Source organism: Apus apus, chromosome 1 (assembly GCF_020740795.1).
Source record: "Apus apus isolate bApuApu2 chromosome 1, bApuApu2.pri.cur, whole genome shotgun sequence".
Lineage (NCBI taxonomy): Eukaryota > Metazoa > Chordata > Aves > Apodiformes > Apodidae > Apus > Apus apus.
The window spans coordinates 12,268,829-12,340,917 of record NC_067282.1 but is presented as its reverse complement, the minus strand read 5'-3'; the positions used below and the strand labels follow the sequence as shown (position 1 = coordinate 12,340,917).

Here is a 72,089-nt window from a genome sequence, read left to right as displayed (position 1 = left end):
TACATATGGCAACTTTTGTATGCTTCTCATGGCCCAAGAAAGTCTAATGGACTTTTGCTTGTGAATGAATGAGCTGTTTTTATTGCAATTGCATTTTTTTTAATTACATTCTGTCTGTGGACTATCTTAGGCCATATAAGCAGAGTTTAAGATTACTGGAACGTTGAGAGCTGATATCTCCCATATTCATGCAGACTCTGATGGTGGGCAGTGTCAGTCATGTCCTGGAGTTGATTTCTGTCCTTAAAACTAATTTAACACAAGTAATAGGAGTTCTCTGTTCTTCCATTTCAGCACAGACTCTTTCGTTTCCTTCCATCTATCCTCAATCTGGCAGCAGAAATGCATCCTGATCAAGAGTCTGAAAAAGCTCCCAGACACCCGGGGATACTTACAAAGCTGAGAGAAGACTCAATGCATGCAAGGAACTTTGCTTTTGAGATCTTGTCATGTTCATTATTATTGTAAACTGTTCAGTGTATCCTGGCTGTCAAATTAATATGGTTTATCTGATGTTTCCTCCATGGTGAGTAGTAATGTAAAGAATGTTACTGCCTTAGGCTATCTACCTATATTTCTTTATGTATGTTGCTTTGCTTTAAAGGTAAAAGTAGCACAGTAAGCTAATAATAGTTCTATTTATCCCATAAGGGATTCATAACTGGTTATGCTGAAGTGCCAGACCTTCCCAATATTCTGACCAAATAAAAACTCTAATGTTGCATGAAAAAGTAGTTCTAAGAAACCTGAAAGCATCTGTCACTGCACAGATCACTGATGGCATTTTGTTCAAAGCATGAAAATATTTTTTTTTAGAATAAATAATTGTTTAGCAGCCTTTATAAGAATACAAACACCAATTACCTTACAAGTTATCTAATCTTTGCCTGACAGTTTTAAAATGTAGCTCTATATTTATGTTTTATTGTTATTAGACTTTTATGAATTACATTACAAATTACCTGTCAAGCAATCCTATTGTGCACAGATTTATGTAACTAATTTTTCTGATATATATTAAACATTTACTTGTATATTGTATGATGTTGTCTTGTTTTAAATTTAATAAAGACACAGATCTTGAATTACTTTTAGAGAATTTCTATCACACAGAAATATAGAAGTTAAGCTTTGTGTTGACCAGACTGTCTACTCTACACATATTTCTTTGTTGGATTTTAAAAACAATTATTATTTTCAAGGGGTTTGGGTTTTTTTTTACTAAAATCAGGCACAATATTGCCATCTCCAGTCACTCAGCCACCATGCTATCCAAGGCTTTTGCTCCTTTAAAGAGCAGACATCCCATACAAAACTACTTAAGGACATGTACCCAGATGATCTGACCCTTTAACTTTAGGAACAGTATTTTTTCTGAAATCAGTTACATTTAAAGTACTGCAGGAAGACATCTGTGGTGAGAGCATACAATGTGCCTGGCAATCAGGATCATATTGAGGACAGCAGAGACTTTTGTAACACCACAGTGAAGGGCCATGTTATGTTACCTGGCCACCGAGCAAATCAACAGCAACGGAAGGACTGAGAGCCACAACTGCAGTCCTCATGTTCCCTGCCCCATTTAATTTTCCTTTGCATTGGAAATGCTGATATTCTTCTTAGGAATCATGTCAGATGATAAAGTTTTAATCGTGGTTTGCTCTTACCCAGGAGCCAAGAGGGAAATCCAAATTTTTCGTCTCTCCCACAGCACAAGTCAGTCAGGGTCTAGCCCTAAAGGGATGTCTTCTCCAGCAGAGCACTGTGAAAAGAGCACAGATTAGCTTTAAATGAGCTATCTCAGGCACCAGCAGCAGGCACTTTTGACACAGAGTGCCTCACAGCATGATTTAACCTATACTTTGGAGTGATGCCAGCTCCTACATCTCTAATTTAAAGCAAGTCTGAATGTTTCTCTCCTGCATAGTAATTTCTTCCATAGCTGTGAGATGAAAATCCTTTAAGCAACAGATATACCAAGGATCAAGAACTTTCACAGCCTAAATGACAGTGTGTGCAAGTCATCTCTCACTGAAGAGACGTTACATGTCATCTGTACAGCAGAGGCCATCATTCTTATCTGTGTCAGTGTGCAGATGAAAACTAGTGAAGATTCAGAAAACAATATTTTTACTGATTTATTTCTATACTTTCAAAACCCACTGTTTCATATTGCTGTGGAATCGCAAAAACTCTGCATAAATACTCATCATTATCATAGCTTTATTGAGAACAGCCATGACTGCAACATCTACTCAACACAGGCAAAACAACTCTTCTCCGTATTGAAATTTCATTTTTCTCCCACTCCTGTGCCAAATGCGAGATCTCTGCACCATCATTTTTCAGCCCCTGGTACAGTTCCACAGGCAGTAATCCTGGGGGCAGAAAAGGTGGCATCTAGAACTGAAAGGATCATCAGGTCTGGCTTTTTGCAAACACAGGCAGCCATGACATGCAAATGCCTCATATGACAGGCTCCTTCTGACAGCCAAAGAAGACACCTTGGTTGCCGGAAGGCCAAAGACTTCAGATGACTTGACAGCCATGCTGCAGCTCTGTGTGTATTTGAGATGTATGAGGTGACAACAGGGAATGTAGAAGATTGTAGGTAGTAAATTCATATGCTTGTTTGAGTTAGATACAGCAGATGACAATGTTTGGCATAAAGCCAATGCAGTGGCTGGATTTACAGTTCAAATTTGATTTAAAGAATGTCAGACCATCTCTTCCTGTACAGAGAACTATAGAAAAACATGTAAGTTGAAACAATGTGAAGAATGTAAATATTCATTATGTGTGTTGTAGAGCTCCATATTCTGAGAGTGGTGTTATTCAGAAATGGTTTGGATCTCAGAGTTTCACCCAGGTTTGGGACATTAGGCCCCTCAGCAAAACTTATACCACTCATCATGACAAGGTTCCACAGCAGCACTGTTCTCCTTGCAGCTCCACATACTTCTGCTGCACAGCTGGAAAAAAAAAAATAAACAAAAATAAGAGCTTAATACCAAGAAAGCTGGAATGAAGTCCTGTCTTTATATTCCATAGTTCTATTATTCTTACATCAAATAACTCCTAATGAACTCCAGCTCCTTCCTACACAATTCTACTAAAAATGTATAGATGTAATTTACACCTTTTGGTCTTACATAGTCCTGAGAGTATTTTGATGCCTCCAAGGTTTGACCTCACATTTGTGCTTCCCTCACCAAGACATAAAGCTCTGGCTGAATTTTATAGTATCTGTCGACCTTATCTACACTTGTGATAGGTGAGTTCTAATGCTCCAGGAAAAATCTAGGGCCATCCTGTCTGCCTGATGTCAATGTTAAGTCATGGAGCAGGTACAGGATGTAGAGGATCACTGGTCATCTCCACAATACCTGTAATCTCCCATTTTTTCTCCAGGATAATGGGCTGATCTGCTTTTGACCAGCTTCATAGGCACTCTGGTAGATAAGCTGCATTAAAATGGATGGCCTGGATGCTGTTGCTATCCAGACGTCACTGAGAAGTTCCTGCTCAAGACAGGTTGATGGAACACCACAAGCTCAGGGAAACACACAACACACATCACCACACTCCTCCAGCAAACACTGTCCATTGGAGTGAATTTCCTAACTATTTCATACTTCAGTGACTCTGAGCAGCCATCTGCTGCAGGGAGTTCCTGAAGCATCTAGAAGCTCTAAAGATGGACAAAAGCAACCCATTGGATGCTTGCCCAAATTCCCACAATGCTTTGGAAGATCTCTGTTTAGCTGATACATACTTGCCAGATTTGGCTGAGTGTCTTCCATTAATCACTTTTACAATTTGGAGAATCTTTGCTATATCAGCACAAAATGTTACCTTAGTTGTTAAAAACACACCCTGGTTCCTCGGGCAAATGCCTTTGAGACCAGATCTGCCTGGTCCCTATTGCACCCTCATGGGCACTTATGTCTTTTCTTAGGTGTGATGTTCAGTGTTGTTTATAGTGCTCTAGGTGCAGTCTAACTGCTTTCTATACAATAATACTATCTCCTCTGATTTATATTGTATTCCTGGCAATTCTGTTTGCCTTCAGTAACGCAGAAGCACAGTGGGCTGAAGGCCATGGGGAATATTTCCATAATAACTCTCTGAATTTATTTCAAACTCCTTGTAACACACAGCAGTGACATTCTATTTGTTACCTCACTGGATTCTTCACTATTCTACATTGTCTCTTAGAAAAAAGCATTTAAATGATTTAAGCCCTCTGTGTTGAGCTTCATTGTTCTTCATTATTTGCTGAATTTCCTGCATTAGTATCATATCCACACCTGAAAATTCAACTCTCAATAGCATTAGGTAAACCGTTAAAAATAACAGAAAGCTGAGGAGAGTACATTGATCCTAGTGATCCTTTATGCTTTCTATTTGCAGTAAATCAGTTCCACCCTTTCCTACAGAGGACTTTTATTTTGTTGAAAGAATGTTCTTACCTCTTCCAAGGCTTAGGTATTACAAGGATTCCTTCTGTTCTTGCCCATGGCTATATTTTTTCTCCATGGCAGATGGTTTTTTTTCTCTGCAGCAAGACAGAGGCAATGGCTTAAGCAATATTCATCAAAATGTGCATTTGGAACATGCAATAGCCACTTGGTGATACTGGAACAGTGGTGGTTTTAATTCATCTATCTAAACAAAGATTTAAGAGACTTGTTATAGTGGCAGAATATTTTGCATAGCACTATGAATTATTTTAAATAATTTATCCCCATAAATTGCTGTAGAATATTAAACAGAGATGAAAAATTAGATTTAAAAAATTAAACCTCAAACTTTAAAGCCAAATGCAGTAAAACTTTTGCAAGCAAGTTATGGAAACCAGGTAGGGTGATTCTCATGTAGAATGGTTTTCTCAGCTGATACCACCACTCACGATGTCCAATACACTAGGAAACCTAGGAGAGGTGAGCTAAAAGGAAAACAAAAGCTGCCACAATGTAAGACCAACTTTTAGAAAGATAAAAGTTTTTAAATATATCTTAACAGAAATAAAATCCAAAATATTTTTTATAAAGATTTTCACTTTTAAACTTGTATTGAAACTCTGGATCTGGTAGGCCCTAGGAGACCAGTAAAAATACACTAGCTAACACCTATCTTGCTGTACTCTATTCCCACCTTTATGCATTTGTGGGAGTCAGATTGTACTCCAGTATATTAGGGACCAAATTAAGAGGACTTCTTCGCTAGTGGATGTGGTTGCTCATCCTTCCCGTGGGCAGGCAGTCCACCAGTAAAAAAAACAGGGTCCTCTTCAGGAGAGGCTACTCTTCACTCATTTCTGCTGTCAAAGGCATTGGCCTTTATCTTCAAAACAACTAAAAATCAAGCCAGATTACTTGAAAATTATTTGAAATTCATATCTTAGAGTCACTACAATATTTGCAGTCTCCAGGAAATGATGCAGAGTGCCATCATGAATTATACAAGTCAGCCAGCCAGCCTAGCCACATGACAAGCTTTCAGTGGAAAAGAAACATATCTAGTGTGTCTTGCTTTAGTAATTATTACAGAACATGACCCTTCAGAAAAGGCATTTCCACAAACATAATTTCTAGCAGACAAATGCCAATGCTCTCCTTCTTTTCTACAACCAAAAAATTGACCAAATCTAAACCAGAATTTGATCACAAATAGTTGTGGTTTTTATTGAGAAAAAAGGTAATAGGGGATTTATGGGCACAAAAATAATACAAATAAGGATAAAAAGGACCTTGAGTCATCATTTTCTATCACATTTTATGTTTTTCTATCTATTTTGTCATACTTGGTACAGTTCCTCTGCTACTGACTTTGTATGGAATATAATTAGATGTATTGTAGCAGATAGCAATATGCAGGTAAAAAAACAGTTGCTAAAGAATTGGAGCTTGAAACTTCATATCAGAATAAGCACAGTCTGCAAATGCTTTAACACCATGGTTTTAAAAAACTTTACCCTCAGGAGCTTTATGGTTTCTTCTTTTGCAGCCCATTTATTGGACAGATATCCTTATTGGGGCTCTATCGTTCTTAAAGAACGCCACAAAGACCATGGTGGTGTTCAGGGAGCGCTTACGTCAGTGCGTAAGGCCAAGAAACCATTTCAGTCATACTCAGAGCTGGGAGAAATAGAAGGTTTTTATATGGAGACTTCGCCAAACAATTCCCTTCCTAACCATTTCAGTGTCATATTTGACAGGCTTCACATAACTGAAAGCAACTGTTTAGGCAGATACAGATTTTGAGGACCTGACTAAGTAAATTGGAAAACGGTCATTCAGCATGACCACTGCCTCAGCAAACAGCAGGAGATGTCTTTCATCACCAAGATATATCCTGCTGTCAAGGTGCAGCAATGTGTGGCTGTTCCCAAAGGGAAAGGAGCCAGCAGCTGAGGAGCAACCCAGCACAATCCATGGGATAACATCCCACAGGATCCAAACACAGCACGCAGAGCTTGGGGCCAGTAACAGGGTCCTTCAACAGTCCCAGAATAGAAACCAATAAACCAGGGCCATGTCTATTCAGGGAACCTTTACAGGAGGAAAAGGAAATGGCACTGGGGGCAGAGCTGGAGACAAGGTAGGGTCCTTTCAGTAGATGGGGCCAGAGTCAGAGCTGGAGATCAGGACTCCTGTGGTTTTGCTGGGGCCGGGACTGCTGGCCACCACCTGACCTAAAAATGGGGTTCCTTGGCCCATGGACAGGGAGTGGAGGAAGACCCCAGGTGAGGTCTACTGGGGCCCTCCATATCCTGATGCTTGATTCTCAAGGCTAAGGTTGTTAAACTAGTGATGTTCCTGCAGCCATGCAAATAATCATCCTTCTGTTTCATGACTAATAGCATTGGAAGTTTTGTTAATGAGTACATCTAGATTGTATGACCTACAGTCACACACAGAACAGCAAAGATTTCTCCGTGTTTTCTGTTAAACCCCACGACAAACTTCACAGGCTCACTTACAAACTACCCTCAAAAATATCTGAGGCAAGTAGAGAATAAATTACCAGGATACATTTTTGACATAGCAGGGATTGAATCTTGACTTCTTGAGGCCACTACCAAAGCACTAGCCACAGGTTAAATTTTCTTCTGTTCTTCAAATAATTTCAATGTATTCCCTTTAAATATGTAATGGCACTGTTTCATTGCTCAAGTGAATGCATAAAACTGTTACCTTGTCCACAAGGCTCTTTTATTACAATGTCATTCCAATTGATACAAAATAGAACGATCAAAAAGATTTCCTACTAACTTTTCACAGCCAAGGAAAAATACATTCCTGTTTCACACATTAAATATTTGCAACTGCAGTCTAAAACAGTCTTAATCCTGAATCAAACTATATTGACACTCATGGAGTTAAAGACTTCAAATTTTATTATTTAGACATGAAGTATTTTATCTGAATGTAAAATAAGCTTAATTTCTGAGTCAGTCTCAGACAGGTGGTGACAGTAGCATTTTAATTTATGTTGGAGCATGGACAAAATTAAACATAATTTCAAGTGAGAGTCAAACACTGACAAAAATAAGAGGCTGAAAATTAAAATCTATTGTACCTCAGCCCAAAACAAGCAGCATGTAGAGGAAAGCTGCTAGATTGTGATTGATGATGGGTAATTTGCCTCAAATATGGACAACAGTATTTCTCTTTAAAAAAACCCCAAATTTATATCTATATAGGACTCCAAACAAGTTTTACAATCTACTGTATCCAAAGAGAAAAAGTAGAAAATGTATAAAAAGATAACACTTAGCATTTCTTTTAAGAGATGCCACATCCAATTAACCTCAACACTTCTAACACAAACTGCCCCCCAGTGTGATAGCAGCTGTTTTGGAGTGGTCACCTTGGAGATTGCCAGATTTCTGGAAATGCCTATAGGAGAAGAGGTCCTTGTGACTTTGGACAAAGGCATGAACTGACTTTCGTGCACTTCTATTCCAAACCCATAAGATTGCAATTTATCATGGAAAATAAAATTGGGATTTTTCCTTTCCATGCATTGAAACAGCCAAGCTTTACAGAGTTGTATTGTTCGCTCTGAATTCACAGCTGAACAGAGATAAGGTCAGAGACCAAGATTTCAACTTCAGTAGTTAAATATTTAAAATGTGTAAGGAATTAAAGTCAGGATTTCCTCTAACAAGGTCAAGATACTATTCTCTGGTTTATTTTAACCATTCTAACCCACCACTGTAATACTCAGAGCTTGATTTCATCCAGTCTAAATTCAACTGAAGTTTCAGCTCCTCACTCTCTTCTCAGCAGGCTCCAGGCCTGCCATGCTCCCTGGTCAACAAGGGAGTACAGAGTAAAGCCACTCAGATTGTATTTTGTCCTGGTAAATCCATATCAGTTTATTCTGAGGGCCATGATAGAATGATCACCTCATTGCCTCTGCTACTGTAAGATTTGTTGATTGGGAAATGTTCCTGGAAAAATGTCCGATCTGGTGTAGCACATCTGCAGTTCCTTTTCCCTTTTTTGTCAGACTTGCTGCATTTCACAACCTGCCTGGATCGTGGGAAGCAGTCAGCAGACTGCTTTCAGTTTCCTGAGAGGTAGGTCTCACAATTGCCACCTCTAATGACCAACATAAATGGAAAACAAGGAACTCAAAAGCAGCAGAGGACAAGGGAGGATGAGGAGACATCACACCCTGCATCTCTGAGGAGAAATAGCTGGGCAACTAAATTTCAGTTCTGCAATAACAAAACAAATCAAAGTGGATATTTTTTTTCTTTTCCTTCTCTAATCTCCTCCAGAAGACAAGAATACAAATAATTCATTTCAAAGCATTGAAAAGTGTCTTTCTTAAAAAATGGAGTAGGTGGAATAAAGCAAAGTAGCAATACTAGAAAACCAAGTGTCATTAGTCATATTTAAAGGATATCTAAATCATGTCACCAATTTCACTGTTTCTAACCACTGATTCCCTTTGAGGGTTTGGATGTGAGCAGACCCATGTCACAATAACAACTCAGAAGCCTTGGTTTAAGGTGTCATCCACATAATAAACGTGCTGCCCTGGAACCACTCTTTCAGGCAGCTGATGCAAACTTCCAGAGCACCTGGAAATCTACATTTGCCTTTGACTCCATTTCAGACATCTAAACCTGTGATCCACATGTGGACATCTAAGTGACACAGAGAGGCAAGAAGTCAGTGCTTCTGAAGATCTCCAGAAGAAAATCCAATCAAAGTTAAATATCTATCTCCTTTCAATGACTCTGAAGAAACAGGAACAAATTTTCTAAGTGTTAAATGTCTACTCAGCATCCAAGTGTCCTTCGCCCTTGTAATGATCAATTCTTAGTGGTGCAGGAGCACCTGTTTGCAAAAATGGCAGTGGTAGAAACTCTTTGGTTTTGCAAAAAAACTAATAGTCAGAATATATAAAAAGAGGCAGGACAGTAAGTTTCCAAGCAGACCTGGGAGAGTTTGAACACCTATCTCCAGTGAGTGCTTCAAAGCATGATGAGGGAAACTCTGCCTCACTTCATTAAACTAATCTATTATGTCATCAAGATAGGTGTTGCTGCCAGAAACAATGCAAGACTAAAAAACCCAATAAGCTTCTGAGGCAGACACAAAGGAACAAAACTGATCTGTTTGCCCTGAGATATGCAGCACACATGAGAACTGGATTTTGTGATTTGCTAGTAGCATCCTGGGCTGCATTAGACAGAGCATTGCCAATACACTGAGGGAGGTAATCCCCTGCCTCTGCTCAGAGCTGCTGAGACACAGGCAGGAATAATGAACTTGTGTGTAAACTGAAATACAAGATATTTCCATTTATATATAAGAAAAAATAATAATTCACAGTGAGAGTAGTCAGGCACTCGAATGTGTTCCCCAGAGGGGCTGTGGAGTGTCTTTCCTTAGAGATATTAAAAACCTAACTGGACACAGCCCCGAGCAACCTTCTTGTAGGTGACCCTGCTTTGAGCAGGAGGTTGGACTAGATGATACCCAGATGCCTTCCCATCTCAGCCACTCTGCTATTTTGTGAAAATTAAAAGCAGCCATGTAAGCAGGGACAAAAAAACTGGGCTTTTGTGGGAGATGACTGAAGTTAAACAACTTCCAATTCAAGCAAGGTGGCAGCAGGAGGGTTAACCCAGTCTGGAAACTGAGTGACCTGGATTGTTTTCCAAGAACAAAGGTAGGATCTATCCATTGGCATGATTTGCTGACTAGCAGTTGTACAGCTGAGAAAATGCTTCAGAAACATTTTCCCAACTGGCTGTACTGCTTGTCACAGCCCCACGATGCTACTGAAAACTTAGGCAGGCTGTGAGCACCCTTCCTCCCAACTTGCATAAGATCCAGACAAAATATGGCCTTGTTATGTTTCCATAATGCATATTTAACTGCTGTCACTGTCATTCTGCCTAAATTATGTGAAGATCTCAGCCTCTGGCTCTTTACGCAAATTTTACACTGCAGGGCAAGAATAGCCAGTTATATCTTTCTGCCTGGTACTGCAACTGTGAAAGCAGGTGCAATCTTTGGCATCAAAGCAGCAGGGGTACAGTGAAGAGAAGTAAAAGAGAAATTATTACTATGACACACAGAATTAATGAGACCTTTTCTGGAAACCTTTGCTGAGTCTTATACTTTGTAAAAAAAAGGCAGAAATATTTGAAAGTCTTTAGAAAAGAAAAAACAACAACAACAAAAACCAGAATATGGAACTCAGGTTTCAAAAGCCACATTTAGGTACAAGAAAGTAAAGACACTTCATTTATTAAGCTTTCTAAAATGTAGATTGAACCATCACTTGATCACAGCCTACATGTAGTACACAGGAAAAGATTTCAAAGAGCAGAGGAATCCTGCTAGTAGATGAAGGGATATGGAAATCTATTATCTGAAAGCTGAACCTAGACATATTGAGGGTAAGAAATAAGGTGTCAGTCTTCAAATGACAATAAACACCCAGTGAAACAATTTAATGACTGACTCAATGGATTTTCCATCATCTGAATTTAGTACATCACTACTGGATCACAATAGTGTTACTGAATATATGCAACAAAAGTGATTGCTTGAACAAGAACGTGGGCTGACATCCCTCATTGATGCCTGTTTTAAACACTAGATTGATACATCTAATTCTGAATATGAGAGGCTGTTTTTTCTGAGTGCTGGTAATTATCTTACCTTTAATTGATGCGTCACTAGTAAGCCACTAATTATTGGTTTATACTCAAGGTGTTTAACAGGAGAAGTAGCTGTTCTGAAAAAAAAAAAAAAAAAAAAAAAAAAAAAAAATTGAAAAAATCTGCTTCTAGTTTAATGGGTATAATAATGAAAAGTAATTCATTTTTACAAACCATTTTTGGTGGGTTTTTTCCCTCTTCTCTTGATATTACATTAGTATTAAGAAATAAGGACAAAGTTAATCCTTAAGTCTATAATGTCCCAAAATCTCAATCACTGAGCCCAAATACTAATAAGCCAAATGCAGATGACCTTGTACTGCCTAAATAATACATTCAAGCTAATAAAAATTGAGATAATAATGCATCAATGTCAGCTGGCTATGAACTGCCAAACACAGAGACGTGTGGTACGAAAGCTATGAGAAGAGTTAGCAGGTGCATGCAAGTGGGCTGTATTATTCAGGTCACTGAGCCAAATTTAGAGGCCTCATAGCCAGTGTTATTTCAGTCACTGCTTTTAGAAGACAATACCTGCTTGGTCATCTGCCTAAATTATCATCTTTAAAATGCTGCGGAGATGAGAGACAGTCCCTGAAAAATGGAGGAAGATAAATGTTGCACCTGCTTTCAGAAAAGGCCAAGAGGAAGATCAAGGGAACAGTGTCCCTTCAGTCCCTGCAAAAAAAACATGGAGTCTTCCTGGAGCACATTCCTGCACACATGAGGGAGAAAAGTGTGGTTGGGAATGCTCTGTGTGGATTTACAAAGGTTTAATCAATGCTGGCCAATCAAATTTCCTTCTAAGATAAAATTACTAGATGTCTAGATGAGGGAAGGGCAGCACGTCATTAATCTCACCAAGGTTTTCAACATATTTCCTACGATATTCCAAATTGAGATGTCATGGTTTGGCTGGGTGGATCAAACCAATGCATAAAACTCTGGTTGCATGGTCCTTCTCAGAGGTGTCCTGACTTTGATGGGACAGAATTCTACAATAATTTTTCTGTTTAGACAAACTACAGCTTTGAGCCCCTGCAGAGTCCAATTCTTAGATAACAAAAGAGAGAAGATGCTCTGGTAGGTTTTTGTAGTGACCAAGGTCGAGGGTAGTTTTGAACCATGCAGGTACAGTGGGCTAGAAGGGGTAAAGCCCAGGGCAGCTGACCCAAGTTGGCCAACCAAAGTATTCCATACCATAAAGGTCACCCTCACTGTAAGTCTGGGACTCTGCAGAGAAGTCTGGGGGCTTTTACCATGGCTGCCTTCCTGAAAGGGCCCCATCTGTCCCCTCTGTTTTCCCATCCTTGAGTCCCATTCCTGCACTTGCTGTGAGAGTCTCATTCTCACTGGAGCTGTCATGCTGGCAGTGTTGGCATTCAGCCTTCGCTGCTGGAAGTGCACAGGTCGCGACAGCTACATAGAGCTGAGTAGAACTTTGTATCCTGTATTAGCATTGGGGTTAATATTAGTTCATTGTTATTATACCATTCCATTAAATCTCCTTCCATTTCAGCCCACAGGTCTCCTTTTCTTTCCTCAATTTTGCCTCCAAGTCGGTGTTGAGGGACAGAAAAACTGTCCCAACTGCAAGGGAGGGCAGAGGTGAATGGGGCGTTCTCTACCTCCAGGGTGGTAACAAGTAGAATACCAGATGGATCAGTCCTGCAATCTGCTTAACATCCTTATCAGTGACTTGGAGTGTGTGACAGTGTGTAGTCTTGTCAAATTTGCAAGTGATATCAAATTGGGGTACCAACCAATACGCTGAAGGGCAGGGCTAACAGACTGGACCCAGACAAGCAGGAGGAGTGGGCCAGCAGGAACTTGAAGAAACATGACATTGACAAATATAAGTTCCTCACCTGGGAAGGAAGCACACCTGAAACAGCACAGGCTGGGCACTGCTTGCCTGGGAAACAGCTCTGTGGGAAAGGCTCTGGAGGTCCTTCTGGGGCAAAGATGAGCATGGGACCTCAGGAACACTGGCAGCAGAGAGGCCACCAGCACCCTGGGCTGTAGGAAGAGGGCTAGAACCAGGACATCCAGAAAAGACATTATCATCCTTGACGCAGCACTCATTGCATCATATCTAGACACTCTGCACAGTTTGCGGCCCCTCATTGCATGCAAGACACTGCTAAGCTGGAGGGAGTTCAGGGGCAGCCACTGTGATGGTGGTAGCTGAAGCTCTTCCCCCACAGGGAGAGAAAAGGAGTTGAGCTTGTTCATCCTGGAGCTGCAATGGGTTCAGGGACCTGGCAGTGCCTACAACAAGGTCATTGAGTTGATAGAACTGGGCTCTTCACAGCAGTACAGGAAAGCAAGATGAGACCCAGTGTCCATAAAAAGAAACAGAGGAAGTTGAGACTGGACATAAGGAGAATTTTTTCACCATGAGAACAGCCAGGTGGTGGCAGAGATTGTACAGAGAGGATGTGCAGTCTTCATCCTTGGAGATTTTCAAAATTTAACTGTATAAACCCTGAAGCAAGCCAATCAGACCTCAGATCTCATCCTGAGGGTCCTTACAATCTGAATTATCCTGTATTTCTGTGATTCTAAGATTCTAAGGGGAAACCCACATCAAATCGCTCAGAAATATAATCATTGCCCACAGAATCCCAGGTAAGTTTAGAGTAGGAGGTCAAGAAAGGTAAGCTTGGGCAGTTGGGTAATAAAATTATGCTAGGAATAATAGAGGCTTACGAGAAGGCATTACTTACAATTAATCCTACAGGAATTGCTTATAACAGATGTGAGGGAATTAAAATTATGTTATTAGTTAAACCCTGGGAAATGTTTTCTCCTGTAGCATCCTGTATGGTTGGGATGATGAAAGGCTCATTTTGTCTGACTCAGAGGAAGCAGTGTGAGATCTGTCATGGTATTAAACACATTTGATAGCTGATCCTTTCTCAGTCAACAGAGTCACTGCAAAAACACCAGGGTATCTCTAAACATTTCTGATCCCTCTTTCCATAAGCAACAGTATTTCTGCAGTGCCACCATTTCCCCATGTTGCATTCTCAAGCTCAACAAGAAGCAAATTCATAAGCATTTCTACACAGGTATTATAAAGTAGAGTTAACCTCATAAGATACTAGATGCCTTTAAAGGCCATGTCTGCATTGAAACTACTTGTGCTGGGTGATAAAGGTTAAGTTGAAAAGCAGAGCTCTTCAATTTGGCTTTGCAATAAGCAAATGCAGCCACAAAGCTTCTGGATCCAAATCAGCAGCTCCAGATGCCACACAGCTGTGCCATAGGAGCTGCACTGCCCAGCACACAACAGGTTCTTCTTCCCTACTCCTCTCTACTAAAACAAGTGCCCCACAGAATCACAGAGTGGTCAGGGTTGAAAGGGACATCTGAATATCGTCTAGTTCAAACCCCCTGATAAAGTTCACCTACAGTAGACCACACAGGTTCAACACCTCATGTGAAAGCATTTTCAAGGCAACAATGTGTTTTTTTAAGTACATTTTTACAAAGTTTCCTACCTCTACACCAAAGGCACTAGTGATTGTTTGTCAGAAAATAATTCCAACAGAAGTGGATGTGGCATTTGAGCCCCTGAAACTGACCCAGGAACTGGGGTGTAAACTCCCAATTCATACTCATGCTTCCCAGCCTACTGGTATGCTGGTCCACCCCGAGGGCTCAGACCATATGCAGACCTCTGGGGTCATGCACTCTGTAGCACACCCAGGCCTTCCCTATCAGCTACTCCAAATAGGGTGTGGCAGAAATGTGCTTTGACTCCTTTCCACCCACACAAGCCAGTTTTCTTTGCAAGGAAAAGAGCATTGAGGGGAGACCAGGCTTTTGCTCAAGTGTCATCTTGGCACAGAGGCTGGGTACAGTGGGAGGTAAATACATGCAGCTGCACCTGGGAGCTGGCAAACGTTCCAAGGTCTCACAACACATGCAGGGCAACTCTGTACACTTGTCTCTGCATGGAGTTCACACAAAGTTAAAAGGTAAATGCCAGTTCTTACTCATTCTAGCAAAGAAGTAAGCAAACACAGAACTTTGAAGTTTTTGAAACAAGACTATAAAAATAAAATTATTAAATGCATTAACTCACTATTGGAAGTCTTTAATTTGCTGTCTCTTGAAGTTTCTTTTCAAACTCACCCGCAGTCATACGAATGCAGGAATTATTCCCACTTATTACAGCTCTCCTGTTAACATGTAAACCCTGGGATTGAGCAATGGGATGTAACTCAGCATGTGTCTGTAGTTCCAGTCTGCAAAGCACCATCTTGTCTTCTAGGGGCTGCCTTAAAAGCTGTCCCGATTCTCGCTGTCTCATTGCAGCTTGGTGTAGCAGCAAGGTGTGCTATGGAAACAAATCCTTGCTGCTCTTCTCAGCCTTCCCAGTTAGCTTTACAAAGACCCACTCTAACATCCCAATGTACTTCTAAGAGGGCATACAGAGATCCATGTGGGAATGTTCTTCAAATGTGCTATGGATGAGGTAACTCCCCTCTTCAAGAGACATCTTTGATGTAATTATGCACTAATTCACAGGCTCAGCCTTAAGTATGAAAGACAATATATAGGAAGCATGTATATTGAATATATTCCTTGCATCCATGTCTTCATAATATAATCTTTTTCTTGATGTATACCAACTGTAACTGTGCTACCCAAACAACAGAAACAGATTAACCATAAACCCATGATTCAGGCCTTTCTGCCATTTGCAGTACCATGGCTTGACAAAGAAAAACTTTTATCAAGAAAATGGAGAAAAGCAGGATTTTAGAATCAGGATTGCCTATTACAGTGAAGGTTCTGTTTTTGCAATATTTTTGCACAACAAAACCAAAAGTCTTTGTTTTATGAAGCTGAGACATGTACGACATTAGGATGATTTCTGTAGTAGCTTCTTGCACTTTCCTAGAGCACAGATACACATTGGAATCAAACAAGTCAACAAGCAGAAGTACTACAAATGATGACTACTTTGAGTTTTGATAAAATGTGTTTTAGCAACTGTTTAGAAACCAGAGAGAAGCTTATAATTAAAAAACAAACAGAATGAATGCCACTGAATTTAATCTTGCTGGTATCAAAACAGATGAAAGAGTATTATGTATGGCTATTGTTTAGATCTGTAAAGTGTGGCTTTTGATAAACTAAAAGGAAGGCTGTTGAAAAAATCCTATGCTGAAGTTGGGAAAAAAAAGTATGAAATAATAAGGTGAATCTTATTTTAAAAATTAAGTAAATAGAAATATTGAATGTTGAATTTTCAAATACGATTTTACCTACATAAAGGCTTTTAAAAAATACATTTCTACAGTTATTCAAAATAAACACACTTAGAAATTGTGAAGACCAATTAAGGAAATTATACACTTGTTATAAAGATCTACCTGTGTCTTTCCTTGTGCATGAAAGAGAGGGAGAGGCAATCAGAAAATCGTGGGCAGTGAAAGCAGCAAAAAAGGGATCAGGAGCAGAGATGGCAGGCCAGCTTCCACGGATGAGGCTGCAAAAAAAGGGATGTTAAATGTGGTTCTCATGCAAAGTCCTGAAGCACTTTTGTAGAAAAGTTTATTGACCTTTCACTAATCCCCCAGCTGAAGTGAAATATTGGCCAGCTCTCTCTCTGCCAAAATGAAAAAAACGCAGTCCAGATTTGGACTTTTACAGTCTTCCATCATCGGCCTACAGTGAAAAGGAACTTTATAATCACACAGCTAAATTAAATAAGAACAGAACCACAACTTAACAACAATTTATGGTCAACAATTTTTTCTGTTTGCACTGGGGTGGTGTCCTGGTTTGAGCCAGGATGAAGCCAATTTTCCTTTTTACTGATTTTTTTTCCTTCAGCAAGCTTTTTTTTACCAAGTCCGGGATTTTTCAGGACTGTTCACAGCTCAGGAGATGCTGTGGGAATTGCTGGAGGTGGGGGGAGGTGAGAGGCTTTTGCACATACCTGAACATTTTTTTATATAATTGTATATTTTCTTATATAATTAGTGTTTAATTAAAGCTGTGTTGTTTAGTTTTCAACCCAGCCAAGTCTCTCTCTTTTTCTCTCTCTCCTTCTTTACCTGGGTGGGAGGGGGAGGGGATTGAGGATATTGTTGTTGAACCTGAGTTGAACACTGACAGGTGGCAATCATATTTTGCTTCTCTCAGTTCACTGCTGTAACACTGCAACTTGACGACCCCTGCGGCACTTGGAGAGTCAGCGGAGTTATGCCACAGTAAAACTGGAGAAGTGCAAAGGAGACTCCAGCCCTTTTTTACTGACTGCTGTGGAAACATAAAGCAACTATCATAAAAAAAGAATATCCCTTCTCTCCCTGGTGCAAGTATGAACAGTTGTTAGGATAAAAGCAGAAGAAACTATGGTTTAAAATTGAGTTTCTTCTGTGAAGTCTGCAAGTGATTCAACAAGTCAGACTTTCAAATTTCACTAGTCCAGCAAATTCTTACCCAAGTGTACCCTGTGAACTCCCCATTAATGTGTTAGCACCTTTGCTATTTCCAGTAAAATCAACGGCAAAATGGAAGAGATCAAAGCCACCCATCAGAGAAGTCCTTCACTTTGTTTGCCCTTTCTTTAGAAGACTTTTGAGCTTTGGGGCACTGTGATGGGTCCTGTAATGTCTGTTCCAGAAATATTTTTAAGAAGTGAAACTGTACAATTCTGCAAGCTCCTTCTGCCAACAAACTGCTTCCCAAAACATACGTCTTGAACTCTTTTTCTGGGTGTGGATATGGCAGGCTCAAAACCCACCAGAGACTGAGAGGTGTGTATAGACAAGTAAAAACCGTTCTGAGGTTCTCCAGTCTTGAGCTGATGTGTGTAATGAAGCAGTCTGAGATATCTTCAGAAAGAGATTTGCTGAGGATTAACTGTCAGACAATGGACAGTAATTTAATCATCTAAAAACTGATAGGCAAATGGCATTAAAAATACTGTCAAATCAAACCTCTAGGCTGATCCAAAAAATTATATACAAAATTATTGGCTCAGTAAAATGGTAGTGCTATGGATTCAAACACGGATTGTGAGGATTTCTATAGATGAGGTGTTTTGCCTCATTCAGGATGTTAATTTGGTCACAATCCTGCAGTTCTTAGCTATTTAAGGAAGCTAATAATCTGGGAAATAATTTTTTACACTGCTAGCAGGCTGCTCGTGTATTAGGGTAGCAGTATTTAAATCTGTGCTGTTTGTTGCTAGAGTTATTTTCAGTCTGCAAAAAAGTAATGTAAAATTTTAACAACAAAGCAGAAATAGGTTGTCAGGAAAAAAAAGCAGCTTTTGCCAATAAGATCAATGAGTGATATCTGAAAGACAGGCTTATCACCTGTTTAGAGACCTGCAGCATGAAGACCTTGACATCTATATTAGGCCTATAAAGGTTTAAAACTCATGCTCATAAACAGATGTGCTGACTATGTCATATGCTGTTCTGGGTGCCATACATAAGTGGTCTGGAATCTGTGTATATACATTAATTTCTGTAACTCTTTTAGAGCAAACACAAAGCATCAGCCACTCAGTCATGTTTCTTGGTTTGTTTTGGTAATATCAGTTTCTTTGTAATGAAGATTCAGAAAGATTTTTTTTTTTTTCAATTAAGAAACAAGTACTCACTTATATAAGAATGACATATTCTCTACAATGCTGGATACTGTTCTGAGTTTTTATCAGTAAAGAGAACTATAATAACTTGCTAGTGCTTCTGTAACTTAGAATTACCCATTAGTTTCATCAGCTATAAAAATATTTTCCTTATCAAAACTCTATGAAGGTCAGGATGAGATTTTCTCTCTGATGTGGATGGAAGGATTGGTTTCAGCTTTTTTTGTTGTTTAGGAGGTTTTCGTTCATCTTTTTGGAAGGGAGGAAGGAGTGGGGGATCTTTCCCTATCAGTAGTTAACAGGTTCTCACAATTTTTGTTCTTGCAATGGCAAAATTAAACCTACAAGCCAGCTGATAATGTTAATATAAATAAGCAGCAACCTGCTGAAATTATCAACTCTCTGTCGCTTGGTGTCTCTGAAAAATGATCCTATAGTGCTGCCCTTGCAGACCACGATATAAATTCATGTACAAAAAATGGTGATTGAAAGAGTAAGGATGGAGTTAATTTTCTCCCATTTTAGTGATCTCAAAGTGGAAAGTCACTATCTAGGGTCATCCTAAGGGTTTCCAGGTCTACTACAATCAATAGTAGAGGGTGAGTCTCACCATCTTCAAAAGCTTATTTATGAAAAACCACATCACCCTGCAGAGCTGCTTACCTCTCTATAATAGCCAAAGCAAGGAATAGATTCAGCATGCCAAGGTGCTTCTTAAAATTAATGAATAGGTCGTGTCACATCTCGGATCCAGAAAACTCCAGAAAACTGCACTACAGAAGTTTTTTATTGATCTTTCTGTTTGTTGGCCCAATAAACTCTTTTTTCCTCCTTTTGGAAAACCACTGGGAAGTAAAAGATAGGAAAAAACTTAAAGAAAACAAATACAAAACCTGAAGGGTTTTCTGCGGGGAGGTTGTGGCTGTACCTGCACCAAGACTGCCCGGGCCATTCAGAAGTCCTCCAGATGCTGCTGAGGTCTCAAGTACATAAAGATACATAAAATAAACTTGTAGATGTTAAATACAGTTGGAGTTCTAAAAGAATCACAGTGAAAGTAGTCAGATACCCCAAGGTCCTCCTACACAATTATATACCTTGCCTGTCAGCCCAGAACTGGAGGCAAACATAAGGCACAACTCGAAACAAAGTAACAAACAGAAGTCCTGCCAAATCCATGCTGTTGTTCTGAGGCCATGAATTCAATGAACTTTTTGCATTAATTGTTTTCTGTTGGGTTAGTTCATGACATTTCACACTGCATGTGAGGAGCTGAGACCAGACCCTGTCGCTCTATTGTCTTGGCCTCTTTCAAAGAATCTCATTACGAACCTGAGAGCTTCACTAATGGAGTTTAAAGTGACAGAGTCTTTTATAGTGCAATAAAACCTTTTAAGATGTACTTCAGGGGCTTCTAATTCTCTCAGCAACACAGTAAATATAATGAACGTAAAAATTATCCTTGCAGATGTTGTGGTGTCAGTAACAATAACAAAATCTCAGCACAGCACAGGACCAAAATAGCATCTGAGATTTTGATTCACTCAATTTAATCACACAGAGTTTGAGCATTTATGGTTTTACAGTTTCTGTTTATTGATTTACAGTATTTTAATAAGATTACTGTGAAAGCATATATGCTGAACTGGTACTTATACGGGACATATACCAATGCCCATCACTTCCCTCATTGCTTTCTACAGAGTACTAATTTGCAGCCCTCTGGAGTTCACGGGAAGATTTAAAATTACATAGCCTGCTGCCTAGTATGAGGGGAAGGAGGTGACTAATAGCTATTTCCCAAGCCTATCGAAAGACCATGAAGCCTTCTAAGACATTGCAATAAGGGAAAATAAAAAATACAAAATGAAGACATTTATATTTCTGCTGATTTAAAATCAAGTGGGGAAGTATTAGCAATGCAACTCACTGATGTATCAGTCACTGCTCAGGCAATTTCCAAAGCATTCTGAATATAAAAGTCATTTTTTACTTTGTGGCCTACACAAAAATGCCATTAGTTTAAAATTTGAGTGAGAGACCACAGGGAAGCAGCTCTTCCCATATGCATGCACTTCAGCACGTACACACATGCAGTAGGGATTTATCACATGTAAGTTTTGCCATCTAAAAGTTAGGTATCTCAGGCAGCTCCCCACACTTTGGGAGTGATTCACACATCGATGCTTCCATGTCAAGCGACAGTTCACTCTACCTACTAAAATGCCACCCAAATCCCATATAAGGGTGCCCCTGCCTCTCTCTCTTGTTCAGTCTCTCCCCTTAGAACCTTCACTGGCTCTACCATGAGCCAAGACATTGCCTGAGGCTATTATTCACTTACAGATGGCTAAAGTTGAGTGAAATCAATTCTACCTTTGAGTAGTGAAGAGAAAAAAAAGCTGAACAGATGTGAAGAGTGAACTACTTGACTGACTTTTCTGTGTTCCCTTTGCTTGGTGATCAGAGTACCCTGGAAATGATCATAAGATCTGTCCTCAGGAGCTGCCATGCTGCCACCTCCCCTGACAGCCACATGAAGTAATCCAGGGTTTCCCAAAGATTATATGAAGTAAGTACTGAGGGTGGTCTGTGGCCCTGCACAGTGCAGAACACTGCTGACAGGGCTGAACTCACTAGCAGGACAGCTATTGTTCCCAGTCTCTCAAAAACAACTTCTATGAAGGACTGCATTAAAGATGGAAGGAAAAAAGACGTAAAGAGGATCATCTTTTTTTCTGAACACATGCAAACAACTGTTTGTCAGCTTCATGCATGGGAGTAGTTTTTGACCTGAAGTCTCAGGTATTTCTTGTCATAAAAAAGGATATTGTTAAAGCCATGGTTTTCTAGAAGCTCTTGCTAGTCCTTGCCCCAAATTCCAGAGCACAATAACCCCTGTTCTCTCAGCAGCATCCATCACGAAAGCCATGCAAACCCCCCCTAACACCACTGGTAAATGCTGACTCTCAGGTTCTGCCAGTTGGGGTAACTCCATGGCAAGTACACTGATTGCAGCCAGCTTGACAAGTAAAGTTAACACTGCACCTGGCAAAGGCAGGGAACATGCTGGACCAAAGAAAGACTTTGGCAATTCATTTTTGAGCAAGAGATATTTAAAATGAATAGTCATTCCTTACCTTACTGGAAATTTTTGCTTTCTTCCTTGCAGCGTGCTTGGCCGACAGCAGCTCTGAGTCAGATTTTTACTTTTTTACCACTGTCCTTTATGTCTTTCGGGTGATCCAGAATGTATTACCATGGCCATCTAAAAATTCCCTGCTGCTGCTTGAGCCAGTATTCCTTCAGCTGTGGTGTGGCACGAGGCGCAGCCTATGTCCTCTTTATATAGTTAAAGCTGACTTTGTGGTCTAACACATCTGGCCTCAGAGTCTGGCGTATGTGATTGGTGATACTGGATAAAACCATGTTTCCCCTCTCTGCCACAGATACATATTTGGAGTAGTATTTTTTTCTGGTGCTGGACCAGATTAGTCAACAGCAGTAGTAAAGTGTTTTTCACACCTTTCCTGATTAAATTTGTAAGCTTTCTGAGGAAGGTTCCTGGCAATATCAGCTGGCTCAGTTTGGCATTGCTTGATGAATCAAGAACATCACTTTAGAGGCAGTGATTCACGCTCTCATTTTCTTTCTGTCATATAACAAACAACAGTTCATTTGTATGCTGCTCTATGTAGGTGACATAACTAAACCACTTTGAGAAGACAATGCAGGCATGTCAAGAAAGACAGGAAATTGGGGATTATTTACATTTTTTACCATTTTTTTTCTATTTAAAAATGTCAATTTATTTAAAAAGGGAAACGAGGAAATGTCAGTTATTGCTATGAACAAAGCATAATTTACTTTAACCATGAGTTTCACCATTATTTCTTAGTCAGAACATCTGATGAACAATAAATTTGTGTATCTACTGTCATTAGCAATAAAGGCCACCCTGAGGCATAGCATTTATTTCAGTCAAGCATTATGTATTCTTAGGCTGCCAAACACGAGATCTGTCAGAAAAAGCAGCTGGGACACTAATGGTAACTATATACAGATATAACACATAAGCTTCTCAAGAAAAAAAAATCAAATATACTTCAAAATCGTTGAAATAATTATTACGTTGAGTGTAATAATTCTGCACTAGTTCTATACTGAAAAGCTCTTATAATTCAGGAAAATAAATGGGATAGTGTATGCAAACAGCTGGGTCCTTTTTTTAAAAAAAAAAAAAAACAACAAACAATACTCCTGGGGAGTAGAGATTTATTTTTTTCAGTTTGAGAAACACTGTTGTTTTCTTTTTTTCTTTGGAATTACATAAACAAATATTTAGCTTTCTGCATACCATTTCTAAAGACGTATTTGCTTTGATGTCTTGGTGCTGGGACCTAAATTCTTTGCTGATTCATAGCCTGTCAAATCAATACAGCAATTGCCTGTAAACTATTATATTTCAAAGCCTTGTCTATCCCAGTCTTGCAAACTCAGCTCTATGTTAATGTAAGAAAATTATATTGTACTCTGGATAGTCTCTTACTTATTCTAAACTATCTTGTTCACGATCCCCAAGGCTGGGGCCGTGTTTCCACTCATTGTTGTGCTCCTTGGGGTAGAATCCTGATCTGCAGAGTGCTTCTAAGAGAATTTTGCTGTAGTTTTCTTAAATTTCATGGGGGTTTTTCTCAGCTAATAGGAGAAATTGGTGCAGATAGTTTTGGGGTTTTAATCCAGCCACCTTTTGAAAGTGGAATTAGAGAGTTGAGTGGCATGCAGTAATAGCTCAGGTGAGCCATTCCCAATTTTCAATCTGTTTTGTATCAACACACTGTACCAAACATTTCCATGAAGGAAACTGTAAAACACCAGCCTTCATAGTGATGCAAAAGGACAGAGACTGGGGTCTACTGAACAGCTCTTGCCATATGGCACAAGAGCCAAGAAGGTCAACAGTATCCTGGCTTGTATCAGAAATAGCATGGCCAGCAGGACTAGGGAGGTGATTGTCTCCCTGTACTCAGCAGTGGTTGAGTGTTGTCCTGGTTTGAGCCAGGATGAAGCCAGTTTTTCTTTTGCTGATTTTTTTTTTTATTTCAGTGAGCTTTCTTCAACTAGCAACTGCGTGTTCTGCTAGGTTGATAAGACACTGGAATGTTTTTGTAATTGCTGGGCTCTCAAGGTCGTGCCTTTGCTCTGCTGGCTCAGACACTACGGGGGGATCTGTGGTCCCCCCCGCCATGGGAGGCTGGGTTAGACGAACAGCAAAACTGGCCAGAGATATTCCATTCCATATATCTACGTAGGCTCGGGGGAAGGTCGGAGATGACAGAAGAAAACTTCCTTCCTTCCTGCTTTGCTCTCTCGCCGCTTCGCCTTGCCTGTCTATCTGCCTTCCTTTTTCTCTCTTTTCCTCTTTCTTTTGTTCGTGGCCGGCGTCTGGGACAACACCACCTGCCCATCATCATCGGACCATCGACCCCAAGCCCTCCTGACCCTCGTAACTCTCTGCCTTCTCCAGGAGCAGCTTCGGGATTCCTCGGAATTGTCTCATCTGAGGGAAGTGCTGTGGGAGTTGCTGGGGGTGGGGGGAGGTGAGAGGTTTCTGCCACACTTTTGTATAATCACTATATATATATACACTCTAACATCACATATTAATTTTCTAAATAAAGTTGCACAGTTCAGTTTTCAATCTAGACAAGTCTTTTTTTTTTTTCTCTCTCTCCTTCCCTACCTGGGTAGGAGGGGGAGGGGATCGAGAGCATTGTTGTCCAACTGGGTCAAACGTTGACAAGTGTCAAATACTGTGTTCAGTTTTGGGCCCCTCACTACAAGAAAAACAGCAAGGTGCTGCAGCATGGCCCAGGAAGGGCAACAAAGATGGTGAAGGGTCTGGAGAATAAGTCTTATGAGGAGCGCCTGAGGGATCTGGGGTTGTTTAGTTTGGAGAAAAGAAAGCTGAGGGGAGACCTTATCGCTCTCTACAACTACCTGAAAGGCGGTTGTAGCAAGGTAGTGGTTGATCTTTTCTCCAAAGGAACAAGTGATAGAACAAGAGCAAATGGCTTTAAGTTGTGCCAGGGGAGGTTTAGATTGGATATGAGGAAATATTGGATATCACCAAAAGGATTATCAAGCGCTGGAACAGGCCATCCAAGGTAGTGGTGTAGTCACCATCCTGGACGTATTTAAAAGACGTGTAGATTTGGTGTTTAAGGACATGGTTTAATGGAGAGCTTAGCAGAGATAGGTTACCTCTCAAAGGGCAGAAGGAAGGTTTTATGTAATGTCTACAGTTGATCTATATAGTTGATCAAGTCACATCAGAAGATTCTAAGAAAGTGCTGATTCTTCAAAGGCAACATTTGGCACAGGAATACATCACGCTCTGATTAAATTTCACTGTGGGAGGTTTCTTAGCTCTAGAAGGATACTTTTTCCCTCTGTTAGGCTGTCTGTTTAATTAAATATTCATTGTGTAAGAGACAGAAACACAACAACCAATAAACAGGGAGAAAGGCTGACCCCAAAGCCCAATGGCTAGGGCAGTTGTCTCAGTTATCAGAAGCTTTAATCTCAGAGGCCAGTTCCATCTTTGTCAGGGAGTTTGCTGCAGACATCACACATAAGGGAAAAGTGTGTACTGTATACAGTAAAGTGCACTTTAGAAGATTTTGTTTTCTTTCCTAACATGTCACTCCAATATTCCACCTTAACCTAAATCCAACACAAGGATACCCATCTCTTTAAACAGTGTATGGCACTTTGGGGGCAGTGAGCTTAAAAATCAATTACAATTATTTTTTTTGTAGGACTTTTGTAGAGATAGTGTACAATCTAGATATATTTTTAGCCAAAGGCTGACATCTGGTTCACCTATTTAATCATGATATGGATGGATTTTAGAATAATAAAATATTGATGTGGAAAACAGAGGTGACCATGTGAAATCCATTTCATTTACTATCTTAAAACTACTCACATATTCTTAGGTACTCAGTGTTCTTGACAAATTTATAAATAGCTGTCATTTTAACACACCAGGCTAAAAAACTGTATTGCTATTATTACATACATTCATAATTTTTCTGGGGAGTGTAATTGGCCCATCAGGATAATTATGACTCATTTTTCCTTCTTCCTTGCTGCCTGCAGTAACTGGTGGGTTGTTTAATTTCCTTTTTTGTATTTCGGAAATCTATGGAATAGCCAAATACCATTGCTGGAACCCAACAAAAAGGAGAAATGAACTGTTACCAGTGAGAAGAGGATGAGGGCAGGAGGGAGGACCAGCCTAATTCCAGCAGCAGAAGAAAAGGCAGCATCCCTTCCACTCCTTGTGCAAACTCAGGTCCTACCAGACACAATAGAATGAAACTGGGCAAAAGATGTGAAAGAAGGTGGAAGAGTCACCACTGAGCCTGACAAAGCCTCTGTGCTGAGCTCAGCTGCACTGGTACCATTGTCTAGCCCTGGCAGCCATCAGGGTGCTGCTAAGCTTCCTACAAGTCTTTGCTTAGAGTTGGTTGAGTCTAATTAGTTGTATCTTTATATATATATATATATATAAAAGATGGCTATTGACACATATACATCCATCCCTACTCAATGAAGTATATATGCAAGCATATATATAGCCATGTTTAAATATGCACACAATTAAAATAAATTCATTCCAATATATGCCTTCTTACTGTCAGCTGAAAGAGGGGAGAGAATGAGAGAAAGGAAGAGGGAGAATTAAGGGAAGGCAGGAAGGGAGGAATGACAGAAGGAAAATATGAGATCTAAAACCCAATGATCCTGTATTTTTTCTCTGAACTGCCCAGCACCAGGCATTTCCACAGAAAGGCACATGCTCTCTGAAATATCAGAACATGAGACTGTATGGGCCATTTTTTTGATAGATAACAGTCTCTGATTTTTAAAGAGGTGGTTTATTTTCCACAGCACTTGATAAAGTAGCCTTCAACATATTTTGCTGTCCTTAGTATACCATCTCTAGATATTCTCAACATGGCTATAAAAGGGAAATCCTTTTTAGTTTTTAACTGAATGCATGAAACCATCAAAATCTTTAATGTGAAATATCAGAAATTATCGTGCTTTACTGATCTTGAAAAAAACCAAGAACAAAAAAAAACACCAAAAAACCAACCAACAAACAACAAACCCGAACAGCAAATGCTAAAACAGAAATATAATAATAGCATTTGTACAAATGTATTACATAAGTGGTGTATTGAATCTCAGAAGGCTCCACGTAGTTTATACAACACACCTTGCAACCTGTGTACCTCAGAGGAATTAAATTGTATTCCATTTCCATGAAACAGAATAGGGAATTGCAGACAAGATTATTATTTAATCAGGTAAGGATCTTTACTTTCAGATAAAATAAAAAAGTCAATGATGAGCAAATCAATTTTGTTCTTCTGAACATGGTGTTAAACAGACAAAACCAGACAAATTAGTAGACTAAGAAAAACAATTAAAAAAAATAAACTTTTTTCTAAAATGGCTAGAGTTCCTATGCACAGAGCAAACATCAGCAATGAAGCAGAAAGTTAAATCACTTAGTACCTGCAACATGCTCTTTCACCCACAGATCCTCACCTAACCATCACTGTGAGTATGGCTTCCAACAGGCTACACATTGTTCCACAGAAATCTGTGCAGAACTCAGGGCTGTCTGCAGCTGAGGAGGAGGGAGGACCTAAGCTAATTCACAGCAAGAAACAGCCTCCTTTGGCATGCCCATTGATGCATGCCCCTCATATATTTGCAGAACAATAAACATACTTACGAAACAAAATCTCCAGTGATAATTTCCATGCTCTTTTGCTTAGTAATGACTTTGTAAAAAGTACCAGCTAGCCATAAAAATGTAATTTAAATGCATTTTGCTTTTTAAGACATCCTGAGTAAACCCAAGATATTCCAGGCTTACAATTTTTGTGTAATGGCTCCATATTTTTAAGATATATTAATCAATAAGGAAAGGTGAACAGATAAAATAGTTTTAGGGAGAAAGCAACATTTCAAACCCTATTCCTAGTAGAAAATCATGAATAGAAATGAAAATTGCATGAAAAATTCAAAGGCCCTGGAAGCTAGACCTGTCTGGAATTCACACAGTCAAGCTTTAAAGCAGCAGCAATCCTGCCCTATTTTAAACACATGTAACCCTTCAGCAGAGAGCTGTTATCAGCATGTGATAATAGAAAAGATATCCTACAAAGGAAAAGTAAATGGCCATGTATTAACTATTTCCCTTATAATGTAATATGACTGCATGTGACATGGAGGATACTAAAAATGTCACATATAATCTTATATATTATTACAGGAGAAGTGAGGAAGAATCCCTTGTGAGTTGCTGAAGAATTTTCTTGTGCCTTTTGACTTACAGTCTAAGCTCTGTGGATTTATTCTGGAATAAAAGACTCCCAGCTTGTTTGCTCCAGTAAAACTAACTCAGGTCTCTGCAGTATTGAAGAACAGTGGGAGATTTAAGCTAAGGGACTAGCAAACAATCTAAAGGAAACAAAACACTACTGAGATTTGAGATTTTGTGGAATCTCATTTAAAAAAAGGTTTTTAGTTTTTCTCCAGACAGACTTTAATAGATTGGGTGTCAGTAGGAAGCATGTACCATCTCTCCTACTGTCTAAGTAATTATACAGAGCTATTAAGATGTTAAATATTTCAGCATTTAGAGAAAAATAAGTTGGGTTGTTTATTTTCGTTGTGAAAAATCACTGGCAGGAAAGGAGTGTGTCACTATCTCAGCCTAGATGGCTAGCTTGGTGTAGGAGAGGTGAAAAATACACTGAATTACTCGTTCAAGCTGAAGAAGGGAGCTTGCATCAGAGCAAGACACTAATTTTGCATCATAGTGATCTGATCCTCCATCTTCACTGCTTCATAAAAAAACTTTGGATCTTCTGCTTAGAGTGAATGAATTTACTGCTCAAAAATTACATTTCCTTTATACCTTTCTTACTGTACCACAGGTCAAGGTCCAGTGGTTTAACCTTGGGGGAAAATCTGAGTAGTCTGTTACTATGTAATGAGTTAATACAAAATAATCTCAGTGCCAGCTATCAACTTGTTGCCTGCCTGAGAGCACAGAAAGGAAAACAGAAGTTGGGACTCTCATGCCAGAGTTCCATCCAAGAGATACACGTTGAAATGCCAGATAATTCTATGGTCTTTGTGACTTCTGGCAAGCCAGGTAATTCCTCTGTACCTTAGTAATTTATCTGCAGAATGGAAATGTGTTTGAAGTGTGCTCGTGTGAGGATGGAGACCATCTCTTTCTTCCACATTCAGATGCCTTAAATTTTATCCACATCCATTCACCTATCTGTCCTCTGTTCTCTGTTGGCAACTGATGACAAGCCCATGGGATGCACGAGGCTCAGGGTAGAAGTAAGGCTGTCTGTAGTGAACAGTATGCCTGACAAAGTAGACTTATAAGTACATCCTGAGCTGCTACTCATATGTTTCACTACACACAAAAAAACAGAATTTCAGTTTTATACAGCTGTGTCACCTGTATATTCAGATACAGATGAAATGTGAAATCTGCCCAGAAAGCAGCCATTTTCTCCTCACAGCAGTGCTTTCTGTAGAAAAACATCTTTTCTATTCAAACATGGTCCTTTTTCAAAAGTATAAGGACATCCCAATTGTATTTTCTTAAGCTGCTTTCTGTTTCCTTGGTTTCCTTTCTATAACAATGATCCAAATTTTCTCTCAGCGTAATTAGACTAACCTAGCTAGTGGTCAGCACCTTCTTTTCAGTTTCAAGCTGCAAAATGAGCAGTTTGTCAAAATGCAGAGAATTTCATGTTCAGGTGGCAGAGGAAGCAGAGCCTGAACATTTCATGTACATTTAAATGTGCACTCAAGCAGTGACGTGGAAATCAGTAAAGCAGCTACTAATGATCTGGTTCCATTAACAAATGCTCATTTGGGTGGAAAGTGACCTGAGACAGAGAGGAAATGCAATTTTGGCTGCCAATACAAGAAAAAAATGGCTGCTATCAGTGCTATGTAGGGGTTATAATCAATTATACCTTTTATTGGCTCAATTCAGCTACAATGCAACCAATTAAACCTCTGTTGTGAATAAAGAAATGAGTACAGTGGGTTTTACAAAACAGGCTCATGTACAGTTCCTTTAGCTTATGTTATTAATATCACTTTGGTTACTGGGTAATGGAACTTATTTCTGACCTAATGTTTTTAGCTTTTGCCTTATTAGTTTAAAGTTTTCCATAACACTTATATCAGGAGAGGAAGTATCTCTCTTCTGGACATCAAATTAAACTTAGTTCACATAACAAAACACAATCAATTTAGCCAGTGACTAGAACATAACCTGATTCTGCCACCCTACCTTGTACAGAGTAGGTACTACTTCTACTGCAGCCTACAGATGCTTACAAATTTCTATGATGACATTTATTTTTCTTTTAAATGCGGGGCTTTTCAGTAACATCTATTAACCAGAAAATGTAAGCCCATTATGCTACACATTGTTTAAATTCATAGAAAACTATCAATTTCCCCAAAGAGCTTTGAGTCTTAAAGAAAAGTGACCATAGAGAAGATTAATATATCTGTCACAGCAGTACCAGGTTGTCCTTTTTGGACATCAGTCTTAGAAAGGACAGATCCTGTCAACTGAACAATCCTCTTGAGATCAACTGAAATCACTGTCAAGAAGGTAAAGTATACTAGACCCCAAGTTTAAACAAGCAAAAGTTTACAAACAAACTTTAATTCACAACCCGAATCTTTTCTTCAAATGTCACTGACAGACTTAAAAGTAGAGTTTGATTTTAAGGAAAGACTGAGTTCTCCTTTTCCAAGCAGTTTTGGAACTAGATCAGTTGTGATCTCTATGTTTTTCAATCACATACAAAGATGTGGCTATTTTATTTGTGAGTGCCTTTTTTCAGTAACAAGCCTTTTTATAACTGGAATTCAAAGGAATAAAGGGAGCTGTTGATTGTACTTAGAAAATAATGTGGGTAGCACACTTAATGACTACAGGATGCGCAACTGAGGAGCAGGTGGTTGAAGTTGGAGAATCAAGAAGGATGAGTGAAAACAGAAGAATTCAGAAGCAGGAAGGTGGGGCTGGAGATGGGAGAATTGTGAGCACAGGAAAACCAGCATGAAGGTTTAATCCTAGGCCTCAAAGGAAGATACGTAGTTGTGGCTGAGTGAACTTGTAAGAAAATCAGAGGACCTTTCCGCTCCCATGATCATCTCACTTAAACTTTTGACAGAATGAGTAGTTTATAAGCACAGGTTAGTGCAGTGAAAGCATGAGGAAGCAGTGGGACTAAGACCAGGTCCCCTTGAAGGCCTGTCCTTCTAAGTAAGTCCGTCCAAACTGATGGAGAGTGCTAGGGTCTATGCAGCTTTTCACTGGAATTAAGTCAGGGAATGCTCTGCCAGATCACACTGAATGTACAAAAATCTTTAATGGTCAAGCTTTTGTGCCCCAACATAGCACATTAAGAAGCACTGAGAAGAAACAACAGTTCTGAGTCACCTGCAAACATCCAGTAACCTCAGCAGGCTTTAAACAAAACCTTTGGGAGGAGCCACTACTTATCATTGATGTCATCAGCAAGCTGATAAGCCAGGGTGTTTTCATCTCTCTCTTTCACTAGTAAAGGCTCTTGCATATTAAATATTTTATTCAAGACTGATTCCTGGAATTACCCCAGATGCCAGAACTTAAGGAGATTACCATGTGAATGGCTAGCGAGAGTCCAGGTTTGAAGAAAGTTCGCACATTCAACAGTTGCCTTCACTAGGGTAAATTTCCATCTACAATATTATTCCCACACATTTGTCATGGTTTCTATGGATTAGAGGTCAATTGCTCAAAAATAAAATACCCATTAAAATATTTTCCTACCATAGACCTTAGGAGAAAATTCTTTAGTGTGAGGGTGCTGAGACACTGGAACAGGTTGCCCAGGGAAGTTATGGAAGCCACCTCCCTGGAAGTGTTCAAGGCCTGGTTGGATGGGGCTCTGAGCAACCTGATCTAGTGGGAGGTGTCTTTGCCCATGCAGGGGGGTTGGAACTAGATGATCTTTAAGGTCCCTTCCAACTCAAACTATTCTGTGATTCTATGGTGTAACTCCTTCTGGCTAAGTAAGCATAAACGAAACGAGACAAGCTACATTTTCATCCTGAGCTCAATTTGATTTTCAGTACTCACCACTAATGCAATATCTAGAAGTGATTTATTGGGACATACCAGCTATATTTAAGCAGCAGCCAAAACAATTGCATTTAATTAAAATTAAGGTCAAAGAAACACAGCAAACTAATGTGACACTTCAGACATCAGACTGGAATAGATGTTATGTTGGTTGATTATCAATTAGGTACAGTAAACGCAAATGTGTTTGGTAGGCAATTCTTGATGAGATCAGTTCAGGCAAGCAAGCAAGTGCTGTGCCTGAAAATGTTCTCACTTTCTCTGGATTCAAAATCATACTGCACACTGTTCTGTTCTTTCTATCCTGAACCTACTTCAGTGACTTGTTCTTTTCCCTTGAGGAAGAAGTATTCTGCCAGAAACTCTCACTTTAGAGAGCCAGAAAAATGCAAAATTGTGGGGCAAGAACTTTAGTTTTTTGTGTGTTGTTTCATCTCTTCACCTTGAAAGCAGAAAAAGTCTTCTCATCACAAGCCTCAGGCAAATCAGGCTGTGTATTTGAGCATCTTCTACACAGCTGCATATCAGCACACTTGGAAAAAGTGTTTCCTGTATAGTGGTTAGTTGTTTAGTCCTTTCTGTAGCAAAGGTTACACAATTGTGATTTTTCTCTGTGGTTGTTTTCTGCATGATCTGTTGCTTATAAAGGTATCTTTTAAAACTGGGCACTTTCCCCTGACTATTTATTTTATGAGATAAAAACCTTAAGGCTTGATGGCAGTTTTCTCCTAAACTCCTTGATGCTCAAAAGGAAAGGGTACTGTGCTGAGTGTCCCCTGACAATGAGGATCCAGTCATGTCCAAAATTCTTTCAAATCCTTCACTTCTGAAGTCAAGATGTAGATCTGGCAGAGGTGTACATGGATGCAGGATCCAGCCCTCAGTCTCCCTGGATCTTTTTGTTTTGCACAGTTCTAAACAAAGCAACAAACAGAAGTCCTGCCAAATATACTTTTTTCTCCTCATGTGTAAAAATAGCCATGGAAATAATGCAGAAACAAGTTCTCCTGCTGCCTCTGCCCATCAGGGCAGTAAGCATATCCACATTGCCCAGAGGAGCACACTGCAGAGACCCCCAAGCTCACATGGGTTATTTGGGTGCATCCACACGCTACAGTGTGCATGCTATGTAGAAATCATAGTTGATATGCCAAAACCATTGCTCCTACTCAGCTGAAACCTGTCCCCTGACTCCCCCTTTCCCAACACAATGTCTGGCCCAGGTGCAACTGTGCTCATTCAGCTCCCCAGCTTGTGCTTCCCGAGGGAGTATGGGTACGCTATCTCAGGGATCTTTGTGCAGCCAACAGATGCCTACACAGCCCCAGCACAGAGGGTTTCTGATCTCCACTGGGACCTCCTGGTGATGCCTCAGTCTAAATAGCAGTGTGGGAATTTCTGCTCTGAAGCCTGAAACTTTTAGGGATGCTGCACAAGGCTTACAGACAAACTCATGGAAAACCAAAGCATAGCAGCAGAGCAGAGGGCTTTGGATGATTTACAGTTTTTGTACATTCATTGGAACAACAAATCTTTGGGGAAATGCCAGACCCAATCTGAATACAAATCAGAAAGCATTAGCATAGCACCTGGGGCTATAGACAGCCAAGGTAAAGTGCAACAAGTTCACTGCTGAGGCTGCTGAAAGCCGAACATAGTGACTGTGTGGAGAGAAGTCACCAGTAAAGCAGGAAAAGGAAAGGCAGAGAGAAAAACTGGGGCAACGCTTCTATACTGTTGACTTTTTAACTCTTCCTGTAAGAAAGACACTAAATGCCCAAAGCATTCCTGTTCAAGGCTAGGTATCATGATGGAATAAATCCTAGTCTGATAATAAAATATTCCAATCTTCAGCTAGGACAGGCTTTTATGCTCTTCTGCTTTCTTCTGACGATGGTCATCTCTGCAGGCAGATCCAGACTGAACTTTGGTCCTTCGGGCTACTTTGTGTGCTGCCATGTAGCTCTCAAAAGTGTCAGAGATGGCAAAGATTAGAAGATTATGCAAGTCTATGTTATGCTGAATCTGGTGGGAATTGGACTAGCTATGTCTCCTTTCATCAAACCTGTCTGATTCACTCCTCCAAGCTATCACTCACAATGTTTCAAAAATGCCTTGTGGTGCTCAAATGTCCCAGAAAAGAAAAGAGGATAAATCAGAGAGTCTGGAACAGACCTCTATAGATCATCTGGCCTACTCCTGCTCAAAGTAGTTTCAAAGTTACATTGAGTTTTGCAGGTCTGTCTCCAGATAAACCTTGACCACTCTTGAGGATGAAGGCTCCACAGCCTTTCTGGGACCCTTTCCAGTCTCTGACCTCCCTCACTATTAAATATGTTTTCCTTATATCCAGTCATTTTTCCTGTGTTGCAACTGTGGTGTCTCTCATTACCCAATACCTCTCATTAAATGTTTGCAGAATGCTGTCATGTCCCCCCAAGGCACCTCAGCTTCGGGCTGACCGAGCCCGGCTCCCCAGCCTTTGCTTACAGGGCAAGTGCTCTAATTCCACCAGCTTGGGGACCTCCCTTGATCTCCTTCTAGCTCATCAATGTATTTTCTGTACTGCAGACCCAAAACTGGGCACAGATGTGATCTCAGAAGTGCCAAAAAGAGGGAAGGAATAATATGCCTCAACTACCTAGTGACTGAATTTTACAAATTCTCATGGCCTGTGGGTAAGTTGAATTCAGAACAGTTGTTTAACAAATCCTGCAGTGCAAGGACTAAGAAGCATTTGCTGAAACTAGTTTAAAAAACATCAGTTTAAAACAATCCACAGAAAGTATTTCTACACACAGTAGGCAGTAAATTTGCTGCCATAGGAGGCTGAGGAGACAGCATCAGCATGTTAAAAAAAGGATCAGACAAATTCATGAATAGATGATGCTAAAAGTGCAGGGCAGGGATGTACATACTGCTGCTATTCCAGCTGCAACACTTGTGGATGCTGGAGAGTAAAGAAGGACCACAGAAAGAGTTCAGGTTTGCATGCTCTGCCTGAACTGCCTCTCCTCTGGTCACTGTTGGAGGCAGATGGACCTCTGCTCTCTTCTTTTCTCTTGCTCAGCAGAGTCCTGTGGGAAGCTATTAAATACAGGAGACACATGGACAGTAACTGAGTTCTCTTACATGAGAGATCAATCAATGTAATGCTGAGAATCATCAGAATTGCAACAAACCATATCCAAAATTGTGATCCTGTAAAAGTTAAACCAAAAAACCTTAAGGTCCAATTCAGGATAGTATTTACTGCTACTGATTTCTATGGTCTTCAGGGTTCTGAGTGCTCTGCAGGATGCAGCCCTGGTGGCAGGGATGGTAAATCAAGTCTATCCAACTGTCTATCATATCCACAAAATAAATAGAAATGGCTGACTTAAGAAATGAAAAATAACTGAAACAGCTCAAAATATTAAGACATTATAAGAACATTTAAATGTACAGACCTGAGGGGGTTTAACACAGAAAGTTTTGTTAACATATTTCTTATTTGGGTGTGCTTTCCTTTTGTTTTCTGATGCCGAACAATTCCAAAACCCTTTTAAAATGTGGGTCATAGCATTCATTAACTGCATGTTTGCAATCCTATCTGTGGGTTTAAAAAAAGTAAAATGAAAATTTCCACTCCAGAAAAGCTCAAAAAATATATTCTGTTACCATTCAACAAAAAAAAACCCATAAGCCCCAAAAAAACCCAAACCCAAACAAAAGAAACAAACACCACAACAAACAAATAAACAAACAAACAAACAAAAACCCCAGGACCATATTTTTTTTCATTTATTTGCTACTGTTAAAGTAATAGCTTGTTCTTTGAATAAGCAGTCAAATGTGCTTACCCTTCATGTTCAGACTTCGGGCATTTTAGGATTTAAGCTATCTGCATAAAAGCAGAGAGAATCTAAGTAGCAGAAAAGTCCATATGGGAGAGAGGAATCTGAAAGCTTCTTCCTAACTAATTACTCCTACAGAAAGAAACATGGAGAACTTTTTGTTTGCTTGTTTTTGGGTTTTTTGGGGTTTTTTGTACTTTGGTTCAAACAAATCATTCTCAGCAAGTAAAATCTGAGAATGTTCTGTAAGAGCTAATCTTTCTCTAATAGCAATGTGCCACTCTGCTTCCATGATATATAGCTCAGTTGAGGAGCTTTTTATAAAGGAGAATGTCAAAATATGTCAAGATGAAAAACAAACCTTCAACACAGCATCAAGGTGGAAAAAAATAAGCTGAATTTTTCCACTGAACAGGACACTAGATAAAGAATTATGAAAAAACACATTTTCTGATTCCCCTTCCCTGTTAAGATAGTAAAATCCTTTCAGTGTAGTTACAAAATATCTTACTGGAAGAATAACCCTGATTTGTGTAGGACTGGTATAACCTAGAAGTTTGCCAGTTATAACACTGGAAGAATTTCGTGGTATAAAGAGCTATTAGTGAGACTGTGCTTTCTGGTATAGCTTGAATGAGCCTCTAAAGAGCATGAGCAAGACCATGTTTTTTTGCCAGTTCTAATCTAGCTGGGGAAAAAAAAAATCATCTTCATTTAAAAACTAAAACAAAACAAAACAAAAGCCACCAGCACCAAATAAAAAATACCTTTGCATTTGTTAAAAAAAAAAAAAAAAAAAAAGAAGAGCCAACAAATGCCAGACCCCAAACAAGGTTTTTATGCTTCTAAGAATATTTAATATAACTGTAGATAGATTTTGTTCATCCCCTTCCAGGCACTATGATAACTGAAGATGATCACAATTATGTTAACAAGTATTGAGGAATTACTGCTTATGCAGTATGAAGTTACCACTGTTCTGCATTTCGGCTCACCCAAACAGTAAAATGGTCAACTTAAACTACTGAGATTCTGATTTGTGCTGACCACTGCAGATGTGGTTTAAAATCCCTCTGCCAAAGCCAGCTGAGGGCAGGCATCTGAGCAGTTACTGTGAATCAGCTTGAGAAATACCATACAAATTGCTTGCAATTGTGCAAACATAAGTAAAAAACTTCACTGAGAATTAAAAAGAAGGTAGAAATGCAACCCATAAGGGTGAAAGAAATGAGAAATCAAGCTAGTCACAGTTCTCCAGGGTAGACAAGATGGCCTGTGAAAGATCTCATTCTTACAGTGCTTTGTGACCATCAATTACATGCTGTTGTACAGAGCTCTTAGTAATGTCTTATCTATTGACTAAACACCCTTCTCCAAAGAAAATGAGCCATCAGTTTGAGAAATTTTCCTAGTTATAGCTGTGTCAGCCTGCTTGCGCTGACCTTTAGAGGACTCACATGAGACTAAAGGACATCTTATTATTCAGCATGCGTTTATGTGAGGACAAACCAGGAACTGACAATCCTTGACAAAGCACAAGATTTCCTCCTAAAAGAATCTCTGAGAATTTTAAATTAATCATGCTCTTGTGTAGTTTATAATCTGACATTAGAAAACACTTGAGGGAAAATTAATCCCTGAGGCAACTTCATTTTCGTACAACAGGGTAAAAATTGACCCATTTGAGTATGTTATTACTGGCCAATGTCATGTGCGCATGCAAGGGTGGAGAGAGTAACTTGATAAAGGGTAGGGAAGTTGGGTTGTTTGCATTTTTTATGTAGAGTGTGAATTTGTTGTGTACATGGGCCAAATAGTCTTAAAATGTGAGTTAATATAACAGTGTAATATTAAAACAACATCAGTATGCCTTTTGTTCTGTAATTTTAAAGTAATTTTCATAGCTTAATGTGCCAAGTCATAATAGCTGCATGGAGAAAATGAATACTGTGCATTCCCAGTTTGCATAAAGGCAAAGTTGAGCAGTTCATGAACATGTTCCTGGTTGTTGGGAGGAGAATTCAGAGTCCAGCTTTATACTACAGCACTTGAATAAAGCATGTTAAGAGGGAAAGGGGAAAAAAAATAGAGAAACCATCACCAGCAGGCATTTTTATATATAGTTCCTGGTACCTGCAGAGTTATAAAAAATTAGTTCTTCAGGTGAAGTGACCTCCTGAAAATCTGACTTTGGCTCACTGAAGATTTAAGGACATACGTCAGCCCATGTGGTTTTCCTTTCTAACTGAAAAAAAATATATCTTTGGATTGATTTTACCTAATGGTAGTGAGGTCCATGAATCTTGGAATGATAACAAGAGCCTAATATGAAGTGGTCATGTAACATTCAAGAGTTACATCCTAAATAGCTTCAACTTGATTTTTATTTCAGACTAGAGGGGTGGTGAAAGGAAAGGAGGAGAAGAAAACAGCAAAGATTTCCCATGGGGTATGTTTCCAGCCCTGATTTCCTCTGGCACTTGTTACACTAAATAAACGTTATTTCTTTTTTTTTTTTTTTTTTCCAGGCACTTGTAATTTTCAGAACCTTACATTGAAAGGGAGGTAACTGACACTTGACACTGTTAATTTTCTAATTTGCCCTAAAACTAGTCAAGGAGGAGACAAAAAAAAAGGGGGGGCAAGGATTGTGTAGGACAGGAAGAGTAAAACAAAGCAATTACAGTATTGTTTCAGTATCTACACTTAGGGCATGTACAGTACATCGTCCTTCTTTTGGCAGGCAGAGGAATTCACTGAATGTTATTATTGCAATTAGTAGTAATGAATAATGATAAGACTATGGGAGTCTTCTCTCTGTACAGTACCATTACAGGCATGAGTGGATAAACAGATTTTGATTGAGATAGTCCACAGTAAATCAGTGCTGAAGGTTTTTTCTATGCCATTTGAAATAGCTTCTGAGTCTATTTTTATCCTCACCCCATCATTTTGCAGTTTCTTACCTTCCATACTTATTACCTTAGTGATTTCAAAATCCAGGAGATTGCTAACTACTTCTGTGTCAGAAACTGTTTCAAGGACCTTCAAATTTACCAGTGGAAGACAGAAAGGAAAGAGCAAGATTTTGTCTCACTTCATGCTTCAGTTTCACCAGTGACCTATATACTAATAGGAAAACTTATGCCATTACTAAAGGAGAGAATGCTCTGGAAAGTTTTATGTCAGTTAAAAACCACAAAATGTGTAGCTTACTCTCAGTTACAGATTTGTGTGACTACCATTTCCTGAATCCAGTGCTTTAGGAACAGGTATTGTCCTCCTGGCAGACATGAGGTGGGGTCACAGGACAAAAGTCAAAATGAAGGTGAGAGCTTAGTTGCAACACACAGAGTGACAAAACCAGGGGAAAGCAGAGAAACTGCTCTACTTTCTGGAAGGGTAACATGTAAGATAGATGCTTTACCATTTGTGTTGTCTTGGCCACCTTGTCCAGAAGTATCCACATGTGTAGACAGCCATGAAGCAAAAGGGGAGATTCATATTTTTCAGCAAGTGGAAGGCTCCTTCTTCATTAAAATCTGCTGTCCTAAAGAAACAAATTGAAGATGTATCAACAGGAAAAATCTGGAATTAACTGTTTCCTACAAGACACCAGAGACCTGAGGTGGAACTGCCTCCTGTGCTTGAATCAAAGCTGATCAAAGCCATCCATATACACTGCCTAGAGTACAGATGTGCCCTTAAATGGCAGCTCTTGCTTGCTTTGCTTCCAGGGCAAGGCAGTAGTGTTCTCCTCTTCACAGGAATCAGGAGAATAATGCAAAATACAGCTCAGAAATCCAGGGGTGTGCTGAATTTGGCAGACATTCAGTAAACTTAATAGAGGAAAAACTGAGTGAGGACTTAAGAGCAAAGAAAAGTGTAACAGGCCCCTAAAAACTCAAAAAATCTACCAGGGTACTGACACTGTTCAAGCACAGTTCAGCATATGCCTTTCAGCTTTAGATCTGCTTTGAATGAAGAAGTTTGAGGCTGTGATAGTTTCTCCTGTTAATGATACATTCACTTGAATACAAAAGTTTCATCAGCAGAATCACATCTCTGAACATGATGAGTCAGCTGAAAATTGCAATTCAATCTCTACTGCTGTATCAAAGGTAATTCAAACATAGTCTGATTACTCTTAAAAGAAGAAAAAGACATTGATGAGCTGATTATTAGATTTCTTGGGATATCTGTGCATTCAGAAAGAAGTAGACTTTCTGAAAAATCTGGGGCATGATTCATCTACCCAGATGTAGAAGTCAGTAGCGCACTTAAAGCTAAACTGCTCATTTAGATATTCTTTATAGTCAGGGAAGACAAATAAGCCCCTCTAAGTCTCTACTACCTCAAGTGAAACAGATGTTTAAACCACATAACTAAACATTGCTAATTTCTTCTAGAATTATTCCATTGTAAGTGACTAAGATCCAACAGCATTAATCTTGCACTTTCTCAACAAATACCTAGAAGAGGTGAATGGTTAATTGTCCTTTTGAGGTTTTCCAGACACTGAAGATGAGGATCACAAGCCACTGTGCTCTGCACCACTGTCCCTTGCCTACACTCTGCCTGTCCATAGCTGGTTTCTCCCAGCATCACACCTCTGATATGAGCAGGCCCCAGATCCAGAGGGACCATTTCCCTGGCAGGATGGTAAAGTATGTTGGTCCCACAAAAGCATCACCTGGAGTACTATATCCAGGTACATAATTTACTACTTATTTAAACACCAGCACAAATAATTAACCGAAGGATATAGACCTAAGGATAAGTTGTGGATCATATTTTTGTACCATAGCTTCCCTAGAAAGCTTTTCCCAGTACCTATCATAATCTATTGTTCCCTACAAACTGAGGTAACTCTGGGATGGGAGTGAGAAAAAGGTTGCAGTCTTTTTGTATAAGTGCACATAAAGACAAAGTATTAAACAACCAGGAGTTTTTCCAAATCCCTGATGAGTTAAAGCAAACAACATTAATATCATATACAAACACTGTGCAGAATGTGGGGTGAGGGGTATACCAATCATTTCTCATTACAATCAGGGACTGGGCAAACCTTGCCTCTCAGGCACAAAATAATCTGACAAGCACAAACAGGACTTATTCTTTTGATTTAGCTTTATCAAAATATAAGGAAACATCTCCCTTCCCTCTCATTTTCTTATCCTCTCTTGATCTTCCTATCACCTTGAGCACATCACCCTGAAGCCATTCAGTTTTATCTCAGGCAACACAGTTTGTAGATGGAAATAGGATGATCCCTGAATGCATGGAAATGACTTGGTAAGCATTATATTTTTCAAAATGTCATTTCCTTTTTTTCAGGGGTGAGGAGAAGGGAAATAATAGTATCTCTCTTCTGCCTTTCTTATATTGTCTAGGTAAGCATATGCATTATTTTTATAACATCTCCTTACATGTTTTTGCATACAATAAAATACTGTAATAGAGGTACTTCATTTCCATTATTAAATTAAATGAGGACGGACATGCTTCTTGAAAACTTGTCAAATAATTGGGAAAAAAGGGTGTTTGGAATAGTGCTAAACATCCGAAACTCCCTGATATTGCCATGCAAAAGTCAACTGATTATTTCTGAGTGATGTATGCTATGCTGTTAGTCTAATTGCTAGCAGTGGTATTGCTCAGCCATAAAGAAGTTCACTGCATCAACAAAATTTAATTGGGGCATCTCAATATACTGGCATTTTCTTGCAGAGCTAGTTAAAATGAATACAGAAACTGCTATGCACAAGGACTGAAGTGTACGCTCTTCACGTGCATCACAGAAATTCACCGAAAAATTCATTTTACAAAAACACACTGTGATTCTGTTTCTTGCTCTTTTCTCCAGCAATCATTAACTGAACAAATGAACAAACAAACAAAAACCAGTCTAATTTACATTATCTTATGACACTCTGGGACTATTAAACTGACCAGACCATTGGCTTTGCTCTCATGCAAAAATTTTAGACAAGAAAGAAATAACAACAAAAAAAAAGAAAAGGAAAAACAAACTAAAAAAGGGTATAATTATTTTGTCCAAAATTTTTTTCATTAAATACTAGAAATAATCTATCTGGCATTGTTTGTGATATTTATATTAATATGCTATTGGTTTCCTAATGCACAGCACTGCTCTTAACAAAAATTACAAGGAAAAACCCAACAAAAATAACAACTTGATATTAAGGCATGAAAAACCAGCAATACAAAGCACTCAAAATGTTTTATTTTTATTACTCACATCCTCCCTGGGAGGCAGATTCACTAAGATAAGGAAGAAGCCTAAAATATCCACTGACATTACAGTGACCAGCAGGCAAAAAAAGTAAATAGCAATGTTAAAAAAAAAGGGAAAGTTTAATGCTCTCTCTGTGAATTTGTGGGAGAAAATGAGCACACCACAGTTTAAATGGGTAATAGGGCATGTTTCAGATGTGGCATATGAAAGCATTTGTTAAAATGCCGAACTTTACTTTTTCTCATTAAGTTGATTCACTGAGTAGGTAGCAAGGGAGTATCTGGCAAGTGCTGCCTGCTGTGGGAACCTCCACGCTGTACACATGGATCATTCAAAACTTTGAAGCAAACATGTTCACCGAGCCTTGCCTTTCAGAGCAAATCTGTCCTACCACTGTCAGACTTTCCTTACTTTTTTGCCATCACAGTTTAGGAAACCACTGTCTCTTACCAGTAATGGTTTAAGTAGAGACTTGTACAATTGAGATAGAGATCACAGAATTATGGAATGGTTTGGATTGGAAGGAGCCTTTAAATATCATATAGTCCAACACCTGTGCCATGGCTAGGAATCTCTTTCACTAGATCAGGTCGTTCAAAGCCCCATCCAACCTGACCTTGAATGCAATGATAAGACATACACAATTTTTCCAGAAAACCTGCTCCAGTGTTTCACCAAGTTATCATAAAAAACTTCTTCCTTGTATCTAATCTAAATCTACCATCTCTTAGATTAAAACCATTATCCCTTGTCCTGTCACTACACGCCCTGGTGAGAAGTCTCTTCATCATTCTTAGAAGCCTCCTTTAAGTAATGAAAAGCTGCAATAAAGTCTCTGTAGAGCCTTCTCTTCCCCAGGCTGAACAACCCCAACTCTCTCAATCTGTCTTCATAGGAGAGGTGCACCAGCCCTCTGAACATCTTTGTGGCCCTCTTCTGGACTCTCTCCAAGAGCTCCATGTCCTTCTTGTGTTGGGTGCTCCAGAACTGGACACAGTACTCCAGGTGGAGTCTCACAAGAATCACCTCCCCAAGGATGCACCCCAGGATGCAGTTGGCTTTCTGGGCTGACAGGGCACATTGTCAGCTCCTGTCTAATTTATCAGCCATTGGTATATCCAAGCCCTTCTTCTCAGGGCTGTTGTCAATCCCTTCATCCCCCAGCCTATATTGATACTGGGGATTGTGCCGAACCAGATGCAAGGTCCAGCATCTGGGTCAGGACAATCATCAGTATCAGTGAAGATGAGGTGATTAATGGATTGAGAGCAGATCCTTGAAGGGACAGACCCACACATCAGTGGGCACAATGGAAATACTCTCCTGGGCTTTGAGACTGCCAAGCACTTCAAAAGGACTTCCTTGTCTCAAAACTTTCCCAAGTGGCCTGCAAATCAGGCCCTAAATCTGCTTAGTAAAACTATTTCTCAGATGAAATTATTTCAGAAATGGATACTTGCTGTTGATTAATCAAAAACAGAGGTGATGCCTTTTTGCTTGAGTGGGATGCATTGAGGGTCAGGGGAGTATTGATTGTTCGGATTAATACACTGCACTTCCACACACGGGAAATGGTAACTCAGAATGAAAAGGCCTTATTCTGTCCTGCTTTCATGGGCACAATTCCCCACTGAAATCAATGTCTCAGGGAAAAACAGAGAATCAATGGTTCCAGGCATTAGTGAAGGTTAGAGTGCAAGACATACAGGGCAAATCATTGGCCATTGTAAGTCATGGTCACTCTCTTAACTCAGTGGATTTATTGCACTTTAGCTGGGGATTTGACCCTGAGAGCAATCTGTTTTTTTCCTTCATAACTATTATTTTCTTATATGATTTTCCTTATTCTTTGGGTTTACAATTGGTGGTATTCAAAATGGATTAGTCAGTGCTGTCTTAATTTCTAATATTCACAAATACTTTGAGAAGAAAGGTTTGATATTTTCTATGTCCTTTAAATTAACCTTTTTATGCTGCATAGGTATATATATCCTGCTTTTCACTGCTCGAAGAATATCTCTGATCTAGAAAGATGCTGGAAACCTAAAGGAAGGTATGACTACAGTAGTTTCATATTGAAATGTGGAGGATACTCAGCATCCTTTAGACGTGCATCTAATTCTCTTCCCTTTTCATGTATTTTTCTTCCTTTTGCATTTACTTCCTTTTTTTATTATTATTATTTCATATGATTGATGTTCTAAGAAATGTAGTATTTACCTGAATTTTACTATCCAAAATTCAGCAAGTTCTCTGCACAAACTCGTATGTATTTCTCCTTGAGACTGAGGAAAATACAGCTCTTTAATAAATATACTTAAGTTGTTGTTTGGGTTTTTTTAAGTATGAAGTTACAAACATCCCCCAGGCCTGAATTTAAAATTGAATTTAGAAGTATAAGGGAAAAAAATCTTCTGTTTGATGTGTTCATCCCAAATTTGCAGAATCTGAAAATTGGGATAGTTATGAAAAATTTAATTGCTAATCAAATTGACTTCTGATAATTAGAGATTCACTTTTGGAATAAGACAGCTTTCTAAGTCATTCCAGTGCTATCTTTTAATATAAAGACTGGAGGAAACCTCTGTTAGATATTTCTCAGAACCAAATCCAAATTCTGTCACTGCAGTTTCCAAAGAGTTCTTAAAATTACTTACCATCTCCCACTAAAAAACAGCTTATGGTCACAAGTAATGCTTATAGTTGCCTTTAGAAATCCCAACAAAAACTTCCCCAGCTTTATTATCCATTACCCCTGTATAAGAAATAGGATAGAAAATGACATACAAATAGATATGGATGAATGGGAGTCTAATTTAATAACTACTCAATATAACTGCCCACTGTCTGATGCATTGCTGCATAATGTGCTATTGATTTGGAGAAAAAAGATTCTATGATAGCTGGGAGCAAATGCCTGGCTCTCTTCCTCACAAGATTTATTGTTTCTGATAATGAGTAAATACATTTTATGCATGAAAAGCTAGCAAGGCTTTTTCTAACCATCTTAATTTTGTCAGCTCCAAGGACAAGACCCCTTTATAACTTCATGGGCACTGCACATAAAAAGTCTGTATGTACTTCAGTCAGCTAATGAAGGGTCTCATGAAGGGTAAGTAATTCCAGGAGATAGGACAGGCTGACAGGATTCCTTCATATACTCACTTTCTCATGGTACAAATTCTCTGATTTTCTTTAAGGAACATACAGGGTTTTTTGCTTCCCTTTCAGTCATTATTAAATCAGCGTTAAACAAGACATTAATTTTCTGGCTAGGTCAGGTAGCACATACTTCTGTGCTAGGTATTCCTCAAAAGAAAATGTGAACCATCTCAGGACTTGTAGCTGGTGGTTTTGACTCAGGTCTTTCATCAGTTCAGCCTTCTAAGGGGTTTCAGGACCAAAGAATGTGATTTATGGCAGTGAGGGGTAACTCATATTTAGAGGGAGATTAAGCCTGCCAAAACCCATCTTCTTCACCCTCATCCTATTTGTGGTTCCTCTTTATCTACAGTCAGGTTTATCCCAGGTAACTTCCTGAGTCATAATATAGCTGAATACTGCTTTACTTCCAGCTATTTGAGCAATTCTGCAATAAGCTGGCTGGTAAGAAAGCTCCTAAATCACTGTTTTCCTTCAGAAAGATTCCTCTGCAAAAGGGCATATCAGATTGAAGACTTTACCATTCTTTATTCCCTTACCCTTAAATTGCTGACACCTCTTAGTTGATCTTCTTGTCCACCTAAATAATATGGTTTAGCTCCTTGGTTTTCAAAGATCTGAGCTAATGATTTTGTCTGACACAGCATTTAACTGGAAACATGTTACTGCATTAGCAGGTTTTCATCACAGATTCCTACATACTTTAACCAGATTAAGATGGGTGGGAAGTGGAAAAAGAGCTGAGATTTATCCTCTACACCCATGATGTTCCAGATGCTCATATGGAGCTGTCCAACTATATCCTTAAAGGCACAGCTCTTTATTGTTGTATTAAAATTGTACCTACAATCATTAGGGAAGTGTGCCCACTGCTGGGAAAATCAAAGATGCTTCAATTCATATGCAATGTTTTTCTTTGGAACACATCTTATCTTTTATATGCATGTAAAAGATGTAGATATAAATGTAGTGCAGATGAAGATATAGATGCAGATATAGACGCAGATATAGACAGATATGTGTATATATGTTTGAGAATGAGAATATGCTGAGCCCAGATTTCATAAAGCTCAATATCTTTCTAGAATATCTACACTTGTAAATCATTGAAATTGGAAAGCCTGTTAAGATTACTATAAGATTAGTTTTAAGTGGTAAATCAGAGAGCCACCAGCAGTTATCCTGGAAAACTCATGGAGAAAAAATAAAGTGGCAAAAGAAAAAGGGAAAAAATAACTCTTAAAAAAGACAGAATAGAAAAGGATGTGATAATTAAAGCTCAACAGCTTAACTTGAAGTTTTAGGGGGAAAATAAATAAATAAATAAACAAATAAATAAAGTAATTAACCAGCGTGTAAGCATTAAGAAGATAATAAAGTGCCGAGCAACAGCTCCATACATACATACCAGTCAAAACCAATTTTATTTCCTTCTGTCATAGAAGAGAAGATTCCGTGAATAGTGACAAAGAGCTGATATTCTGTCCTAACTTTAGTAAGGCTTTTGCCACTGCTTCGTATCAATGTTCGGAGGCAATCTGGGGAAATAAGGACAAATAAAAATAATACAAAAATTAAAAGCTGCTTGGATACAATAATCAGAGAGTAGTTGTTAATTATTTGCCATTTTGGGGAGGACCACACAAACAGGATTAGCATCCAGGCTGATCTTGAGATTTTGAAGGTAGGATCTAAGTCAAATGGGGGGTAATTCAATGTGAATAAATACAAAGTTCTACACCTAATGAAAAAGAATCATCTCCACAAACTTGGGATGATGCTCAACCTAGAAGGCAGCACTACAGAAAAAATCTGGGAATGCCTTGATGAAAAGCCATCAACAATGCTACCTGGGTGCAAATTCAGGTAAGCATCACAGAAAAATTTGAGAAATAGCTTCTAAAAGAACCATGATATAATCTTTCCAATATGGACAAGGAAAACAATGAGAACATTTTAGTCTAGAAAATACGATCTACAGGGAAATAAATAAAAGACTGAGCCTTGTTTAAGCTGAAGAATATAAGACAGGAGTGACAAATGAGACAGTATTGATCAATGCATAGATGAAAGAAAATTATTGTGAATAGTTAATTATTTAATAGGATAAAATTAATCAAAAAAGATTTATGGTAGTTTTGGGGAAATCTTGGCTAGTGAAACAGATTGCTTAGGGTGAGAAGATGGAAGCTGTCTTTGAAATCTCCTGAGACAAGTATCTGTCACATTTACCTGTAACTGGTCACTCTCTGGGATAAGGGAGTGAATTTGAGAACAGTTTTAGAAGTAGTTTTTATTATTATTCTCCACCTATTCCTTACTGATAAAAGTATACACCGTTTCTTTCACACTTTTAGATTAGATTCACCAGAGGGTAGTTCTAGTGCTCCTCATTCAGCTTCCATCATTGTTGCTGACTTTTATAAATTTTCAGGATTCTGTTGAATTCCTAAATTTGATCCACCTCAGAAGGAATGTGGCTGGAATTGCCCATCCCTCAGTGACAGTTTTGCATTGTTTTGCACATACAAAAGATCCCAGCAACCTGAGGATTCAATGATTACAGTGGGATGTCCAGTGAGCCCTTGTTTTTGTTGTAGGAAAGAAGTAATAAAAAAGGTGCTTATTGCTACTTGTAACCTTGCAAGATGCAGTCCTTTGGAATACAAGATTGTCTTCAGTTACTTCATTTCATCTTTCTTACTCAGAAAAGCAAAACAATGCCTGTGTTTTATATATACAAGACTGCTGCCTTCATGCCTCTGTCCTGCACCCAGGGTCTTTCAAAACCAATAAACACACTCTAGGTACTTATTTAAGCTTAACTCAAACACTGGTTGAAACACAGTTTTGCCACTATTGGCACTGCTTTTTGAAAGAAAGAAAACACAGTTAGTTGCTGACAAACTCTCTTTAATACAACACTGATTATTTCATGTGTCAAGTTTCATTCCACGTACCAAATGATTCAGTTCTTCTTATTGTTTAAGATACATGCAGCTTGAATGCCTCTTCAGGCCAATAGTATCCTCATTAAATCTTCCAGGAATTATTCAAAATAATTTCCACTAGTCACCAAATTATGAAGTCTAAAAATCATTAATCTGAGTGTAGCAACATTTTATAAGGATGATGTTTTCCGGGTAATGGATACTCTGATAGTTCTAACTGCATGATGTCTTTAGCAAACTGAGGGGGATTTCTAATTTTATAAGAATGAAAATAAATATTTATTTATCTGGATTTAATGTGTATCACAATTACATTTCATACAAGCATTTTGCCACCTATTCTAAAGGGTCAGTCTAAATAAATGTCTAACGTTAAGACAAACACTGGAATGCTCCCTGTGAAAACTGATTTCATTTTGTCTGCCACATTGTCCCGGGCAGAATTGTCCTTCTCAGTGTCATTAGGCCAAGGAAAGTTGCATTCCTTGTATATGATCTCTATAATAGTCCAGCAGCAGCAGCAATAGCTACTAAGTTCAGGCTAACTATGCTGAAGCTTGACATTTGGAGAACAGGTCTTATGGGGAGAGGCTGAGAGAGCTGGGGCTGTTCAGCCTGGAGAAGAGGAGGCTGAAGGGAGTCGTCATTGCTCTCTACAGCTACCTAAAAGGAAGGTGTAGTGAGGTGGGTGTTGGCCTCTTCTCCCTGGTGACTAGAGATAGGACAAGAGGAAATGGGGTCAAGTTGTGCTAGGGGAGGTTCAGATTGGAAAAATTAGAAAAAATGTATTCACAGGAAGAGTGGTGAGGCATTGGAACAGGTTGCCCAGGAAGGTGGTGGAGGTGCCACCCCTGGAGGTGTTAAAAAAACGGGTAGATGAGGTGCTTCAGGAGATGTTTTAGAGGTCACAGGGGTGTAGGGCTGATGAGTGGACTTGATCTTGAAATTCTTTTCCAACCTTAGTGATCCTTTGATTCTATTATTCTGTTTTGGAGGGGATTGGAACTGATATGATTCTCAGCCACATCAAATATGTCACATGCAGGTGCCACAGGTTCTGTAGTCAGAGTACATGTACAGGTACTCTGTCCACAGCTCCGGGTCTGGACCATAGTGAAGACGTGCACGTGGTAAGGTCAGTAGACTTAGACAATGTTATAGTATAATTTGAAGGGATTGTCTACTGAAAACAGGATCAACCCAAGATGCTGTGGGACCTTGTTCATGTGCTGAATGTGCTCCACGTGGACAGGCAAAAAACCGGAACATCAGGAGATTTTCTTTTTTGTCTTTAGGGATTTTAGTTATATCTTTCTGTGGCCTCTGTCTTCCCTGGTTTGAACACTTCCAGAGTTGTTCATTTGTTGTAATGCTTTCACTTACCACTCTCTTACCAAAGCTACAGCTTTGGTGTGGAAGCATTTTAACAGGGTATAAGAAAGCTAGAATTGCAGGGACAGTTGGTACAGCAAAAAAAGCAAAAAAAAAATCAAAGAAAAAAAAAACAAAACTAAAAACACTAGACAAGCTCTAAGTCTCAGAATCTCATTGTCACGCTAAAGCTGTTGTTTACATTTCTCTGTATCTTATTGTATCTCATACAACAGGAACTTAAGTATTCTGCCTCACCTAGGTAACATCTGGGATACTGAAATAAGACTTATTTTTCATCAGTGATGTAACTCTTTTAAAACATCTCTTATTTCCTCCCTGGATCAGCTTAGCACCTGTCTCATATTTTATACTTCAATTTCACCAGCACTTTTCCTTATTCACTTCAGCTGCCTCAGAGAGCAATGGAGGTGTGCTAAGCATGTTTTCATAGGTGTAGCAATATAATTATATACCCCATTCATTTTTAGCTATGTATTTACTTTTTTTTTTCCTTAGAAAAAAATTAGTATCTGCATTTGCTTGTCTTCACTGCAGAGAAGTGGCTTTCATTCTCATGTGATAAACAGAAGCACCTGTAATCTGCCAACTCACTTGAAATATCACATAAAACACTGATGAGGGATCCTCACTCCTTGAAATTACCCTGTATATTCCAATCCTGGTGATGCAGTTGTAAAGATACATACTTTGCAACTAGATCAGGTTAACTGTACTCTATCCTCCTTGTCTAAAGATTAATTGTCTATTTCCCCATATGAGGGAACAGATTTCAAAAGCCCGGGAGACAGAACTAGAATGATTTTTCTATTATATCTTTCACTTTAGTCTAAAAAGGAAGGAGAAACTGAAGCAGCCTAGATTCAGCATTCCATTAACAACAAAAGAGGGCATATGGGAGTATGGTTATTTTTCACAAGGAAAAGCTTTTAAAATAAATTCAGGGTCAAACAGTACTTTATGGACCTAGAGGGAATGCTGAGAAAAGAAATCCTTGTCAATCTTCACAGACAGCAAACTATGAAAATCACATTAGATGTCCACTGGCTATGTTTAATTGAGAATCTGTTTTACTGGAGTTAGTGAAGAGCAGAAATAGAACTCAACAATATGAAGATGTTCTAATCCTTCAGGTGCTACAGTTAAATCTTTTGGGAAATGAAAATGCCATGAGTAAACAGAAAGCTCATTGACATCAAGGAAACACTTGTGTTGTATGTTGAGTTTGTATGACTTCTGCAACCAAGATTTTCCTCATGAGCCAGAACGACTTGACTATTTTTAATTTTCATTTTGCTGCCAGTTTGGGTATGAGCTGAGAAGTACAGCTGTGCTCATTCCAATTCTTTGTTCTGTGTGAAGACTTCCCTTGCTCACTTACACGTTTCATTTTGTATGTATGAGGAAAAGCCAGAACATAAACACTATCTGACAGTTTCAAGTTATGTCAAAATTTGTATCTATTTTTCTATTATGACATGATTATGCATTTTTTCTGTAAATGTATACAGGATCTCCCCAGAAATCTAGGAGATATACAACAATGACAAGTCATAATCTAAATACACATGGAAAAAAAAAAAAAAAAATGAAGAAGAAAATAACCACTCTTCTGGGCTGTACATCCACAGTGATTGCTTTGAAAGAATCATAAAAGTAACTCCTCTCTGTACTTTCAGCCTAAAACCAGCCCCCTACATTTACATTTAAAGAAGTGACTCTGAACATTTCCTTCAGTATTTCTATTATAGTACTAATATAATCAAATGACACAGTCCTGATCTGGACAATCTTTCAGAAGTACTCGAAGGAGTTTCAGGGTCATACCACACACATCTGCTCAGATTTTTTGATCTCTCATCAGTGAGTCCTTAGTTAGCAATTATGCCAGCAGATTAAAATTTCCACAGCTTTAAAAAGAGCAAGAAACAATCCAGGAGCAGACACTGAAGAGAGACTAAAAATGGGTGTATTTCCTCTCTCCATATTGGTGCTGAAGTAGATACTTTGTTTTCTACCTCTCTGCTTCCTGGCTCCTCTCCACAGAATATCAAAATTGTCCTTTGGCATGTGATCAGACACACCAGGATGATCTTTATCTTCATGTTCTGATACAGACACAGGTTTTAGAAATGTGCTCAGTGGTCGTGTCACAATTGGAAAATTTGAGCTAGCTAAACGATCTAGGCCTCAGAGAAACAAGAGGCAAAATAACTTGGCACTGGCTGTAGTCTAAACTCTGTGCTCTGATTCTTCAGCAGCTTATGGTACTTCCCCAGCACAGAGGGACACAGGAAGGCTACCAAGGTTGCAACATGCTCTGTAAGAAAGACCAGAAAATTACCTAAGATTGTGAAAATATCCTCCCTTTTCAAAAATAAATCTTTAAAAAGTTAGTGTTCCATATATTATAATCCATGACAATTAACCTCGACACGGGGTGTACCTCCAATTGTAAGTTAATGTAGCATTCCTTCAAAGAGGTGTCAAAAACAATCATAGGCTAATGAGATTTTACATGAACCACCTGCTGGTTGCTTTCGATTAGATAAAACACCTTTACTGGAAGTGAGGAAACCCTTTTCTTTATTTGCAAATGAGTTCCACAACAGAAAGCGCTAACAAGAAATGAAATGCAAAAGTAATAGAACAGTCTGAGCTTGCCAGCTTGATTCCCATTCCCACAAAACCCACAAAAAAAACACCAAACAAACAACAGCAACAACAACAACAACAACAACAAAAGGCAAACAAAAAAAACCCACCCAAACCCCAAAAAAACCTAACAATGGTAATCCTGGGTGTTCAAAGACATGGAGGAAAAATACAGAGGAAAGCTGCATAAATAACTGACATGTCAGCTCAATGGTACCCCAAAACAAGGTTAAAATTACTTACTTTGTGTCAGATTAAGCATTTTGTTTAATTGAAGAGGAAATGTTTTGTTTTACATTTCAGTTGTCATTTATTTAGAAGAAAAACATAGGAATTTAAAAAAAAAAAAGAAAAGAAAAATTAAAAAGGATTTTAAATAATATGGTTATTATGTTTAAAATATTATTTCATATTATCACATTATATAAACCTTCAGAATATTTCTTTGGAGGAAAGAGGTGATCAGTAAGAGCCGTTTGACAAAACCTGACATAAATTTGCTAAGTGTCACATTCTGGACAGATCTAGATTTGTTTACTCAAGAAACCCTGGGCCAAAAAAATCTCTTTGGAGACCTGGGCTTTCCAGCATAAGATCAGAAATCACTTCTAAGTTTAAGTTTGGAAGAAAGCTGATGAGAATCAGAAGGTATAACACTCAACACAGACCCCTTTGCATGGAGAAAGGGCACTATGGGGCAGAAACATGACAGATTCCTTTTCTTTTGTTTATTTTATAGGTCCTTCATACTTGCAAATTTTAGAGAAAAAAAATGAGACATCACAGAAGTAAAGGGTTCACACTCATTACATTTCCACCTACCTCATATAAGGATGTAATGGACACTGACAACAAAATTTGTGAGATGATTTATATGGACATAAGTCTTTCTGATGGGCAAGAAATCTTCAAGTTAGATTGTTTTTTCTCACATCATGCATAAAGGTTTCATTTGTAATCTTACAGCATTAGATTTTTTTCAAGCATTATGGGGGACTTAAAGAGTAGTCTATAGCATCATGGAAGATTTCTTTTGCAAACTGCTTTGGAAGTCAGTGCTGCGGATGTGGCTTTCCAAGGAGTTTGGGTATTGATATATGTCTATTAGCTCTGTTAACAATATAATTTTGAGGTAATCAGTCTCTTAAAAAGGCTTCCTACACATTCCTTCTGCCTTCTAAATCCTGACCTTTATTTTGTTCCCCAACCCAACTTTCCACTGTTAAACAATATATAAAATATTTTCTACTGTTCTTGATCTACATTAAAAAATCAGCTTTTAACAAATTAAATAAAAATAAAATCAATGGATGCTACCCAGTTCTAAAAAAAAAAAAAAAAAAAAAAAAAAAAAAAAGACAGATTCCTTTCAGAAGAAGACAGAAAACAAAAAGCAAATTCCTTCCCCGCTGGTGGATATATGAGAGGGGAAAGAGAAAATCAAAGTGGAAGGAAAGCACAAACCCCATAACAGTGAAAGGACTAGCTTTCAAGGAAAAAAAAAAAAAATATTAAAAAGAGAACCTTTACTTTCCTAGGTGCTTGTGATGAATTGCATTAGCTGAAGGAATGCTTGAAGGGTCTCCGTATCCCACCAAAAACAAAGAACCTTGTGGGGGGAAGAAGTCTTGTCCCCCTGAGATGTGGAAAAGTGCTTACAAAAGGATTGTTACTTCGGTCAACTGAAAAAAGGTCAGATCCATTGGTGATTGATAGAAGCTGAATGCACTGTCACACTTCTTGAAGTTTCAACAGCTGTATACCCTGAAGATATTATTCAAAAAGATGCTTTTGGAACCTGAGTCACAGGCAGAATACAATTTGTGAATCTACTGTGGCATTAAAAAAAAAAAAAAAATTCCTCACACTTTACAGGCTTCATCATCCAGAACCGTGGCTTTCATACAGACTGCTGTGGCAACCAGTCCTTGCCTGTGGAGCCTGACAGGGATGAGAGACAGAGATAATGGATCATTTAGAGGCTGAAACAATGCATGGATATCCAAGTTAATTCAAATAAGCCAAGCAGAACATACAAAAAAAGTGTTTATGCAAAATAAGGCTGAAAATCAGAAGCTTGTTTTTTCATAACCTATCATATGCAAATTAATTTAAGACTTAAGGAAATGAAGCTGTGGGTGAGTCTGTTTTTTCAATATTTAAAAGCAAGAAAGTATTTATTTTAAATATAGGGTAATAAGAGGACTTATATATTATCATTCATGGTTCATTAGCCAGTAAAGGTCAGATTATGTCCCAAAGGCACGAATCTACTCCAAGTCACACTCGTCTCAGACCAATCCATAGAGGGACTGTGGTGTGTTAAACCTCAGTTTCCCTTGCTTTCTAGGATAACCATGTTCATCTGACTCAGATCAGTAGCAAATAACCAACCTCTCCCACCACATCCCTTAGCTTTCCAGACTGGCAAGAAGCCTGGGATGTCACTGCTCCTTTGGCTATGATTCCCTCTTACTGCTGAGTCTCCTCTATGGCTGCCACTTTTGAAGTACACTTTTTTTTCTTTTTTTTTTAAGGCACATCTCTCTGAATGAGTCATTTGGTTTGGGCATAGACCTTTATTCCAAAACAACCCTAAATTTTCATGTTAAACATAAGTGTAAAACAGGATTTCATCTAGGAGGGAAGAAACAGCAACTTCTCCCTGCCCTTTTTGAACTTTCCTGCCTACAATTAAAATTCAGAAGCCCCACAGTCAAAATTCAGAAATACAAATAAAATTTTATTCCCCTTTACACTTATCCAGAGGTACTTGATCCAAGCCGCAGTCTAGCCCTGAGGCAATCAGAACAGTATTTTATTTGTGACAGGGCTGGACAACATGTTTAACTTTTAAATCTCATTATTTAAGCTATTTCTACATGATTTTTTCCTAATGAATTGCATGATTGGTGTGTTACCTTCCAGCACTACCCACCCGGACACAAGCAGGTAGCGTATCCAGAGCCGCCATAGCAGACTGATTGAGAATCATTAGTGAGACAAAAGGGCAGATGACAGACATTAATGTGAGGGAAGGAAAATTACCTCATGCCAGGCCCAGGAAGAGTTGTAATTGATTTGTATCTGAATGGAAAAAGAGAAACTACTTGCAGAAGGGAAGCCTACTGATACCCCTATATTGACTACCAGGAGGACTGGAACACTATTTTGCATCCTAGCTCCTACCGTGAGGTTGCTGCTTTGTCTCTGGAATATCATTGCTTTTTCATGTCTGGTTCACAGGGCCACCTTGGATCTCTTTCATATTGCATACTACAGACAACATAATTGCATAATACAGACAGTTACAGTTTTTCCATCTGCAAATACATTTTGCTCAATTATACAGACAGTGTAAGTAAACAACATGGACAGTCTTTTTGTGCAAACCAGAGGCTACCACAGTAGCCCTGCAAGGGTCACTCATTCATCTTTTTTTGAACAGTCCACTAAGTAAAAGTGGCAAAAGTTTTGGTGATAAGTAGAGGAATGAGCGAACTCATAATGGTTGTTCAAAGGCTGTAAGCGTCTTGTTTGTTCTTCAGCTGTAGCAATGAGAAGTACTAATCCTGAAAGACCATCATTTGCTACTTGGACCCAAAGATGACAATTGCTTTATACAAGCAGCCATATTAGGAGATCTCATAGTGGCCTTCCAGTACCTAAAGGGTGCCTGTAGGAAAGCTGGGGAGGCTCTTTTTACAAGGGTGTGTAGTGATAGGATGAGGGGCAATGGTTTTAAACTGGAAGAGGATAGATTTTTGTTAGACATTAGTTAGAAATTCTTTACCGTGTGAGTGGTGAGGCATGGGAACATGTTGCCTAGGGAGGTTGTGGATGCCACTTCCTCGGAGGTCTTCAAAGCCAGGTTGGACAGGGTTTTGAGCAACCTGGTCTAGTGGGAGGTGTCCCAGCCCATGCAGGGGGGTTGGAACTAGATGATCTTCAAGGTTCCTTCTAAACAAATGCATTTTGTGATTCTATTATTACTGTATTAGTTGCTATTATAAACTATAACTATGATATGAATATTCATATTCAAATCAAGAAACTGGAAGGGTAAAAACTAGGAAAAGATACTCTTCTGGTACATGTTAGTGGAAAACATTCCTTCTGCATTTTATATAGCATGACTCTGAATGTGCCCACCAAACTCTTACGCTCGAGGTCTGATTGTAAGTGTCCATATATATTAAGCCCATATTGTCAGGACCGTTTCACATGTCATTGAAACGTAGACAACATTGAAGAAAAACAAACACTTAACAAAGCAATATTTCAGCTGTAAATAGGCAAGTTTGAGACTGCAGTGAGTCAAAAGCAAAAGGTGAGACCATGACCCTGAAACTGACTGTCACGATCCATGACTTCCTTATTTCTGTTTTTGGAGAGATTTTAATTTATCAGGATCTGCCGAGAGGTCCACACGTGGTGCTCACCTCTCACAGAGGAGCAGTGAACTTCAGCACTGGCTTTTTGGGTGAGACACTTGTCTGATACTCACTAATGCTTCTAATAAAAGCAGCCAACTCCCAATTGGAATGTATGAATATAGGGTTTATTAATGGGATAAATGAACCAATTTGGGGCAGGAGGTTCAAAGAGGGTAACCAGAAAACAACAGTAGTAATAATAATGATAAGGAATAGTGGAAAACAACAATAATACTATGCCAAGGTAATTTCAATTAACAACAGCAACAACACCCCATTGATTTAAGCAATAGCAATAACAATAAGGAGAAATTAAAGGAATGGGTGTTGCCGTTTGACTCGGGTGGGAAAACAATGCTCTCGATCCCCTCTCCCTCCCACCCAAGTAGGGAAGGAGAGAGAGAAAAAGAGAGAGACTTGGCTGGATTGAAAACTAAACTACACAGCTTTAATCAAACACCAATGATAAAAGAAAATATATACAATTATATACGAATATGTTCAGATATGTACAAAAGCCTCTCACCTTCCCCCACCCCCAGCAACTCCCACAGCATCTCCTTAGCTGTGAAAAGTCCTGAAAAATCCCGGAGTTGCTGCTGGAGAAAGCGGAGAGCGATGAGGGTCAGGAGAGCTCAAGCCTGGGGGTCAACGGTGATGGATGGACGGAGTCCTCCTCGGATGCTGGCCATGGAGAAGGGAAAAAGAAGCAGGAAGGAAGTTGTCTTCTGTGATCTCTGACCCTCCTCTGAGCTTACGTAGATAATATGGAATGGAATATCTCTGGCCAATTTTGCTGTCTGTCTAATTCAACTTCCTAAAGGGGGATCATAGATCTCCCTGTAGTGTCTGAGGGGGCAGAGTGAAGGTGCGACCTTGAAGACTCAGCAGTTAGAAAAACATTCCACTGTTAGCAGTCTTAGTTGGAATGCTCTGCTACTAGTTAAAGGAAAGCTTACTGAAGAAAAAAAAAAAAGCAGTAAAAGGAAAATTGTCTTCATCTTGGCTCAGACCAGGACAATGGGAAAGGAGGAGGTGGAGGGCACGCCTAACAGATGGTTATAGGGATCGCGGAGGAAGTATGGATGGGGGCCTGGTAAATGGCAAGGAAACATTAATTTCCTCGGCAAATTAAAGGCAAGTAAATATTTTTCTTTACCCAAGTCCCGAGATGGTCAGCTGTTTGATAGGTTTCCACTGTCTTTCTGCCTCACTGGTGGACAGGTTTAACCGTGCCCTGACAGCAGGAAGAACAGTAACTGTAGAGTCCCTTGATGGTCCACGATCCAGGTGGATAGCCACTCTTTGTCCTTCTCACAGACATGCAGCATTCACCAGGAGCTCACAGGAACTGGTAGGCCTTCTTCAGCACTCCCAAGGAACAGCAGTTTCTCCCTCCGTTGGGCTGACTGGCCATATCTCCCTTAGTCTCTCCAGAGAGCCAGCAGACCTCTGTGTCCGCTTACCGGCAGCATCTCCTCCGCACTCCAAAAGAGCCAGCATGAGACTGAGTGCTGCAGTCCTTTTTATAAGTTGTTACAATGTATTTCCTCCTGTAGGATTGGTCTTTGCACTCTTCTCAGGGCTATAATCCAATCACTGCGGGGTTGGCAGCAGTCTCTGGGCGGTTCTTAACAATGTTTCCAGTGGATTCCCGCCACAGGATTCTCTTGTCTCCAACATGGAGTCCAGTTTGTAGTTTGTGGCAGGTAGGAGAGGGGAAACAGGCAAAGTCCCCATATACTTCATGGGCAGCCATGCCTTGTGAGCCATGTAGTTTTTAGGAGAAGGGCACCATCTCCTACACTGGCACTCTGCTAACATGGATTAACAGCAATTTGCCTCATTTCCCCTCATTTCTCCATAAGATGAATGCAGTGATTTGCAGTGTTTTCCATGATGCAGTTCTCCGGTTTGAATATGCAGACAGACAGCTCACACACCCAGGGTCAGAGCCAGCAGCCTTGGTCTGGCCACGCTCCAGGGAAAAGCACATCGATTAAACACCAGGGCAGAAATATTCCACAGCAAGTCAGAGACATGCCACAGTAAGTCATTCAGTTCAAGACAGACAGTTCTCAAAAAAAACACTCTCCCGTCAATTTTCTGTAAAATTGCACCTCAAATGAACCTTTTGTGAGCACTGAATCCTCTGAAAGCAAGCAGCCACCCTTTGCTCCACACTTTGAGCCAGGCAATGTTAGTTATTCACAGTACAGTAGATCCCACTATGCCAGGAGGTGGTCGTCCTGTTATCCTCTACACTAAGATTAGAAATAGCAATAATCCATAGGAGCAATCAACCATTATTCAGCAGTACTGGTGCCATTTCCAGCAATCCAGATTGGGATTATATCATTCTTTTTCATAACATAATGTCTCTCTCCTAACTTCTTTTGTGCTTCCAGTAGATTCAATTTCAAAGACTCACATACGTGATGATAATACACTGAGGAAAAGAAAACTAATATGAAAAGCCATACTTAAATTTTAATTCTTTCAGAAACTTTCTGAAATCTGTAATTTCAGCAACAGGGAAATAATTTGACAGTCAAAGGTAATCACTTCTCCAATCAGTTACGTTATTTATCAGGCTACTAAATGTGCAATTATTCCATCTGCATGACGATTGCTTTAATTTTTAATTTACATATAAAAGCATAAGAGGTACAAGATTGACAGCACTGGAAATGGAAGGCCTCTAATTTACCAAAAAAAAAAGGCAAACTGCTTTTACCCAAGGCAAGAATGATGCAAGGCAAGAATGCAAGGCATCTCCTTCACACTTGTGATGTGCCTCAGTTTTAGAAACAGAGGGATCACTTCTAATAAAAGTATATGCGAAGTAATAAAAATTAAATACAAGAGGACTTGAAAATTGAAGTTTTGCAAGTGTCTTTATGAATTTTTAAATAGATCCTTTCTGAATCCAACTGGAGGCCTGTAACCAGTGGTGTCCCCCAGGGGTCAATACTCAGTCTGGTCTTGTTCAACATATTCACCAATGACGTGGATGAGGGGACAGTGTATCCTCACCAAGTTCACTGATGATACCAAACTGGGAGGGGCGGCTGATGCTCCAGAGGGCTGTGCTGCCATCCAGTGTGACCTGGACAAGGTGGAGAGCTGGGCAGAGAGGAAACTAATGAGGTTCAACAAGGGCAAGTGTAGGGTCCTGCACCTGGGAAGGAAGAACCCCATGCACCAATATAGGTTAGGGGTGCACCTGTTGGACAGCAGTTCTGAGGAGAAGGATCTGGGAGTCCTGATAGATAGTGAATTTTCCATGAGCCAGCAACGTGTCTTTGTTGCCAAGGAGGCCAATGGAATCCTGGGATGCATAAGGAAGAATGTGGCCAGTAGGTCAAGAGATGTCATTCTTCCCCTCTACACTGGTGAGGCCACATCTGGAATACTGTGTCGAGTTCTGGGCTCCCCAGTTCAAGACAGACTGGGAAGTACTAGCGAGATCCCAGAGGAGGGCAACAAAGATGATGGGGGGATTGGAGCAACTTCCTTATGAGGAAAGGCTGAGAGAGCTGGGACTCTTTACCCTGGAGAAAAGAAGGCTGAGGGGAGACTTTGTTGATGCCTGTAAGTATCTAAAGGGTGGGTGCAAGGAGGATGGAGCCAGGCTTATTTCAGTAGTTCCCAGTGATAGGATGAGGGGCAACAGGCACAAGCTGGAACATAAGAAGTTCCATTTAAATATGAGGAAAAAATTTCCTTGCTATGAGGGTGACAATGCACTGGAACAGGCCACCCAGGGAGGTTGTGGAGTCCCCTTCTCTGGAGATGCACAAAATGCAGTCCTGAGTAATGTGTTCTGGGTGATCCTCCTTTAGCAGGTGAATCAGACTAGATGATCTCTGGAGGTCCCTTCCAGCTCTGACAATTCTGTGTTTCTGTGATTCTGTTACTAAATTAGCCAAATTAATCTAAGAAAATCTGGTTAATTTACCAGTGAAATAAGGCAGAAACTGAGCAGGAACAAAAGAGTATCATCTTTGTGAAGAGTTATTTTACTGAAAAGTATTTGGAGTGCTCATCTTTATCTGTTTATGAACATAATAATCTTCTTGCAAACAAACAATACACATTAACAGCATGAACAGAGGTGAACAAAATGGAGCAGACATTGGAAGCAAAACAGGTCAACAATGCACATTGAATATAAGAATGGACTTCATTGGGAGTTTCTACTTTAAACGGGCAAGTTTTTAAGAAATGCACAGAAAAGCCAAAATAACTGAACTTTGTACTCTAGGTGACCCTGCTCTGGCGGGGGGGTTGGACTAGATGATCTTTCGAGGTCCCTTCCAACCCCTATGATTCTATGATTCTATGATTCTTTGTGCCACTTTCACATCCCACCAGAACTCACTCAGTATTTCATTCAGACAGGGCAGAGCAACTAAGATCATCAGTATGTCATGAGAAATGGCTCATCAAAAGTACTAGTCAGTACAATTTGTAGTCTGTCTGTAGTATATAGCAGTCTGTCTCCTGGGACTCCTAATTGTTGGTACAGAGTAATAAAAATACATTATTCTAAATCACATTAATGTATTTTCCAGATAGAGAATACTTTTTTGTTCATGTATTCCTTCCCTGGCTCTTTAATCTTCTCTGCATACTGTTAATTGAATTGGGATAACCTTTCAGGTTTAAAATAGGGCTGGAGACATTTTTTTCTGAATCCTGATCTCTTCCAACACACAAAACTGCCAGCAGAGTGGCACATGGGACTTCAAGGAGCTACAAAAGGATATGGAAATGTGTTTTCAGTGTGACATTGCAAATGGTAGTAGTAAATGCACCTTTGTGAAGTCACATTTTAGAGGAATTTATTAATAGGGAATCATCTGCAAGGCAAAAGAACAGAGAAAATAACCAAAAGTCTAACCTTAAGAAACACATACCTACTGTGAGAGCCAATGGTAAATAGATAAAAACTAATAGTGAGCAGTGGGTGGATGAAAGAGAAGGTACTTTACAGCTACTAGCGTAAATCCATTTCCAGAGGTTCTTTGAAACAGAAACAGCAGAAACATAATAGCTTTCCCCTTCCTTACTTTTGCAAGGCAAAGGTGAACTTCATAACTTTGGAAATTTGTCGTATTGAGACAAATCTAGTTCCTCAGGCCATCAGCTAAGCAGGGAGAGGACATGACATGTTCCACTCTATCATGTGTTTAGGAAGCTTCAGACAAAAAACATGCAGTCTGCAGTGGGTATAACTTATGAAGGAAGGAATGAACACAACAGTTCATTTGCATATTAATGTTGGTTTGTTGCCAAGAGGGAGGTGTTTATGCTGTTGTTTGTGCACTGTGTTTTAAGCAAGTAGATACTGTAATCCAGGGATGATGAGTCTTGTAAATCAGAGAATAGAATAATAGAATCATCAAGGTTGGAAAAGACCTTCAAGGTCATCAAGTCCATCCATCCGCCCTACAACCTCCAACCACTAAACCATCTCCTGAAGCACCACATCTAACCATTTTTTTAACACTTCAGAGACAGTGCCTCTATCACCTCCCTGGGCAGCCTGTTCAAATGTCTCACCACTCTTTCTGTGAAGAAGTTCTTCCTAATATCCAATCTGAATCCCCTGGCCCAACTTCACCCCATTTCCTCTTGTCTTATCGCTGGTCACTAGGGAGAAGAGGCCAACACCCACCTCACTACAACCTCCTTTCAGGTAGTTGTAGAGAGCAATGAGGTCTCCCCTCAGCCTCCTCCTCTCCAGGCTGAACAGCCTCAGCTCTCCCAGCCTCTCCTCATAAGACCTGTTCTCCAGACCCCTAATCAGCCTAGTTGCCCTTCTTTGTACCCTCTGCAGCACCTCAATGTCCTTCTTATACTGTGGTGCCCAAAACTGCACACAGTGCTTGAGGTGTAGCCTCACCAAGGCTGAGTAGAGTGGCAGGATCACCTCCCTGGTCCTGCTGACCACGCTGTTCCTGATACAGGCCAGGATGGTGTTGGACTTCTAGGCCATCTGGGCACACTGCTGGCTCATGTTCAGCTGCTGTCAATCAACACCCCCAGGTCCCTCTCTGCTGGGCAGCTCTCCAGCCACTCCTCCCCAAGCCTGTAGTGCTGCCAGGGGTTGTTGAGGCCAAAGTGCAGGACCCAAAATTTGGCCTTATTGAAACATGTGCAATTGGCCTTGGCCTATTGATCAAGCCTGTCCAGACCCCTCCGCAGAGCCTCCCTTCCTAGTGTCATCTGCAAACTTACCGAGGGTGCACTCTATCCCCTCATCCAAGTCATCAATAAAGACGTTAAACAGGCCCCAGCACTGAGCCCTGGGGGCACCGCTCATGATTGTCCACCAGTTAGATTTAACTCCATTGAACACAGCTCTTTGGACCTGGCCGTCCAACCAGTTTTTTTATCGAGCAAAGCATGTGCACATCCAAGCCCTGAGCAGCCAGCTTCTCTAGGAGAATGCTGTGGGAAACCTTGTCAAAAGCCTTGCTAAAGTCAAGGTAGAAAACATCCACAGGCCTTTCCTCATCCAATAAGCAGGTCACCCTGTCATAGAAGATGAGCTTAGTCCCGAGAACCCAATTACCTCCAGAAATGTTTACAAACATTAAGATAGCAGAGTCATCCAATTTCTTCCCTATTAGCTGTGAAGCACCTTTTATTGGTTTGTTTCTTGTTTTTTTCCCCTCAGCAGGTCACCAATGTTCCCTTTGCTGCATCTAACCTTAAGGGATTTTGACAAAGTTACATTTGACCAAAAACTTTGATCTAAAACCCCTCATGCAATTAGCACAGCTGTAAAGCTGGACCAACAATTCATCAGTACAAAATAAGAACTCTCAAAAAAATGAATATGAATCTCTATCAAATGAAAATAAAATAATAATCATTTCAAAGCCAAGACACAAATGATTTCTGCAATTTTAGATTGCTTAAGGTCTTGGAGGAAGTCAGTGGCAGTGACACTATGAAAACAAGATTTTTCCTGTCACTGGAGAGCAAAGTCCTCCCAGATTCCCCATACAGCCCCCATTTTTAACATGAGAAAATGTAATAAATCCTACCCTAGTGAGCAGGGAAAAAAAATAAATCCAAAGAGCTTCTTTCTTTATAGGGGGGATAAATCAGAATGAGAAGGTGCCCAGATTTGTGCTCAGAAGACAAACACAGTGTTAGTAATTGGACCCCTTTTCTCGGGGCGAGCGTCTCATCCAGCTGGGCTCACCATTCTGCAGCAATCACAGAGGAATACTCTGCTTTCATTCAAAATGACATTTCCACTGTGTATGACTTATTAGTGCAAACTTGCAGCCTAGAGCAAAAATAGCAGCTCAGCCTCTACTAAGCATTCTCTTCCAGCTAGGTAGTAGAAGGAGTTTACAGCCTTTTAGCTATGAGTAGATCTGATTTTTACTAAAGAATCAGAATACAAGAATATCAAATCTAATTGCAGTACTCCGAGTGACATTGCTTGAATCCTTGTTTCCCAGTGCATTTCAGTAATGTATGAGACATTTGCATAATCCTATCAAAATTAAAACAAACTGACAGTAGAAGGAGGAACTGAACCCATAGCTTCTAGAAGAGACAAGTTTTTAATTGGGATTTCAATTCTGCCTAAGGTTTCTGCCTAAATGCTTGAGAGACATCGGTGTAGCTGAAATAAATGGCATAAAATACAACCAAATAACTTCAGAAAAACAAATAGTTCATATTTCAAAACGCAAAGGACAAAACATTTCCTTCAAAAATATTAGTTCCAGGGAACCGTAAAATCAACCATGTGAAAAGAACTCCAGCAAAAATGAGCTAATAAAGTTGCTGTGATATATTAACTTAGGGGATATTTTTATCATTTTCTGAGAGGTTATTGATAAATTGTACAGAAAGATAGTGAACAGAGTGCCAGAAATGCAAGCTTTTTACTTATTTGTAAAGGTTAGAAAAACCATGACTAGCTACATTACTGCTTACGCCCTCCAAACAAATTAAATGAGGTGGAAATGTAAAGGGAACTGACTTCTCGTGGGTGGCCATTTTAGTGGTTATGTGCTGTAACCAGCTGGTGCTTCTCACTGCATCAGATAAAACCCATGGACCTGCCAGGTACCAGTGCCATGCTGCTGAGCTGTACTGTCATCCCAGGGCAAATGGGATTCACTGCCCAGACACACAACTTTGCTAAGAATTACAACAGGATGGCAAAAGCAGCTGGGAGCTTGAGCCAATATCATCGGGTTCTACCAGTTTCTTACTGAAATGCCCTCAGATCTTTCAACACACTTTTTTCTACCAGTTCACCAAGTCACTGATTTCAAACAAGTCTTTGCTGTGTCCTTCCATGCTACATCTCAGTAAGAGGGATTCCAGGGATTCCAGTACAGTGACGATCCTTACCTGGTCCACAGGGAGCCCTCATACAGAAACGTCCTCCCACTCTTCTCCCTCATACGATTTGAAGAATTCTCTGTGTCATGGGTTGACTCTGGCTGGATGCCAGCTGCCCATCAAAACCACTCTATCACTCCCCTCCTCAGCTGAATATGGGGAGAGAAAAAAGACCAAAAAGATTGTGGGTCAAAGTAAGGACAGTCATTCACCAATTACCATCACAGGCAAATCAGACTGGACTTGGAAAAAGTAATTTAATTTATGAGTAGGGTAATAAGACATAAAGCCAAATATTAAAACATCTTCCCCCCAGCCCTCCCTTCTTCCTGAGCTTAAATTTGCTCTCTATTTCTCTGTCTCCTCTCCCCCAGCAGTGCAGGGGGATGGAGAATGGCTGTTGCAGTCCGTTCATCACACTTTGTCTCTGCCACTCCTTCCTCCTCAGACAACTTCCTCACATTTTTCCCCTGCTCCAGTGTGGGATCCCTCTCACAGAGTGCAGTCCTTCAGGAACAGACTACTTCAGCATGGATTACTTCCATGGGGCCACAAGTCCTCCAGGATCCTGCTCCAACACAGGCTTCCCACAGGGTCAGCATCTTTTAGGTATCCACCTGCTCCAGCATAGGTTCCTCCATGGGCTGTCTGCTCCACCATGGACCTCTACAGGCTAAAAGTGGTCAGCCTGCCTCACCATGGTCTTCAACACAGGCTGCAGGGGAATCTGTGCTCCAGCACATGGAGCACCTTCTGCCCCTCCTTCTTCACTGACCTTGGTGTCTGCAGGGTTTTTTCTCTCCTGTATTCTCACTCCTCTCTCCAGCTGCAATTGCCTTTTTTTGTTGTTGTTCTGCTGTTTAAAATGTTATCACAGAGATGTTACCTCCATCACTGATGGGCTTTGCCTGGGCCAGCAGTGGATCCATCTTGGAGCCAGCTGACATTGACTCTATTGGACATGGGCAAAGCTTCTAGCAGCTTCTCACAGAAGCCAACCCTGTAGCTCTCCTGCTAATAAAATCCAATACATTCTGCTTCTAAACAGTTTTATTATTCTTTCATTGTAAGAGATCCTTTGAGATTTTATATCCCTGTCCTTCCCACATGACCTCATTTGTTCACAATATAGTACCATGAGAAATAATTCCCTCACAACTCTTTTTTTTCCTTTCCAGATTTGAAAAATATTCCTTCTCAATTCATTTTTGTGATATTTCAGTCGACGATGAAACATTTTTCAATGGCTTGCAAGCATCTTTTCAGCTCGCAATCTGTTTCCACAGCACATGGTGCACTTAAAAATTCACCATGTTACATATTTTCACTTTTACATTTACACTGATGTTGCCAGGTTTCCAGATTTTACAGAAAGTAAAAAATGTTGCTCTACTCTTAGCTCTCTGGGCTGTTAACACACATAAGCACTCCTCATCCCTACAACCGAAATTATGGCTTCTAAGCAATTTTTCACTTTTTTCAAGTACATATTGCAGTTTGCATCTCTAGTTTTACCATTCTGAGCCTCACTGGCCTTCAATAACTGTTTGAAGCAGCCAATCCTCAAGCCCTCTCAAACTTCTTTAGGTACCTGTCTTTCCAGCAGACACATAATGTCACCAGCAAAATCTGGGTGATGCATCCTATACATCAAGGGCTATATCAAAGCATATATCCCTTTTCTGCTGTATTTCCATCCTCTTACAGGAAAAAAAAGTTATTCATTATCTAGTTACATGTCTGATTCATAAAACAAAGATGAGAGAAAAATGTCCTCTTTTTCTTTCCTTCAAGCCTGAATATTTGCTGCAAATGTAAAGACAATACTCTTGCAATTAATTTACATTTTATCAAGACCATAACTGCATTGTATATGCTCAGGCACAGGCTCTGTGCTATTCAAAATCAATACCTTACAGAACTGAAGAATTAAGCTTCTATTAGCCTTTGATATTCCAATCACCTCACTATAATTTCTTCTGTTATGAATAAAATGAAACCACACCCATCCACAAGACCTTTCTCACCTGTTTCTTTGATCCCTGTTGATATTACTATTGAAACTGCCTCATCTGATATTCAAAAGGAAGGAACAGCCCTGATGTCCTTGTTTTCTCTAGTATCACCCTTCACTGGAAATGACGCATCTGCCTTTGAATATTTTTGAGGCAGCGTTTTCCAAAGGATAATACAAGGAGGTCCAACATTGCAGCATCATGCTCTCCACCTGCAGCACTTCTGTGGGGATGTGATCCATTATGGCACTCTCTTCATTTCTAATTACCAGAAGTTATCTAAATAATCTAAGTTCACATTCCTAATAAACTTATTATTAATATCCATTATGGTTCAGCTACAAGAAATGGGCAGTATAGTGATTCATTAAGATTTTTAATCCCCATTTTTAATACAATATCCACAAAATATATTAGCTCTATAACTTCATGCACTTTATATGCACAAATTGATTCTCCTGGAATCCTTAAATTCTGTGAGAAAAGTTGCCTTCCCTTGGCCTGTATCCAATTGAGACAAAAAACATCACAGAAAATAGGTCTGACCAAAGACAGAACAGTACAAAGCAGATTTGTCCCTATGGTTTGTTTAGCAGTAGTTTGTCTTAAATGCTTTTCTTCAAGCCCACAATGGCCTCATCCCCCCAAAGATATCCTCCAATTTCAGTGGCACCACAGAGTTCATCTCTTTGAACTCCAATCTGTGGTTTCTAGAAGCTTGGATCATTACATGAAGATTGACAGATTTTAGAAAATTTCAGTTACAGTAGACAGGTGAATTGAAACCATTTCATCTCAAGTGAAAAATGAGGAAGTTTAAATCATAAGCTTTGAAAATACCACATGGGAAATCTCCAGATATACTCAATTTGACATCTCAATAAAAGAGAACAAGGCATTGCAATGTAAAATGAAGCACATGAAAGGAGGTCAGCACTGCTACCTTTCAATTAAACTTGTGCTTCACAAAGGCTGAGGTGAAGGACCTCAAAGCCTCCCATACCAACTTTTGATGCTGAACTGGGTGTCTGTATTGAAGTTTGATCTCAGAAAAGAAATAACTGGACATTGTCTTTTAACACATGACTGATGTCACAGATTAAAAAATAATAAAGTGTCTGATTCACTATTGATTTTTAACCTTATTGGTTATATTCTGAGCTGGTTCAAATCAGCTTAATCATTTCATGTCAGTGGACCTATGACATCTTTGACTTGTTCAAAGTCCCACAATGAGCAATGATTTACATTTATGAGAAATGATGTAAGGAAAAATGAGTAGAAATGAAAGTAAATGGAAGTGCAGCACATCTCTTTCCACCAAAACCAGAGGGAAACATTTCTTTTTCTGGCTTGAGAGAAATAATCTCTGTCCTTACTGACGGGTGGAGCAAGACCTGCCTTTTCTGTTGCAGAGTAAATTAGCAATCAATCAAACACTCATTTAAAGAGACTTTCCACAAGGAAGGTACGAGCACTGTAATAGCTTTTTTAGCAGTGCTCAGTGCAGCAAATACTCTGTAGCAGAAGGTGCTGAACCACCAGCGGTTTCCCTCATTTTCTATGAATATCACAGCTTTACCCATCCCTGTCTGTGACTACAGTACATGCAAATTGGTTCAAAATCTAGCTTCATATTTCATCTTGTGCCAGAAATGTGCACATAGAATTCTAGAGGCTACTTTGTAATTAATTCTTTGGAAAAATAAAGTGCATCTATTAAAACTGCATATATAAAAATATATTCAAAAATTGCTTATGCTTCTTTGGTATCTGGCTTTCAGAGCATGCCAGTGACTTTCATTCACACATATATGACACATAACACATTTTTTCCTATATAATTGCTTTGCTTACGGGAAACTGAAAAGACCAGGCTAAAAATTAAAGACAAAAAGCTGGTATGTTTTTGAACTAAAGCACTTTTAAAAGCAAAAGGTTGGTACCACTTTTTCTACAAGAATGGTCTTTATTCTCTGCTGAAAAGAAGTCACTGTTTTCAGCAGTTTTCCATGGGGAGAGTCAGATCTGGAAAAACACATCTCTGCGACTGGCATTTCGTGTCCTAGTTCACCAGAAATAATCATGAGCTTTTGTTGTAATCAGAGGTATCACCATCATGACATGACACATCATGACCTACAATGTAATACTTTATAACAGGATGTATGAGAAGCTTTACTTGATAGACATTTTTCATCTGTTAATGACAAATTAGGGGCACTTCTGAATTATTCATCTACAGTCCCTGCATATGTTTAAGTCAAATTGACTTTGATGCCATGCAAGTTTCAAACTTACTATAAGTGAGATTTTTGCTTTTCTCTGTAACTAATGTCAGAGGAATTATATAATGAAACTACCAAAATCAAGAAAAGCTTGAATTTAATGACTGTTTGTAAGTGTATAAGTTTGTAAGCAAAGCAGTAAGATTACCAGGTTCAGAGCAGCCAATGATTTACCAGACTTCATTAAAGAAAGTTTAAAAATTTTAAAAAACAAAGCAGTGTTTCACTGTTGTTTGTTTACTCTGCTAACCTGCATGTAATTAAATTATGTATAGATGCTCCAATGAAAATATATGACTTTCAATGAAGTTGTACAGGTTGCTATTTATTGCATTAATTCATGCTGATATATACAGAAAATATAATGAATTTAAGGAGAGACAAATGCCTGCTTAATAAAACCAATGGATTGCAATGAGAGTCAATCTATTTTATATTGATGAGTTCATTAGCATTGGAACATTCTATTTACAAACCAATAAACATACCTTCATATTGGGATTAAAAATCAGCTTTGTTCGAGCAGCTCAGCAGTAGGAATCAATACAGCCTCTGGTTCTGTAAATCTTCCACAACCACAAACCTTTCCGCCACTCATGAATGTCCAAATGGTGCAGCCTTTCACACCAACTCAGTGAAGGGGGTTTCTGGGGTTCTCTGATCCATTACCCTCTGTAAGGATGAAATTCATCTCAACCTGGTAAAAAAATTAATCTGTTTAAAATCTATATCCAGGCTAATGAAATCTAGGCCAACTCTGTTAACAATGGAAAAGGACAGAGATCTCCAGAGAATGCCTTGTTACTCCTACTGTGAACACAGTTTAGCAGAGTCTAAATTATCATTTTAGGGCTTCCACCTTTCTCCACTATTATAGTTGTGGCCTAGATGTCTAGCATCTGCCTTTTGGGTGACACTGGGCATAGTCTTTCCTGTTCTCTCTTCTAGTAAAAGGACTGCAGAAGTGAGTTTTGGGAACACGAGTTGAAACAGAAGTAACTTAGACTGGATATAAGGAAAACTTTTTACCTACAAGGAGAGTCAAGAAGTGAAGAGGTTGCAGAGATGTTATGTATTCTCCAGCCTTAGAGGTTTTCAAGGTCTGACTGTATAAAACCCAGGGAAACTTTGCTTGACCTCATAACTGATGCTGCAGTGAGCAGGAAGTTGGACAAAAGACATCCTGACATCACTTATAAAAGAATTATCCTTCAATTCTAGGGTATTTATCCAGTATTATCTTTCTATCAAACTGACTCCTCTGATGGCATTTTAGGTTGTTCACAGTGCACATGAATCTCAGTCAACTCAGCTGGAGTTTTGCCTTTAATTTCTGTTTAGGATTGACAACGATTTCATACCAGTACCTACTGAGCATCTGTTGAGGAGGAGCATTTAACTCACTTTCTTGTTCATCTTTAAGCACTATCTTCATCTTCAGAAGCCTACAGATATTCTATGATGAGCCACACAAGAAAATACAGAGCTATTACATTAAAGTATCATTTATACAAATGACTGGTTTTTGGAAATTCTTTACTTTGGTCGTTTTACCCTCCTCATCTACTAGATTCTGTTTGACTAGGAGAGAGGAGAAGACTCATGAAATACATCATCTTCCTCAGTTCAGTGGTCAGAAGCAGCTGCAGTCCCTGTGCTGCCTTGATGCGTGTGGGATCTTGGGTACCTGGAAGGGAGAGGGCAGAATGTGGGACACAAGTGCAGTGAAAATATAATGCAGCAGGTGTCTGTGTGTGACATCTGGAGATGCTGAACCCTCTCCAGAGGTTTCAGAGTCAGCACTCCAGCAGTGATAGCCCTGGGGCTGGGTACTGTTCCTGGTGGTGGTGTGGCACCACACAGCGACTCCCTGGGAAGCGGAGCTCCGAGCCAGCCACAGCTCACAGCCGCAGCCCTTTGGAACACAATCAGCAAGTCTGAGTGCTTGAAAAGGCAGAAGTTCTGGAAAGAAGATAGGAGCTAAGAGGCAAAATCAGTTTAGCAAGATTAAAAAATGATTAGGCATTTATATGAATAAGAATATGCCTTATAATTACGCTAACTAGGCTAAAAAATATAGGGCAAACAGCCTTAATTTCAGACATAAGATGATCACCAGCTGGGGACAGGCAGAGATTTCATCTCATGGTTTAGTATTACACAATCAGGTGCATTATGAGGGTATTTTTACCTTCTTGTAAAACATCTGGCATGAGACACTGTCATATACAGGATGCCAGATTAGATAGACCACTTATCTGTACTGTTGCGTAATTCTTTTGCTACTTTAGCTTCCAGACTTAACTGACTGCTTGAGAATATCTATGAAATTGTAGAGAAGAGAAGAGAGATGTTATTTCTAATTGAAGAACTTGCTATCTTTCACCACCTGTTGTTTGTACATAAGATGATAGGCTTCCAATCACAAGATTAATGCCCAATTGAGGCTGGGAAAATAGCAGCAAATCTGTCTGATTCTCTTATTTTAAACCCCTTCATGCTCTTCAGAAATATCTTACAGTGCCAAGAACAATTTCGAAAATAAATCATAGGACTTAAAAAAAAAAACAACCTTCAAAAAGCTGCATCTGTCATTTGCTTATGCAAAACTTTCCTTGCAGC

General features: G+C 39.5%; 1 long non-coding RNA gene across 1 annotated transcript; it reads right to left on the bottom strand.

Moving 5' to 3' along the window:
* Positions 1-39,357: 39,357 nt before the first annotated feature.
* LOC127388084 (uncharacterized) lies at positions 39,358-70,152 on the bottom strand. The gene is made up of 4 exons (XR_007890298.1): positions 69,956-70,152; positions 65,174-65,313; positions 46,754-46,883; positions 39,358-39,474 (listed from the first exon to the last, which is right to left on the bottom strand). It is a non-coding gene; the product is annotated as an uncharacterized LOC127388084 (long non-coding RNA).
* Positions 70,153-72,089: the final 1,937 nt, after the last annotated feature.